Source organism: Hermetia illucens, chromosome 4 (assembly GCF_905115235.1).
Source record: "Hermetia illucens chromosome 4, iHerIll2.2.curated.20191125, whole genome shotgun sequence".
Taxonomy (NCBI): domain Eukaryota; kingdom Metazoa; phylum Arthropoda; class Insecta; order Diptera; family Stratiomyidae; genus Hermetia; species Hermetia illucens.
The window spans coordinates 59,877,576-59,949,664 of NC_051852.1; the positions used below are offsets into that span (position 1 = coordinate 59,877,576).

Below are 72,089 nucleotides of genomic sequence, written 5' to 3' on the forward strand. Positions count from 1 at the left end.
AGCGAGCTCGCGACCTGCCTCCCCAACGTTGAGCGTCCAGCGTCGCCCTCATCTCAGCCATATTGGCCACAAGCGCGGCCATCTTGGCCACAAGCGCGGCCATCTTGCGCTTCAGCTCGCCAACTTCGTCTGACGGCTGCTGAACGGCCGCTATGTTCGGGCGTCCATGCACCTCGTGCACCTTGCCGGTGGCAGCTGCCAGTGCCTCCAAAGAGCCGGAGACGGACGCGAGGATGTTCTGGGTGCTCTCCGGGAGTCGACGCCAGAGGGACTTCACCTGAGGGTCCGATGGGCCTGCCGCATCTTTATTGTCCACTAACATCTCCAAAAGCTAATGCTACGACGCGAGTTTCTGCCCAAGACGCGGCGATACCGAGTTCTGCAAAACTCAAATTTGACCACGGCAGGCCGCACCCACAAATGTACGCACGAGCAAAAAAGAGAAACCAACGACGCACCCCGAAGCGGACGGTTGATTGCGGCGTTGCCAGATGCATCCACCGTCCAAGTCGCACTGCCGTGGTTTCTGTACGGCTCGCAAATTACCGCGATATCCACATTCGACTCTCTAATGGTTTGCGAGAGCAGGTCCTGAGCTGCTTCACAGTAATTGAGATTGATTTGTATCAATCTCATTTCCCTGTGCGGTTCAGCTCCCTCCTATATACCGGACATCTGCTGCTTCCTGCAACATGCCGATCGTCCACGCCCTCTTTCCCATTACACAGCATACACCGTGGATCTCCGGTGCAATCTTTGATGAAGTGGCCCTCTTCTCCACACTTCCTGCAACTTCTCGACCTATCATGCTGGCTAGTGCATGCCGCCGCGGAAGACAGGTCTTTCAGGAAGCCATGGCCCCCCGGCAGCCAGTTTTATAAGGGCGAAGGTCAACGGTGTCCATATTTAAAGCTGCTACGCTCCACCTAGGGCAACCTTAGAACAATATGAGGAGATGTTAGACAGTCTGGCATTGGACGCTAGAGGCCACAGTCCTAAAATAATTGCGGGCGATTTCAACGCGTGGGCCTTGGAGTGGGGAAGCCGATTGACGAACACGAAAGGTCAAATTGCGTAGCTGCACATCGTGCTGGCCAACGTTGGATGCGTGCCTACCTTTCGAGGAAGAGGGCCGGGTTTGACCGTTCACCTGACATTTGTTGGCACTTCACTAGTGAGGGAAATGGCTTGACAAGTGAGTGAGCTGTACACCCACAGTGACCACCAGGCCACCTTTCTCCGCATTGGGAATCGCGGAAACAGTCAACGATGGTCTGGAGATGGAAAGGCTAAGGCGGTTGGTTGGTCTTTCGGAGCTTTCGACGAGGAGACATTCCTGGCGGTATTAGAGGAAGCCCATGATCCGGATGGAACAACGGTGGAAAGGGTCACATAGCTGTCTCAGCGTGTAACCGCAGCATGCGACGCTACGATGCCACAACGACGTTTGCACCACGGCAAGAGGCCAAACTACTGGTGGAACACGGAGATGGCTGCCTTGAGATCCTCTTGTCTCCGAGCGAGGAGACTTTCCCACAGGACAAGCAGAAGGCCGGAGCACCAGAAGCGTGAGGAGGAATACAGGGATCTGCGAAGCAACCTTAAGAAGGTCATACGGAGAAGCAAGCTCGAATGCTACCAGAAGTTCTGCATGGAGGCTAATACGAATCCGTAGGGTATAGCCTACCAAGTTGTAATGAAGAAGATCCGCGGGCGAAAATTACCTCAAGTGACATGCCCACGACTCTTGTTGCAAATAATTACAACTCTTTTCCCGCAGCAGGAGCAGGATGAAAGTGAACCCCAACAGGCAGCTCAGAGGAACTTCGGGAAATCTGCAGACGTACTGGGGAGCCAGGGGGCAAGGCTCCGGGATTGGACAGAATTCTGAACAAGGCTCTGAAGGTGGCGGTCAAGGCCAGACCAAGGTGGTTCGTAAGCACATTCGAATCGTGCATGGCGGAAGGAATATTTCCCGCCCAGTGGAAGAGGCAGAAGCTCTTCGTATCGCCCTATTTGTCTCTTAGACACCATGGGGAAGATGTTGGAAAGAGTGATATACAACAGGCTGCTCCCGTTCATCGAGCTTGCGGGTGGTCTTTCAAAACGGCAATATAGGTTTTGGCGAGCCCGTTCTACAGTCGATGCAGTAGCAAAGGTCGTGGAATTAGCTCGAAATGGAATGGCCATGGGCAAATGCTGTGCTCTGGTGACGCTGGACGTCAAAAATGCTTTTAACTCAGCCAACTGGAGCTGGATTAAAGGCCAAACTGGGTGCTCCTAGCTACTTGGCTCGCCTAATAGAGAGTTACCTTTCGGACAGACTTCTCTGGTACGAGACGGACGACGGGCCGAAGGAGTTCATTGTGGCAGCAGGTGTGCCTCAAGGTTCTGTAATGGGACCACTGCTGTGGAACGTAATGCACGACGGAGTGCTTGGTCTACGCGCGCCGGAGGCTGCAACGCTGATTGGTTTTGCTGACGACCTGGCAATTGCAAAGCATCCCGAGGATGTGGAGCTTTATGCAAATGAAGCCATTCATTCCATCAAGTCACGGTTACGGTTGGCTAAGCTAGACCTGGCGGACGAAAAGACGGAGGTGGTCCTCATTACCAACCGTAGGAAGAACAATACGCTTGGTAATCGTGAGGTCGTTTCAAAATCAATTGTCAAATACCTGGGGGTGATGATCAATGCCAGGCTGAGTTGCCATTCATTCCATCAAGTCACGGTTACGGTTGGCTAAGCTAGACCTGGCGGACGAAAAGACGGAGGTGGTCCTCATTACCAACCGTAGGAAGAACAATACGCTTGGTAATCGTGAGGTCGTTTCAAAATCAATTGTCAAATACCTGGGGGTGATGATCAATGCCAGGCTGAGTTTCAAGGGACACTTGGATTATGTGCGGGAGAAGGCAGCAAATACCAGCTCATCCCTTGCAAGGATGATGCCTAACGTGGGAGGGTCGAAGTATAGTCGCAGGCTACTCATCGCGGGAGTGGTGAGGTCGATCCTGCTATACGCGGCCCCTGTCTGGGCGGGAGCGTTGAACATACCGGCCAATTGCGCTAAGGGTGTGCAGCGTATTTAGGACGGCGTCGAGGGAGGTGGTATGTGTCATCGCAGGAATGATCCCTATAGATCTTCTAGCGAGGGAGGCACGCTGGCTCTACAAAAAACGGAAGGCAAATCCAGGAGAGAGTTGTGTGGCAAGTGGCAACAACGGTGGGATAAATCCGACAAGGGCCGGTGGACCCATACATTGATCCCGTGTATCGAGAAATGGGTCGACCGAAAGCACGTAGAATTGAATTGGGGGCGGACATCGAGACCTCTAACGTGGTGGAAGAGATGCTGAAGTCGGAAGAAAAGTGGATGGCGGTAAATGAGGCAGTAGCCGTGGTGCAGGCAAAACTCCTGAAGTTGAATCGAGCTCGGAAGAGGGGGGGGCTGGTTTTAGTGGGTGCAAATCCCACACACTGGTGCAACCTGGCGCAGCAGCGTCTTTCTAAGATTTCCACCTCCATCCATAAAAAATATATATATATATATATGCAATTTGAATACTCCACTTCATGAACCTAGTAATCAGTAGACGCTTAGTGATTGGGGCTGTCAACCCAATTTTACCGCATTCTACATCGCATTCACAGAATATGCTGAGATTTTCCCAGACGCTAGGCCAAAGATCGCAAAATTAAAGTTTACTTCCGCAACTACTAAAATCATTGCTGCCGTTGATAGAATTTTGGCTGATGGTTTGGCTAGCGAGATAACTACTGCACAGCCTGATATATGTTGCAGCTGCCGCGGTTATTCATCCCCATAATCAACATAGGAGCGAATAACAGAGATATGCGCAGGAGGACTTTACCTTTCTGGGTACTTCGGCGCAATAAAAGTGTCGAAAAGTTGAGAAAGGAGATTGGTCGTGTCACGCAAGCACTACTTGGAAATCCATTCGCAACAGTGCACAGATGCATTACTAATATCATTGGAAACTATTGTCTTTCCAATGATTTGTCACTCGAAGGAATTCTCGAGGTGCTTAAGCAGAAACTTGCAGTATGCTCCAATCGCGTCCGTAGGAATCACAAAAGCTTTCAGCGATGAACAGACAACAACTTATTCCTTCAAAACCAACGGTGATTCTATAAAAATCTCACTAACTTAGGTCGTGGAAATAACCTCGATCTGAATCAGACAGAAGGCTTCTGGAGAAATTTCTGGAGCCAACATAGCCTTTGCTGTTTAGAAGCAGCGTGGCTCCCACGCCTTATGCGTTCATACGGGGCCCTCCCCGAAATGACCATGTCTGACATTATTGAAGCTGACGTAGAAACAGCCCTTGAAAAGGCAGGTAAGTGGAAAGCACCAGGAGTTGATAAGATTCACAACTTCTGGCTGAAAGGGTTCAAGAGCACTCACTCCGAAATTAGTTCCACAATTTTTCGCCAAAGGGATAACTTTCCTCGTCCCCAAAGACTAGGGTGCCTCTTGCCCTTCAAGATGTCGACCAATTACTTGTCTTCCTACCATCTACAAGGTATTCGCTTCAGTTCTGTGCGTGAACATCTCAAAACATCTTGATGATCGTAAATTAATAGCTGAGGAGCGAAAAAATGCGCAAAAGGCTCCAGAGGCTCTAAGAACAGCTTATAATCGATACGGTCGCTATAAAGTAGGCTGTCCACCATAAACGAAATATCTCGACAGCCTACATCGATTATAGTTCAGCCTTTGACTCCATATCGCATTCGTGGTTACTATAAGTGTTACGCTTGTACAAAATCAACCCGAACGTGATTCTTCTCCTAAGAGCAGTAATGAAATGGAGCACGAAGCTATCGCGTGGCATCTTCCAAGGCGACTCTGTGGTTTTATTTGGCTTTGAATCCGTTATCCTAACCCCAATTGATGTGTGTTTTCCCCGAAAAATTGTTTTTATTTAACGAAAAAGGTGCTTTGGTATAAAGTAGGAATGAGAGATATTTTTTATAGAGATTAGTTTTTTTTCGAACTTTATTTATTTCTTCGTTTTGACTTTATTCTAGTGCTTGTTGATTACAAAAATATAGATTATATTTAATAGCGGGTTCGGCTGCCATTTGCCCGCAAAACGCATTGTGGTCGAGAAGGCATGTTTTTATATCAGTTTTCGGTAAAGTTTATTATATAAAATAAATTTAATGATTCCCTTCGATTATTTTATAATATTTAATATTATTGGATTTATAACGGGTATTTTTTGGTTTATAACTGCCAAACCTCTCTCAATAGTGTTGAAATCTGGCCTGCTTGTGTGCTATGATAGGCAGTCAGTTCCAAACTATCTTCATATTCTTTAACCTACATAAAGAAATCATCTTGAAAGCCTACTTTTCCTTTGTGCTCAATTAAAACATCGGCTGTACACTGAAGGGTTTTTTTATAAATTCTAGATGAGCTGCCAACTTTACAGTGCATTCCAGCAACTTAATTGCTTCAACATCACGAATTTTAATTGTTTCCAAGACCATAACGGATGGGAAATGCTTTATAGTACTTTGTATACATTTATCGCTATATCGTCCTTTGCGAATCTAGACTTATTAAATTGAATATGCTTTCATCTGAGAAAATTACATTAGCATTATATGAATGCTGACCAATTTTTGATTTCTTTGCGCCAATTTAGTTGGGCAAAAACTCATTTTTGCTGTAAGCAGCGGTTTTTTTTAAGTTTTACAGCTGAGCTGCCAAGGTCCCTGTGATGGACATCCTTTAATTTCGCAGCAATTTTTAAACCGGATAGTTCAGTGGTTAGAGCACTAGGCTGTCATACGGAAGGTCGCGGTTCAAATCTCACTGGTGGCAGTGGAATTTGCATCGTGATTTAACGTCGGATACCAGTCGACTCAGCTGTGAATGAGTACCTGAGTCAAATCAGGGTAATAATCTCGGGCGAGCGCAATGCTGACCACATTGTCTCCTAGTGTACCGTTACGGTCTTGAATGAAGTGCTCTAACACACTTCAAGGCCCTGATCCAATATGGATTGTTGCGCCAACGATTATTATTATTATTAATTTTTAAACGATCGCGCGAGACATCCGGACTAGATTCCTATCCTCTATGTAATTTATTCGTCTTCCTTACAAGTCCGCTGCCAGACTGCACACTCCACCCTCCGTTTTCCAATAATTCGCCCAAAACTTTCTTACTGTTGAATCATTGTACTCAATTTTATTGTTTTGCAAGTATGAAGTGATAAGTAACTCATTTTTCTAATTAAGTATATCAATTTTCTGCCTTTCTACCAAAATCGTCGTTTCCACTACAAATTCAATTATCTCAACAAACCTGCAAACTAGCAAACCTGCATTTTAAAATCAGCAAACACAAAACAGATTTAAAAACTGGCTCGTCGGATAACGCTTCTTATCGACAAACACCTCAGAACCGCATATACTAAGCAAGAAAAATTGTTCTCATGGTATTTGTCAAACTGGAAAGTTCCTGTTTTTTCGATTTTTACTCCTCCCCGATACTGATCAGTTCAGGATAATTTGTTCAGCCCTAGATAGAAATTATCAAGGACATGCACCGGTTTCTACAACGCTTTCATAAAAAAATCAGGTTCGTTGTTGTTTAGCGTAAATTCCAACCGAATTTTCTACTGTGTGTTATACGTTCCATCACCCGATCTAGCTAAAGCATTTACCTGGGCTAATCATTCCACAAGCTTCAAGCAAGTTTTTAGTATAGTGATTGCACCATTCCCTAATAGGTGGTGCTGAAAACTGAAAAAAAAGGTAGATGCCAGCTGTTTTCTTAAGAGCTCGCGCGGGCTACGATTGCAATTTCGCAAACCGGTATAAGTTGTATTATTCAGAGTTCGTCCTGCTGTTTCTTAATTTTGAAGGAAAAGTATTGCCGTCATGTCGTGGAATCCGGATGAAAGCTTGGAAGAAAGCGATGAAGAGGAGGAGTCAGTGGGAGCTAAAGGCCGTGAAGCTTATATTTTTGTTGTCGATGCACTTCTGTTTAGAAGTTACGAACATTTCGAAGAGTGCCTTGCAATAATCCGGGACGCCCTCCTAAACGGCGTATTGACACGCGGGAAGGATCTCATTGGAATGGTTCTCGCTAACACGGAGCATAGTCCCCCGCCAAAGGATTCCACGGGCATGGAGAACATTGTGCCGCATAAAAACACGGCCGTCTTCATTCCGCTGCGTCCTCTATCCAAAGAGGCTGTGCAGTACTACTTGAATTTCCAATCGCCCGACCACTTTGACTTCGAAAACAAGTACGGATGCCAGGAAGGCAGCTTCGCCAACACCATGTGGCTTTGCACGAACATGTTCCAGCAATGTGGCTACAAGCTCTCTTTGCCAGCCATCATCTACTTCACCGACCGGACGTCCCCGCACGAAGTCAATTCGCCGGAATTCCAGCAGGCCATGCGGAAAGCTAAAGACTTGAACGAAATCGGTGTCGACTTCACCGTTTGCCCAATGTCGGACCAGTTCGATTACAATCTTTTCTACAGAGAGTTTTTCTGCACAGTGACGGACACAGACTTGGACAGCTACAACCCAGACGACCCGAGGCGGGTTAGGGCGGTGATTGCGAATAGGATGATCCGTCGGAATTTCCAAACCCATTGCAATGCTTACGTTCGCTGGAAGATTAGCGACGATCTAAACATCGCGGTGGGTATTTATAATTTTTACAAACGACATGTCTACCCGAAGCCAGTCACTTTGTTCCGAGAGGACAATTCGCTGATTGAGACAAAACGGTCCTATAAGATTCTGTCGATGGATGACTGTGAGGCACGGATTTGTCTGCCGAACGAGCAAAGGTAAGCGCCTGCGTATATGGTAACAACAGGTTGTGTCAGCTGATTACAGACTCTCTTTAAAGGTGATGTTAGTCATTTTTTATGCTAAGGCAAGGCTTGTCTATAGATAGTCCACTTGTTCCCCTTCTTATCTTCTCATGGCTGTGATAATCGTTCCTCGCTGGCCCATGCAGTGCGCCACCACTGACGGTCCGATCAAAAACTTGTGCTTCTCATTGTTAGCGAGAAACGCTGACCAATTTCGCGGTACCTAGTTTCATTTTGATGATAAGCGTCATTTTGCGTCGATGGATCTTCCCGGATGGTGTAGCCTTCTTATCAGCTATCTCATTTGATTGATGCACTTACCTCTCGGACCCAGCAGCAGTGAATTGTAGTTCGTTATCGGAGAATAGAGAGATGAAGACCCACAGGTCCTAGCAGCTATGGTAATTGATGTCCCTACCTTTACTTCGAGTTAATATCAATGCGATGGCACTCAGTATGCCCAGTACTGCTTGCCGTAACTTCATTGGAATAGCGACACGTTGGTCAGGCAATTTTTAGGCGGCATAATACACCGTATGGTATCTTTTTTTAGTATATAAATCTAACGCATTTACAGACATAGACATATTGTTCTTCTTCTTCTTCTGTGCTTGTGTCATGTAAATGTGCCTCTATCAGACATCAGACAGACGAATGTCTGCGTTAGGCAAATGTCTGTTTCAGATGAATATCTTTTTTTTTTTGTGCGTACACGGAGGTGGAAAATCTTAGAAAGACACGTCCGCCGCCCGAACGGCGGAACAACAGCGGGGCGTGTGGGATTCACACCCACTAAAAACCACCCCCGGTCTTTCCAGCCCCAGCCCCGCGGGACCACCATTGAGGTATTACTTCGCGGGGTAGGTTTGCTCTTAGGCACTCATCCTTCTCCTATTCCTCCTTCTTTGTTCTTTCAGCAACTCCTCCTGCATTTGGATGATTGCGGAGCTAACCGCAAGCCACTTCTCCTCGGACTCCAGCATCTCAGTAACTAAGCTCTCCGGGGTCCCGCTCCTGCCCAGCACCTGGTTTAAGCTCCTTCTCTCCATCGCAAATCGTGGGCAGTGAAACATCACATGCTCTGGATCCTCCGGTATGCCATCGCATCTGGGACAGTTCGGAGAATCATCCAACCCAAAGCGGTGCAGATACTGCCTGTAGCAACCACCGTGTCCCGTGAGGAACTGGGTAATGTGGCAGTTGGTATCCCCATGTTTTCGCTCAAGCCACACCCTAATGTTGGGAATGAGCCTGTGCGTCCACCGACCTATCGCAGACTCGTCCCATCTGCGTTGCCAGAGATCAAGCGACTCTGACCTTGCCGCATTTCTACGCTGTGCATGCCCCTCCATATGTCTTGCATTGTACAGGACACTCATTTCTTTGGCCAGAATGTCAACCGGGATCATGCCTGCCACCACCAATACTGCCTCATCTGATGTGGTTCTAAAAGCACTGCAAACCCTCAAAGCCATCCGCCGGTAAACCGAGTTCACCTGCTTCCGTCTCTGAGAGTTTGCAAGCGCCTCCGCCCACACAGGCGACGAGTAGAGCAGGATGGAGCGCACCACTCCGGCTAGCACCAACCTCCGGCAATGTTTCGGCCCACCAATATTTGGCAACATTTTTGCAAGTGCCGTGGTGGCACTGGCTGCCTTTTGGCATGCATACTCTAGGTGCTCCCTAAAACTCAATTTGGTGTCAATTATTACCCCCAGGTATTTGATAGCCGGCTTTGATACGACCGTATGTCCACCGACCTCCACTTTTACAGTATTATTTTTCCTGCGTTTCGTTATCAAGACCGCTTCCGTTTTCGCGTCCGCCAAGACAAGCCCGGCCTTTTCTAGCCAGGACTTTACCGCTCTCACTGTTTCCGTTGCGTAAACCTCCACATCTTCTGGGCGTTTTGCTGCAACAACCACAGCTAGGTCATCAGCAAAGCCGACAATCGTAGTCCCCTCTGGGACGGGAAGAGCAAGCACCCCATTATACATGATATTCCACAACAGGGGACCAAGTACCGATTCCTGTGGTACCCCGGCTGTGACAATGTACTCTTTGGGGCCCTCATCCGTCCCGTACCAGAGAGTCCTCTCTGAGAGGTAGTTTTCCACCAAATTCGCTAAGTATCCGGGGACACCTATGTCAGCCAACGCCCCTTTAATTCTATTCCAGTTGGCCGAGTTGAATGCGTTTTTGACATCCAATGCCACCACGGCACAGCAGCCGCCAGAAATCAGTGCACCTTTTGCCAGGTTTACCACCATGCCAATTGCGTCCACCGTAGAGTGGGCGCGTCGGAAACCAAACTGGCGTTCCGACAAACCATTGTTGGCTTCGACGATGGGCAGGAGTCTGTTGTAGATGACTCTCTCCATCATCTTCCCCATTGTATCCAACAGGCAGATAGGACGATACGACGCTGGGTTTCCAGGTTGCTTGCCAGGCTTCGGAAGCAACACTAACTTTTGCTTTTTCCACTGGGCAGGGAATATTCCTTCTTTTAGGCACGCCTCGAAGGTGTTGGCGAAAAGGTCGGGCCTAGTCTTCACTGCCAGTTTCAAAGCTCGGTTGGGGATGCCATCCAAACCTGGGGCCTTGTTGTCACCGAACCTACCACATATTTCCCGCAGCTCCTCCACAGTTACAGGCGGTATTATGCCGTCATTTGGCTGGACAAAAACTTTCCTTCCCCTATTTTCGTGGTGAGGGAACAGAGTGGTAACAATCTGTTTCAGGAGGCGCGGACAGGTCACCTGGGGTGATTTCCGCAGCCTTTTCATCACCACTCTGTAAGCCTCGCCCCAAGGGTTTATGTCGGCATGGTCGCACAGCTGTTTGAAGCAATTCTTTTTGCTCCTCCGAATGGCTTCCTTTAGGCGGCCACGCAATTGCTTGTGTGCCCTCCTCTCGACCGTCGCCACCGGGTTTTCCCCTGAGCCTCTGGCAAAGCCTCCTTGCCCGAAAACATGCGGTTCGCAAACTTGCGATTTCGTTGTTCCACCAGTAGTTGGGTTGCCTACTGGGGAGCAATCGCCTTCTGGGCATAGTAGCATCGCATGCTTCCGTCACCCATCGAGTGATCTGCGTGGCTTTCTCTCCAGCCGTACCATTCAGGGATATGTCGGATTTGAGCACCGCGGAAAACGTGTCCCCCTCGAACGCTTTCACTGTCCAGCCAAGCATACCACCCGGCATTTTGCGAAAACTCTTTTTCGAGCTCGATCCGCCCTTGATCTCTATGCAGATTGCCTGGTGGTCGCTGTGAGTATAGTCCTCACTGACATGCCAAGCGATTCTACTGGCTAAAGTGGCACTCACGTATGTCAGGTCCACTATAGACCCCAGGCCCCTTCCCCGGAAAGATGAATATCTGCTTCTGAGCCTGAATAACAATACCTCCTCAAATCCCCTTTGACAATCAGGTGAGAGTGAATACTGAAGCCATTCATAAGAGAGTCCTCTGTAACACCTATAAAAGGAAAATGAATGGCGCAATAAACATAGCTAGCAGAGTCTTGAAGATGAAGCATCAACAATGAAAGAATGCTGCAGAGAGGCTTCACTCCAAGCAAATTAGCAACATATCAGGTTTTCTCTCTGCGGCGAGCGATGGAAAAGTTGTGGAAATATGGCTTATGTTGGCATAGTCAGGGTTAAACTGTACATAGTTATGATAGAATACGATATCCCAACCAAATTGATAAGAGTGACTAGGCTGACCCTGATCAATGTGCGAGGCCAGATAAAATCAAAAGGACTACCCTCGGGACAATTCAAATTCAACAACGGTCTAAGACAAAGGGATGAAATATCATGCATCCTCTTTAACCTGACCCTGAAAAAAGGGATCCGCGGTGCTGATATTAATGCGAGCGGCATCATCCTCTTTTAGGTCACCCAACTATTGTCCAATGCTGACGATATTTGCGCTATGGGGAGTACTATCCTTAATGTACAATCTATATTCATCTAGGCCGAGCATGCGACGCGAGATTTTGGGTTACGCGTTAATGAAGGCAAGACGAAATGCAAGCTGCCAACCAAAGAAACAACAGCATCAAATCGCACTGGTCAAATGTGAACAAGAAAGACTTACCTTTATTGCTGTTTGTTGTAGTTTCCTTAGACTACAACATTGTGACTGTCGATAATTTCCCAATTAGGATCGATAACAGCTCTTCTTTTTTCTTCAGCATTTGCCCCGTTCACAAACGGGGTCGGCTCATGATCGGTTTCGCCATTTTATTTTATCAAATGTCTGATCTGGATGCAATCGTGAGGGTTTTAAATCCCCATCCAGCGTATCAAACCACCGTTGTTTCGGCCGGCCTTTTGGTCGCTTACCATCGATTTCGATGTTCAGACCAATCTTGACAAGTGAAATCTCGTTAGCATGAATTACGTGATCATACCATCCGAGACGCAACTCCATGTCGATCACGGATATCCGCAACATCTACGTCTCCATTACCACAAGAGTCTCTTCATTCTCTTTTATAGTCGGCCAACACTTAGAACGATGTCCGGATAGCTGAGTGGTTAGAGTACATAGCTGTCATACGGAAGGTCGCGGTTCAAATCTCACCGGTGGCAGTGGAATTTGTATCGGGATTTGACATCGGATACCAATCGACTCAACTGCGAATAAGTGCCTGAGTCAAATCAGGATAATAATCTCGGGCGAGCACAATGCTGTGCGCAACCATGGGGATGCCCTATCATGCGTCCTCTTTAACCTGGCCCTCGAGAAAGTGATCCGAGATGCTGATGTAAATGCAAGAGGTACGATCCTCTTTAAGTCCACCCAACTACTGGCCTAAGCTGACGATATCGACATCATGGGAGGAACGACCCGAGACGTACAAGCTGCCTTCATCCAGATCAAGCAGGTGGCACGAGATCTTGGACTGCACATCAGGCAAGACAAAATATATGGTGACAACGTCAGCACCAAAAACTAACCAACCAACAACATCAAATTGCACTGGTCAAACGGGAAGAATAAAAATAGGAGACTACAGCTTTAGGACAGTCGATAATTTCTCCTATCTATAGTCGAAAATCAATTGGGTTCTTAGTAAGAAAAATTGCGAACACTTGGCCGCGTTCGAGAGTAGAATCCTCCGAAAAATTTTTGGCCCCCTACATGAGGATGGACGATTCCGTAGCCTACATAACGACGAAATCTATGAGCGATACCATGACAGTCCGGTTGTGGATAAAATCCGGCTCAATAGGTTACGGTGGGCGGGTCACTTAATCCGTATGGATGAGGATGATCCCACCCGGAAAGTCTATAAGGACAATATCTATGGTAGAAAAAGAAGACGACGCAGACCCTGCTTAAGATGGAGCGATGGCATAGGCCAGGACGGCAGACAGCTTTTAAGGATATCAAATTGGTGAACCTCGCGCAAAACCGGGATGTCTGGAGTTCCTTATTAAGGCAGGCCTAGACCGGATACCGGTTGTTGCGCAGTTGATAATGATGATGAGCGCAATGCTGACCACATTCCCTCCTACAGGCTATCCTGTATGGTACCGTTACGGTCTTGAATGAAGTGCTCTAACACACTTCAAGACCGGAATCCAATGGGATTGTTGCGCCAACGATTATTGTTATTATTATATAACACTCCGAAACATAGAGAGCGACAGAACGGACATTGCGGTAAATTTTAAATTTATTTAACATCTGTATAAAGCAGTGTATAGGGAGCCGGACTTGGGATGTCCCGTGTGACGATGTCCATAATCAGAACAAAGAGGAATGGTGAGAGGGCGCTTCCTTAATGAACACCAATAGAGACACAAAGCGGTTTTGATTCACCCGCCACACTTCGAAATTTACTTTTCGGATCGTGGTAGAGCAATTGAATCCAGCGCACGAGTTCTTCTGGCACTAAGTGTTGTCGTAGAGCATACCAGATGAGTTCGTGCGGCACACGATCAAATGCTTTCTCCAGATCCAGAAATGTAATGTAACCGCGCAGGGTGTATTGTGTCAGTAGTTCCGCAATTCTTGACAAATCCGGCTTGATTCATGGTTATTTCAAGGATTTCGCGAATACGGTTGTCAGGAATGCGTTCAAATCTATTTCGCTCGAAACGTCTCACCAGACGGCCAAAGCTCTTACTTTACAATTCAATGATCTTGTCAGTTCTCATTTATTCCCCGGAAGCTTGGATGCTGAGCAAGAAAAATTGTGAATTCTTAGCCATGTTCGAGAGGAGAACGCGTCAAAGAATTTTGGCCGCCTACAGAAGGGTAGACGATTCCGTAGAATATATACCAACGAAACTTATGAGCGATACTACGACGTCTGGTCATTTAATCTGTATTGGCAAGGATGATAGAGCACAATAATATAATAATAATAATAAATAATAATAAATAGGCAATATCCATGTTAGAAAAAGAAGACTAGCGTATGTCAAATACCAGACAGCTCTTAGAAATATCGAATTATTGGACCTTGGTGCAAATCGAGATGTCTGGAGTTCTTTACCATCGCAAGCCTACACCGGATATCGATTATTGCGCGTTGATGGTGATGATTTACAAATCGTTTTTTTCTCATATGTTATGCTATTTATTCTATTGCAAGTGTTACTGTCATGTCTGGTTACAATTTTTACCTAGCATCCTTTTTGCTTAATATCAAAAAATACAAATACACATCTTGCCTCAAGCGATAAAAATCATCGTACAACTATTTTAACCATTGCATTATTTGAAGTGTACTGCATGAAAATTCGATCAATTTCAACATAGTGATGGCAAAGGAATATCGACAAGCAACTCTAAGTGTAATGCCACCGGCAAAAGGTAAAAAAAACTTGAACCGATTCTAACTAGCTGAACTCGTAAAAAATCGAAGTGTGCAGTCCACCATATCCTGTAAAGTTACAAACAAGCCGGAAACCGAAAGGTTTTGTTGATTTTTATATGCAAGAATATTTGAGTACATGAAGGTTCCATTTCTTGTTCAATGTAGTACCAAAATTTGGTCTGCTAGGAAGTAGTAACTCAACGTGAAAGAAGTAAGTTTGACCTAGTATAACTTTGTTAATAATAATAGGATTTTGACCAAATTTTCTAATATAATGCTCCATATTCTACGGATTTTATGGATCTAGGATGAAATTAGAGTGGGTCACACCAAAACTACTTCTCTATAGACGGCTTTACAAGATGAATAGAATAGTGATTCTCTATTACGCGGAAACTTGTATGTTAACCAAGTACTGACATTCAACCAACAAACAAATATCCTAAAATCACAACAAGTACAATGACTCTAGTCACCAGAATTGTAAAATTTTTTATTATCTTGTTCCTTTTTTGTGTTCGGACGACTCAGCTGTCATAGTAGATGGTTGCAGTTCAAATCTCACTGGAGGCAGAGAGATTTATATTGGGGACTGACTATCGAATTTGAAAGTAATGTCCATGTTTTTTTTTACAGTTAATATTTAAGTTAAGAAAATAACTAAGTGTTTTTCCTTATACTGTAAATATTTTTATTTTTCTTCTGCATACAATTGTTTCGGAGACCACGTGCCTCCTTCCTCAGTGCTAGTACCTAATTAGTTAACTTGTTTTAACCTACCCCTATTTATATCATAGCTTTTTTTTGTTATTTGCTGCATACCATTTTTACCAGGGTCGCTGCGCAATTTCCTTTATCGTGATTTAAGGTTACCTACCTCCCTTCTTTGATAATGCATATGCTTTCCACTGCATTTAAAAGGTGGGTTTTCCGCCCCCGCTTTATAACATTCACATTGTCCATCGTTAGGGTATGTCCATCTTCCGCCATAAGTCTTGCTACCATTGATTTGGTGTTTCGAGGGCCGTCGCTTTTTCGTTTGGTGTACTCTCTTGTTCCTCGAATCTTGTGGTCACTAGCCTATTAGTTTGACCAATATAGACTTTTCCACATTCTGGACAACTGACCTTATAGATTCCACTCATCTCTTCTTTTTTCAATTTGTCTTTAGTTGAACCTAGCTTAGTCCTCAGTTGTCTGTTAGCGCTTGTACTTACTATTTCGATGTTGTGTTTTGAAAGCGTATTCGTTATTTTGCTCGTTAGCGAAGAAAATGTAATGCTCGCTCTGATAGGAAGATTATCCCTTTTTTTAAGGTTTTGTGTGAAACAAAACCTTATTAGAATGGTGACGGTGTCTGTCTGTCCGTCTGTCCGTCTGTCTGTCTGTCTGTCTGTCTGTCTGTCTGTCTGTCTGTCTGTCTGTCTGTCTGTCACACCCGATTTATTCGGAAACGGCTAGACCGATTGTCACGAAAATTGGTGAGAGTATGTAATCTGGTGATCCCTTTACATGCAGTAAGTGGCGCCATCTTGCGTTAAGTTTAAGGGGGGGCTCTCCGTACATGTGAATGGAGGGTGCAAATTTTTTTTTCACAGAATGTAGCCAAGTAGGGTATCAAATGAAAGGTCTCAATTAGCACTTTTCGAATCTGGTTCAATATTTGATATTAGATGAAACATAGGGGAGTAAGGGTTGAAAATATGACCCACAAAAAGTGTAACAGGTCTCGTTCTCAGAACCTATCCAACCGAAAAATCTGGAAAAAATCACAGTGGTGCACCTCTACGAAATCTAGGCCTCAAAATATATCCGGTTCCGATATCTGTACAAATAAAGTTAATAATAGTATATTTCCACATTTTAGAAATTTACCCGGCACCCCCCCTTATGTTCATCCCAGAAATACAAAATTTGGCATGAGTGTAACGGAGAATATAATGCACAGTTTGGTCAAGTTTGAAGAAAATCCAACTATTATTAACAAAGTTATTGGGGGTGAAACTTTACAATTTTTTGTGAATTTCGTGCACTCTACAACCCGCATGACGTCATCATCACATATCAATTCGTCAATACCACAACGAAATGAATTCTCATGAATTGGGTCGCAGACAATTATTTTGTTTTAGTTTTTTAGTTATTTGTCAACCAGACATGTGTATATGTAGGTATATACTATATGCGTGCTAATGAACTTTGCGGCTAGTGCCTAATTCAGATAGATATAAGACGTAAATCGGAAATATGGGTACGATAAATTTAGATACGTGTACAGCAGGTAATAGGCAGTTTGTTTGTTTAGGGTGAGCGTGATATCTATGGCTCTAATATGTACGTATGTCTCGTAGTTTGGAAAAATATGAAGGATTATGTTGGATTTGTAGCTATATACGGACAGAGAAATGTGCGTCTCTTACATAAGATGAACACAAAACCTTTATACCCGAAGCGCGAGCTTCCGGTATTCCGACTTGTTGCTGTTTGTGGAGCGCTGTGTGTAATATTCTGTCTATTATATCCCTACTATATCCATTTTTCACCGCTGTGTCTTTTATGTAAATTATTTCTTTTTTGAAGTGCTCTTCCGTCAATGCTGTCACTAGCAACCGATGTATCATACTGTAGTAAGCCGCCATTTTCTGCCCATATGTATGATTCGACGTCCTCGGTATGGAACGCTGTGTGTGAGTTTTCTTTCTGAATATGTCGAACTCGAGTTTATTGTTGTTTCTTATTATTGCTAGGTCCAGAAACGCTATTCGTTAGTCATATTTCTTTTCCATTGTGAAGGTTATGTTGCGGTGTATGTTGTTTATTGCTTCTAGTGTTTTCTCGATGTCTTCGTTTGGGATTGTAACCAATATGTCGTCCACGTAACGTGCCCAAAATGTTGGCATGATGCCCCGTTTTTCAATTTCTTTTTCTATGCTTTTCATGAAGATTTCGCTTATCAATAGGGATAACGGGTTCCCCATTGCAGTTCCTGAGGTGGTTTTGTAAAGTTGGTCTCTACAGATGAAGTAGGTCTCATTCATGCAGAGAGCTGCTAGCTTTACGTAGATTTTCGCGAGAGAAAAAAATCGGTGGTTTGTTCACATATTTCCGATTTAGTTCGTTCCCAAAAGCATATATACGATAGATGCAGTACGTGTATTGAATACCGCTGTTGATGATATTGATGTATAAACGATTAAAAACCCAAAACGAAAATTTCCCTGCGACCCCCCATTCATATGAGCTCACTTTGTTGTGTTGTTTACGAATTGATATGTCATTATGACGTCATACACGTTTTAGAATGCACGAAATTAATATAAGATGTGTAACTTTCACCTTCCATAACTTTGTTATTAATAGCTGGATTTCCTTCAAACTTTGCAAAGCTATACCCTATGTTATTTCTTATATTATTGTCATACATAGTTGATGTACTTAGAAGACATCAAGCTGTATGCTGGTACAGATGACTAACTTATTATTCTGTTGCGAATATTAAACATGTTTAGCCGTGATATTTGGTTGGAATTTGGTTCAGACAAGCGCTAAACCCAAGCCATCCGCAAAGAAGTCTATTCTATAAATACCTAGGAATTTTGGAGAAGTCTATTCTATAAATACCTAGGAATTTTGCACGGAAACCATGCTTAAGTTGATGATGATGAAGGGTGTTCTGCTGTTCGAATTCCTAAATTGCATATCTCGGGGGAAAATAAAATAAACACACTTCCCTCGCTTATGCATTCGGGATATTGTTGTGAATGAAGGCCGACTTAGAATACGTCAAGCGGCGGATACGGACTACTATGTGCAAATTCTGAATGTATCATCCAAACTCTGCCGTGGGGCGGATGAACCTGCCTCGTCGTATCGGAGGCAGGGGTGTGGCTGACATTGCTACACAACATCATCGCTAAATGGACTCACTACGCTTTTTTTTACAATAATCAACAGGTGAATCCCTTCCATGCAGCTGTTTTTTTATCCACTAAACTAGGGCTGCAGCTTCTTTTGCATATTTCGGCTTCACATATTGAGAGAAAGACCCAGTGAGCTTGGTAGGCTTTACTGTGAAACTACCTAACTGTTCATTATAAACTTTAATCCTTGGGCCGATAAATCAAGTTTTTTTTGGGACAGTTTATCGGCCCAACATTTAGATATTACTAGAGAATTTTTAGGAATTGAACCTTTTATTTAAAAGTATATACAATGGAATTTCGTTCCACAGAAAATCCATAATAATGTGCGGTGAAAAAATACATTTTTCAAATGAAGAATTACATCATATGAAAACACCAATGGGACCTGGTATTCAATTACTTGGATTCAAACCCCGCGGGACGCTGAAGCAAGAGAATTTCCTGAAAAGTGCAGACTTTTTATATCCGAATGAAAAGTTTTTAGTTGGGTCTACGAAATTGTTTCGTGCGCTTTGGGAGAAATGTCTGGAAAAAAATAAAATAGCCTTCTGCGTGCTGGTAGCGAGGAGAAACGCCTCACCGCAGTATGTTGCACTAATTCCTGTGGAAAATGAAAATAATGAATCAAATATCAATGGAATATGCAATGAAGGCTTTCATATTTGGTACTTTCCAACTCACTCTGACATTCGAAAATTACATTTTGCCGATCGACCTGTTTACGAAGACAGTGCAGAAGAGTTGGATCTAATGACAAAGATTGTAAAAAAATTAAGGATAAAGTATTCACCAGAAAGCTTCAAAGATCCCGCATTGAGTGCTATTCGAGCGAATATTGTAGAGGTAGCTTTTGATATTGAAGCTCAAGACCCTATCGATTTAAATAGCTTAGAATGCATGGGAATTGATGAAGAACGTTTGAATAATATCATACAAAGTTTCAAGGACGACTTACAGCTCATTCAATCGGTAAATGTTTTTTTTTTATTTAAAACAGTATTATCTGTATCTATTTTGATTTTTAGGATCCTGTACCCGAGAATATTCCTCAGAAAAGAAAAGCAGGTGCGAGTCAGAGTCAAAAGACAAAAGTGACGAGAGCTGAAAGCGCTATCTCGAAAGAAGATATTGAACGTTTGATTGCGAATGATACCGTAAGTATTGGTCAATGATTAATTTTACAATTAACTGGTCGAATTTGAGGTAGCAATGATTGTCAAACTATTACAACTTCTCATGACTTGGGGATTTTAAGAGAAACAGTCGGGGAACTGGAAGCTGGACGCTTCAGGTATGAAAGGTTTTGTGGATTTATTTTATAGAAACATTTCAGTGGACATTTTTCCCATTAGAATCGACCACGTAATATATGCATATATTATGTGAGAATATCCAATTTCGCCTGATACTGACATTCAAAGTCTTTCACCTATTATAACTTTGTTGATAATGGTATTTCCCACAAACTTGGTAGGATCACGCTCTACGTCATAGCCTAATTTGCTTCGTGGTTCTAAGATAAACTTAAGGGGAGTTTTACATGCAATTACTAAAAAATATAGTAATATACTATTATTAACTTTTTTTGAACAGATATCGATATGGAGAGTATTTCAGAGCCTAGGCGCCATATTTTTCGATTGGGTACAATCTGGCAATGGGTGAAAGAAATGATCAGCTTGGACCCCGCGTACCCTACCTTTCTAACAAATGCCAAAAACTAAGACCGGCTTCCGAAAGTGCTAAGACTTTTCATTTATTACCCTATAGGTGGCAATGTGTTCAGGCTCGCCTGAGATTATTACCCTGATTTCTCAGGTACTCATTCACAGCTGACTGGTATCCGACGTCAAATCACGATACAAATCCCCATCCCGCAACCTTCCGTACGACAGCCTTGTGCTCTAATCACTCAGCTATCCAGACCCTTAAGGTGGGTTCACAGTCAATTTTCAAAATATTATCTTTTTCTTCAGCCTTTGTCCCGTTCACAAGCTGGGTCGTCGTGATCGGTTTCGTCATTTGGTTCTATCAGAAGCCTCATCTGGATGCAATCACGAGGCTTTCAAATCCCCATCCAGCGTATCAAAACCAAAAGAACGAACTGGTCATCGAATCGCACTGGTCAAACGAAAACAATGAAGATAGAAGACTACAACTTTGAGACCATTGAAAATTTTTCCTATCTAGGGTCGAAAATCACAACCGATAACCGCTATGACGATGAAATTCGCCCACGGTTGTTGCTGCCAACAGAGCCTATTTCACCTTACAAAAACTGTTTCGCTCGAAACGTCTCACCATAGGATCAAAGCTCTTAATGTACAAGACTATGATCTTGCCAGTCCTTATGTATTCTTCGGAAACTTGGGTGCTTAACAAAAAAAAACTTCGAACTCTTCGCCACACGAATTTTTGGCCCCCTAAATGAAGATGGACGATTCCGTAGCCTACATAACGACGAAATCTTTGAGCGATACCACGACCGACTGGTTGTGAATGAAATCCGGCTCAACAGATTGCGGTGGGCGGGTCATGAGAATGATCTAGCCCGGAAAGTCTATAAGGGCAATATCTATGGTAGAAAAAGAAGACAAGGCGGACCCTGCATGAGATGGGATATCGAAATAGAGGACCTCGGCGCAAAACCGGGGTGTCTGGAATTCCTTATTAAGGCAGGCCTAGGCCGGATACTGATTGTTGCGCCATTGATGATGGTGATGATCCAGCGTATCAAGCCAACACTGTTTTGGTCGGCCTTTTGGTCGTTTACCATCGACTTTGATGTTCAAACCATTCTTGGCAAGTGAATTCTCGTTAGCGCGAATTACGTGACCATGCCATCGAGGACGATCAGTGCAATCCTATATTGATCGTGGATATCCTCGTTTCTAATGTAATCAAAACGTGTCACGTCACTAGTCCAACGCACCATCTTCATCTCCATTATCGCATTACGCCGGTCAATGTCTTTTAGAATCAGCCAACACTCAGAACCATAGAAACCGACAGGATGCACTACTATTATTAACTTTATTTGAGCAGATATCGTAACGGCGAGTATTTTGAAGCATGGATACATGTGCACGGGTCACCATGGTTTTTCTCAATTTTTTTGGCTGAGTACTTTCTGAGGAGAGGTCCTTGAAATATTTCCTCCCCTTGGCAACCAATCTCAAAAATAATGTCTACTTCGAAAAGTATTAACCGAAATCTTTCATATGATGCCCCACATGATTATATTCGATGAACAAAAATTTACATCCTCCTTTGGAATGTACGGGGACAGACATAGAATTATAGGATCATGCTACTGCATTCGGTGTTCTTAGGATGGACTCCAGTTTATTTCAAAAGTTGGTAATATGTTATTATTAAGCTTATTTGAGCAGATATCGGAATGGGAGGTATTTTGAGCCTTAGATTTCATAGAAGCGCATTGCCTGGATTTTTTTTTTCATGCTTCGGTTTGGATAGTTTCTCTTCTGTCTCACTTTAAGTTTACACATTTCATTTTGCAATTCACGTAAAAACTAATCTGCCTGTAAAAGTACAAATAATCTTCATAATCACCTGAAGGACACTATCATCAATACGGTAACAAATATAGCTGGAAAAGGAGTCGAAATGGCTGGTTGAACTAGCAACGGAACGGAAGAATGCCGCATACCGAATAATGTTGCATTAGGACGCAGGCACACGCGGAGACTTAATACGATCCCCGGCAGAGAAGCGACTTCACAAACGGAAAAAGGAAAAGACAAATCTTGACTGACGGTTTCGTCCAGGGCAGAGGCAACTCATCAGACGCTGCCCCACCTCTGTCAGAGGGAACAGCGTGGCGGAAAGTGGTGGCAGGTGGTAATCGCTCCATTTATATATAAACGCAAAAACAACATAAGTTGAAGTGAAATCCGTCCTGAGTTCAAACCTAAACCAGGCCGAAATGAATTTTTTTTTGTTGAGGGCTCGGGACTGCTGAGCAACCAGAATATCGAGTTGGAGGTGTCACCAACTGAAGACGACGGACAAATACTGCCACCACTAAGTATAGAAGAAACAGTCCGTTCATCGATCTAAAAATCATAAGTCACCAGGAGCCGATAAATATGAAGGCGACCAATTACACCAAGCGGTTCATCAACTTATGCTCAAGGCGTGTGACAGCGAATCAATGCCTGACGACTGACAACGAGGCATTATCTGTCCCATACATAGAAGCAATTGTAGAGGTATCACGTTGCTGAGTACCATCTATAAGATGTTCCCCGCTATCTTGCTAGTCAGATGCCCATATCAAAGTATAAAAATATAATGGACTACAACTTTAAGACCGTTGATAATTTCTCCTATCTAGGGTCGAACATCACAACCGATAACAGCTACGACGATGAAATCCGTGTACGGTTGGTGGCTGGTAACGGAGCCTATTTCAGCTTAGAAAACGTCTCACCATAGGGTCAAAGCTCTTACTGTACAAGACAATGATCTTGCCAGTCCTCATGTATTCCTCGGAGACTTGGGTTCTTAGCAAGAGAAATTGAGAACTCTTGGCCGCGTTCAAGAGAAAAATCCTCGGAAAAATTTTTGAAGATGGATAATAATAATCGTTGGCGCAACAATCCATATTGGATCAGGGCCTTAGAGTGTGTTAGAGCACTTCATTCAAGACCGAAAGACCGTTAGCACTGCACTCGCTCGAGATTATTGCCCTGATTTGACTCAAATACTCATTCACAGCTGAGTCGACTGGCATCCGACATCCAGTTACGATAACTCCCACCAGTGAGATTCGAACTGCGACGTTCCGCCACGGCAGCTCAGCGCTAAAGCCATTTGAGCCATTCGGGCAGTTATTCAAATAATAAATAAATTTTTGATTAGGGATCTTTTTAAATTTCATATGACATTGACTCATTTTTGTATTATTCTGCATTGCACAATTGTGATGCTATAGTCTGGAAAGAAAGCTCGTATTCAAAATCCTGTCAGAAACTGGTTCCAAGATAATGATAGTTCGCTTTGCAGGAGACGTTAGTAACAGTCCGACGCCGGATTCGTGCCTGCTATCACTAGTTTTTTCAGAGCATAAAACAAAGATTAAAAGAAGTACTCCCCAAAGTCCACTTTCCTAAACACTAGAATATCACACTTTTATTGCCTCCAGCTGTGGAAAGCGAGTATTTTGGGGTTCTCAATATCATTGTCAAGGAGCATGCGCACACTGTAGAAACAAATTATCAACGATTGGCGATAGCAAAGATGGTGAGACGATATTGACGCACTGAAGTTTCCAGATTTGCAGATTACTAACCCACAAATTGCTATCCCTTTTATATAATAATAATCGTTGGCGCAACAATCCAATTGGATCAGGGCATTAAAGTGTGTTAGAGCACTTCATTCAAGATCCTTCCCTTTTATTCGGCTTTGACGGCAAGCAGGGAGCACTTTGAACGTATTCTAAAGCACTAATTCAATGTTTATCTCGCTGCTGTGAGCTTATCACTTGCACAGCGTTATATGTGATGGTAATGAAACTGAAGCACACTTTGACTGTGTGAATGCCCTATACTCATTATCCGCATACTTACGTACATTTAGGTAAGCTGCTCAGTTGTGTTTTTGATGATATATGCGCATAAATAGTGAACCTCTGAATGTTGTAAATATAGGCCATTATACCTATAAATAAATAAAATTGACAGAAAGCTAACATTTCATATTCCTGTGGAAAATACAAATTATGTCTTTCTCTTTTTTTTAGCTGGGGACACTTACCGTCAAGGATCTCAGAGAGTACCTACGAACCAATAATATAGCTGGAATCTCTAGTGCAACAAAACCTGCGCTTATCAGTAAAGTATTATCTTTACATGCACAAGAATAATAAAATTACTATGTTAGATTTAAAGAATCATTTAATTCTAACAAATAAATAATTACAAAGATATATAGAAAGGAACGAAAATAATTACGTTATGATGCAAGTTATATAGAATATAAGAGGCAGCACTAAATTATCGACTTGATCAGTAAATGCTTCTATCAACGAACTAAAAATTATTGCAAATCCCGTTGTTAACTTCGATATTGGATTAAGATGGATATAGCCGAAATGCACAAGCAAGAATACTGCCAAAGTTTGTGCGACCATGTTAGCAATAGTTCCTTCCACTGATTTAGTCGAATCTGAAAGAAAAGTCTATGTTATGTTACGTTTGTTTGAAATATATGTATGTATTAAGAACTTTTTATAATATATTCACAATAAAAAATGGGCCAAGTATTTTATAATAATAATAATAACCGTTGGCGCAACAATCCATATTGGATCAGGGCCTTGAAGTGTGTTAGAGCACTTCATTCAAGACCGTAACGGTACACTACAGAGCACTGTAGGAGGCAATGTGGTCAGCATTGCGCTCGCCCGAGATTATTACCCTGATTTGACTCAGGTACTCATTCACAGCTGAGTCGACTGGTATCCGACGTCAAGTCACGATGCAAATCCTACTGCCACCAGCGAGATATGAACCGCGGCCTTCCGTATAACAACCCAGTGCTCTAACCACTGAGCTATCCGGACACAAGTATTCTATCCGGTTCAATTGAGAAAAACAATAAATTTTCTACGTTCTCAAAGCGTTGCATATACGAAGATCAAAATGCAGAACAATGTTCTTCAAATCATGTATGTGGATGGACATTATATACGTGAATACATTTTTACCCAGCCTAACATAGAAAACATTACGTAAATATTTCTTGAAGGGGAGAAGAAGAAATCAATTATTTTTAATTGATAAAATATTACTCCAAAACTTCAAGTAAAATTCGCCAAATTGTAGAAGTTACAGCCAAATGAACTTAACCATCGGATTGCGAGAAAAAAATCCAATCTTGAAAAGTATTTTTCCAATGTAGACAGTTGTCTTTAACTTTAAATGCATTTATATCAAAGTAACATTTTACAAATCGGCGTACACGATAGCGTGAAAACTATTCAACCGACTTGAAACTTTGTACACATTCAAACAATATATATATTGATAAATTGGAAAAAACAGACAAAAGTTCTTAACAAACAAGTCGGTATAAAAGATTCTGTGCTTCCTTATGTAAAGAATGATGGTAGTTCCGCGCGCACATAGTTCAAAGTTCAATTGCGCTCTATTTTTTAAAGAACGATCTATGCAAATAATTTGATCTGGAAAGCGCTACATTGATTATAGTCAACTTTATGCGCCTCACACTTGGAGCTCAACATTATTAGCAAATGCAAAGAAGTTCACAGAAAACAGATAAAAAAATCGGAAACCAGAAGTTCAGCGCTTTAAGTATGAAAGGTTTTGTTGACTCTTTATGTCAGAATATTTGGCTACACGATGGTTACAGTGTGTATATGTGCGTTGAATATACCTGTTATTCAATTCGAAGTGGTACGGAGATTTCATTACTTAGGGAGTAGTAATTTGGCGCGATAGAGGTAACTTTGATCCATTATAACTTTGTTAATGCAAAATTTTACGAATCTACGATGAAGGACTGGGATGAGGGGTTTCGCCAATTTGAAAAAGTTGGTAATTTACTATTAGTAAGTTTATTTGAGCAATTTTGAGGCCTAGACTGCATATAGGTGCATTGCGTTGAGTGTTTTCAAATTTTTTGAGTTGGGTGGTTTCCGAAAATAATTCCTGTCTCACTTTGTGCACATTTTGGCACCTTGCATTTTGCAATATACGTCAAAACTAAAATCTGCCTGTGAAAGTAATAATTGAGGTTTTTAATTTGACACCCTACACGGGTACTTTAGGTGGAAAAAATTTATTATATTTTTTTTTTGCGTATACAGTAATTTATTTAGTTAATTTCAAAATGTATTCATTAAAGGAGATGTTTCTCGAGGTAATCGTGGAAGGATTTTTTTTTTGTCGATTTTTAAATTTTTCGTAGCCAAAAACTGAGAGTAAAAATGCAACGAAGGCGGCCGAAAAAATCTGTGAAGTTTATGGGCCCGATAATGTAACAATTCGCACAGCACAGCGTCGGATGTCGAAGATACACCCCGTACTGGGAGGCCAATCGTCGTAGAAACCGATCAAATCGTCGAAATCATCCAAGTAGACCGGCATGTGAGCATTCGCTCGATTGGCCAGGAACAACAGGATATAGACCATAAAACCGTTTGCAGAAGATTGGATTCCAAAAAAAGCTGAATGTTTGGGTGCCACACGAGTTGACTCAAAAAAATCTCTTGAACCGAATCAATGCCTGCGATGCACTGCTGAAACGGAACGAATTCGACCTATTTATGAAGGTGGTGAAAAGTGGATCACGTACGACAACCTCAAGCGAAAAAGATCGTGGTCGAAGCGCGGCGAGCCGGCCCAAACCATCTCCAAGCCCGGCTTGACGGCCAGGAAGGTTTTGCTGTATATTTGATGGGATTGGAAGGGAATCATTCACTATGAGCTGCTCAACTATGGCCAGGCTCTCAATTCGGTCCTCTACTGTGAGCAATTCCTCCGTTTGAAGCAGGCGATTGACCAGAAGTGGCCAGAATTGATCAATAGGAATGGTATTGTGTTCCACCAGGACAACGCTGGGCCTCACACATTTTTGATGACCCGCCAGAAGCTACGGGAGCTCGGATGGGATATCCTATCGCACCCACCGTATACTCCTGACCTGGCACTAATTGATCACCATCTCTTCCGGTCCATGCAAAACGCTCTTGGTGTTACTAAGTTGGCCTCAAAAGAGGGTTGCGAAAACTGACTGTCTGAGTTTTTTGCAAATAAGGAGGGGGGGGGGGGGGGGGGTTTTATAAGGGGAGGATAATGAAGTTGCCTTCTAAATGGCAACAATTTTGCAAACAAAATCGCGCTTATTTGACTTAAATCGGATGATTCTAAGCATGTTAAATAAAGCGTCAAATTTCCATCACAAATACGACATTTATTTTTCCCCAACCCAATATTTTGTTCTGTCGCGGATCGGGGTCGGGGTTCGAAACTCCTCTTCTGATTGATTACGTCTTGTAGATTTCTTATATTTTGATAGGAACAATATTTTAGTAGTAGCCTAGATTCTTTTTCTTCTTCTGTTACAAAAAGCTCATTTGATTTGTTCTCGGTGTTGACTATTGTGGGCCTATCATTTTTAAGGTTTTGTGTAAAACAATCGAAAATGATCGTCTCTTTAACGGACCCATTCTCAGAAACTACCCAACCGAAAAATCTGAAAAAAATCAAGAGACTGATACCTAGGCTCCGAAATACCCTCCATACCGATATCCTTTCAAATAAAATTAATAATAGTATATTACTATAATTTTTAATAATTGACTGTAAAACCCCCTTAAGTTCATCCTAGCACCACGAAATTGCAGTAATGTAGGCTATAACATGAAACGTGAACTTACCAAGTTTGGTGGAAATCGCACTATTACTAACAAAGTTATAATATGTCAAAGTTGTTGCTTTTTTGCAAATTCAAGGCTTTGAATGTCAATATCACTTGAAAGTGAATATTTTCACATAATATATGCTTATATAAAGTGCTACGTACTAATGGAACAAATGCACACTCAAATGTATTTATAAAAGGAATACCCAAACTTTTCATACCTGAAGCGTCCAGCTTCCGCTTTCCCGACTTGTTTAATAATGGTGATATAATGGCCAGTTTGTTTGGCAACTGAGGAGAAAGTAAAAACTTCAGAATTACAATAATTACCATTGAATCCATTCATTGTGTTTTCAGTCTGTCCGGTTTTCCCGAGCTATCAGCCTCTCAATGAACTGAACCTGAGTAGATTGAATGTTTAGCCGCTCGAGGATGCCAACTGTCATTGGCCTAGTGTTAAATTTACTTCTTTAAGTGTTAAAGTTAAAGTTTGAACTGGGTTTTTCAATTCAGGGAGAGACTACTTACAGAGAAAGTACTTCAAAAATACTAAAACTAACAGTCAAAGTAAGCCTAGATAGTACTTCAAGTAAGCAAATATTCTCTCACTGAATTATTGTTACACTGGATCCAAGTTAGTTTTTAATTGGAAGATTACATGAACAACATCTTATGTAGTCTACAGCCTACACTTTTTGAGCTTTTTTCCAATTTTTCAATTAATCTCAAAAGATTCTGTGTGTGTATATGAAGTAGAGAGGAGGTAAAGCCCCTAAACACTCATAACCCGGTGGCCCATTATACTCGATTCTCCCATCTAACAGAATATCCTGGATTCGTTTATGTGTCGTAGGATTTTCGTTAGTGTATGCAACCCGCTGCAGTTGGAGCACATCAGCACCAAGAATCTGTTGTCTGAAGCATCCATAGGCGGGGCACTCACATATAAAATGTCCCGTGGACCCCGCTTCCTCATTACAGGATGGACATGTATCATCTTTAAGAATCCCTGTTCTGAACATATGCTCAGCTAGCGAATTATGGCCAGTCAGAATGCCTACAATACTCCTGCTTTCTGGCAGGTTAAACTTTATAAATAAAAATAAAACTAGGTAGCTTTCTCCTACTACAATATATTTTAATAGTTAGTAAATACGTATTTCGAGAGCTAGGTAGCTTAAGTACTGAGGAAGAGAGTAAGTGGCTCTCGAAATACGTATTTACATTGTAGTAGGAGAAAGCTACCTAGTTTTATTTTTATTTAGAAGAATTACAAGTATCGGAACGATAACTATTTTTTAGGTTAAACTTTGCAATATGTTAGTTGGTTCTGACAAGAAAAGTTTGATGTATTTAGCAAGATTAAGGTTCTGTCACTATGGGGAGTTTGTTCTCAGTTTTTCATAGCCAATGCTACTGACACAGCAATTGTTGATTTCGATCCGGCTATAGGCTTTTATTAAAGCATCCGAAATTTCACTTCCCTCGACACCACAATAACCTGTTACCCAGGGTAGTTCCACCGTATTGAATCTAAAAACAGAGTTCAATTGGTTTCTACATTCCTGGATGATTTTTGAAGTGATCAAAGGCCCTCAATGCAACTTGAGAGACGCTACAAATTGCGATGCGCCTGCCCTTCAACCGCTCGTCAATCATCTGGGTTACCTCCTTAGGATCGCATGCACTTCACCCAGAAAGACCGTTGCATATTGTCCCAAGGGAAAAGTCCATTTCTCGTTTTTATTTGAGAGGTAGACTCCTCTTCTGCTTTTGAGTCATTTGAGAAAGAATAATATTTCAAGAAAGTACCACCTTATTGGATACTTTACATCAATTCCTAGAAAACATATTTTATCTTATACATGTAACGAAGAGTCTGCAAATAAATAATTAAATCATTATGCACGCATGTTTGCTGCACAATGGAGATTTCAGTAATGCAAACACTGTTCTCTTCAATCAACTTACTTGGCAATTTATGCTTCCCGAAGGCTAATCCAATTGTACTTGCAGCAGTGTCTCCTATTCCTACAGTTAACACTCCAGCCATCAAGAGTATCACATTATGCAGAGCATTATCTATTGTAACACAAGCATGTGGACTTATCCACATTGGCAATGAACAGCCAATTAATAAGTAAAAAGGTGTCAATGCTATATTTCCACAATCCTTTTCATCTGCAAATACGTCGAAAGACTTTTCCAGCGCTTCATACAATGGCGGCACCTTGATCACCCGCACTGTTTCAATAACAGTCATAACAGCAAGTGCTACGCCTGAAGCAATGTAAAGGAACGTACATTGATACAAAAGACCTGGTATATAAACGAATACGACTAGCAAATGAAACAATTTCCGCACTGCAGTTGATGCTTTCTCATCCTTTTGTAACCGCCAGTTAACTGCTGCGATAGTAGCTCCAACTAGTCCAATGTAAAAGACAATTATGGCCACCTACAAATACAAAATTTAAATATATTAAAATTTATAATAACAATAAGTATATGGAGATTCACTTGGAATTTGGATAAAAGGATAAAAGAAAACACAAGTTGCTCTTAAAGCTATCCATGTATCAGAAATGTGCATATGCATGTGGTAAAAGATAGCCAAGGGAAAAGCAACTTGCATATGAATTTATAGCTGAGTCGATTTGGATCTCGGCTACATTATCGATGTTTCTTTCCGATTGGTGGTTATCACCTATGCAGTATTAAGGGGACTTTTCACAGTCAGCAATTTTTTGCATTTTTTTAAAATTATTAATTCGATAGAATATAGTCTCGAGAATCGTCCCTCAAAGCTTCAAATCGAAACTCGCACTTAACTTTAACTTCTCGAAAACGGTGCGGGTGAAACATTTTTGTCATCAGATATATATATAAAATGGTCTAATTTCTGGTCGACTGTGCTATTTGTACGAAAATACTAAGCTAATAGCAGATCACTCAAATGCACCTTACACTTACTGCCTATTTCATCAGCTCAACGCAATTCATATAAAACAGACACTTCAGTACTTGCATATAATTACGAACAGGCTTTTATAACTGCAAAAATATATATGTATAAAATCTTATTTTTGTCCTTTACTTACCCGTCTCAAATCTGATACAATAAAATTCCATAGGGTCACCACCGGCACTTGCCGCGTAACTGGAACTGTGCACACGGCAACCGCTAAGGCTACCATTAATGGGTAGAATGCAACCGGGTTCCTTAGGGGTTTAAGGATGTAAAGGAGAACGAGCGTAACTATTAAACATGATAAAGCTGTCTTTAAAAATACAAAACCATAATAATATTAAACCGAAACAGAGATTATATAAAACTCACAATCATAATAGCATTCATTTGTCCCATATAAGTCATTGGAGGATTGTTTACAAAGTGGGGAATCCGAAGAAAACCGTTCATCAGAAATAAGATCAAACCTTGCGCAGCAACACTTGCTTCACCATACGTGAAACTTCTGGGCAATGTTTTTAATAATTTGAAGTAAACGTAGTTATATGTTAGTGTTGTTGTGAGTCCCCAGATAACGCTGACAGCCGTTGTTTGGTTAAGAATTATTTGAATAAAAAGTGATGTACAAATCCCTGGTATGGAAATAAGGCAAATTCGCAATAATTTACTCCGCGACTCCAAAATGCATGTGAAAATGTATATTGATTGTAAACATAATCCAAATGATACAATAGTTGTCATTTTATAGTCAAATGCAGAAGAACTTTTGGGATAACGAATATTATTTATAATGAATGCAAATGGAAGCAGTATACACAGCCAATATCCAGATGATGCGTTAACTCTGAAAATGATAAAAAAATAATAAGTGGCCAAAACAATAATCAGTGAAGAAAAAAAATAATAAAAAAGTCTATACCCGGAAATGTCGCATTTCATATTGTAAAAGTTTTATGTTTTCTTTATCTAAGAAAGTCTGAGACGGTGTTTTTCTGTGAAATTCATTTTCTTCATTGGGTAAGCTATTCTTTAGAGTGATTGGCAATTTTCACAAAAAAAACATAAATTCCACCTATTATGCATGCAATAGTATTAGTAAGTTTGATCCAAACTTTTTAATATAATGTTCTGTTTGTAATCCTAGTGTGAACTTAAAGGAATCTTCCGGCAACTTTTGAAAATCTATTAATAGTATCCTCGACAGAACTGCAGGAGGAATCATCCCTTTCTCTTCAACCACTTTTTAAAATCGGTTTACTAGCTATCTGTCTGATTGCACCAAATACTTTTCAAACAAACGCCCACATCGATTGCAATGAATGGGGACTATTAAATCCCACACATACAGTGGGTGGCATAAATTTGTGTGGGATATCAAGGGTGACTGCTCATATATGCAAAAGAGGATGTATAACTTTTTCTCGAAATGTGTCCATCCGTGTCTCAATTGGAAGGAATCAATTAAATCATCATCACAGGCAGATTTTGCTTTCACTTCACTCAAGGGATCAAAAACTATAAATTTGAAGTGAGACAGGACTCATTTCTGAAATCTGAAAAAAATCACGATGTTGCGCCTATATAAAATCTAGACCTCAAAATAAATCCCATTTCGATATCTAATAATATATATAGTTATAGTATATTACCAATTTTTTCAAATTGAATTCAGCCCAGAAGAATCAAATTATGCAGCATGCAAATAATGTGGCGTATTATACTTAAAAGTTGAAACTGTTATAAAGTTATGGCAGGTCAAGTTGACACTTCCTTTTTGTAACTGTTTTAAGTGAATCTGCAAAATTATTAAATAATGCTGCACTCCTCCTGGGAAGCCAGATTCTAACGTAAGTGGACTATTATCGATACCAGAACAAATTAGTTATGTAAAAGGTTCTTGAGCAATAGTGCACAAATGAATTTTCATCTGCGTAGAGGCAGAACTGCCGTTCAATGCAAGTTCTCCATACAAGAAAACACAAAACCTTTCATGCCCGCAGTGTCTGGCTTCCGGTTTTCCAACTTGTTTTTAGTGAAATAACATCTGTGTGTATAACCGAAAGGTATGCGTTCATATTTACACCAGAAAACGGGACCCTACACACTATATTATCAATCTTTTTTATCGTTTTCATTTTACTGTGTGAAAATATACAGGTAAAATTTGGTCTCTAAAAACTAATTCTTTAAAACGGCGTTTACAATCAGCATCTACTTGTCGGTCGACGTTCAGTCCATCACTAAGTAGGGTGAACAATTAATCTTTCCTCTCTATCGATTTACGAGGTCAGCATTTTCCACATAGTTTTAAATTTGAAATGCATGTTTAAAGTCGACTCATTTAAAACGGATTGAAAATAAATTCTAGCGTGGTGCAGTACAGTGCGGTGAGTACTTTGAAGAACAGTAAAGCCATTTTCGGTTCGGTGTAAATCGTCTGTCTTGAAAATTAGTTAGCTCCTCCATACATATAGGGTGAATTAATATTTAACATATATATGTGTAAGTAGGCGTACTTTTTTCTTTTTCTTAGTCTAGTGACGACGGTTTGTCTCGATGGATTGGCACGACATTTTTCTCGGTCGTAGACCTGTATTTGAAAATCTTAGACTTTCTGGGAGAGCACTCTGCTTCCTGTGTTGGTTTTCTTGTATTAATTATATGCCCCTTGGTTTTACAATATCGAATAAAAATAATAATCATTGCAAGAGGCCTTTCGCGAGGATCAGTTACTAGAGGTATATACGTGCACCCTGCATTCATTCAGATTCAGTCCATCCTGGCCAGAAATCACGTGCCATGGTATAAACAATTACATTTTCTTGAGATGATATTACATAAAAGTTCCAATATGTCTAAAAATTCGACTCACATTAATTCTGATTACAAGCAAAATACAGTTGCAACAAATGCAAACACCGTCGTAGAAAGGACTGGCACCAACTAATCATTTCCAAAGCGCTACAAGATTCCATTTAAGGTGTGTGGATTGGCTCTTTCCTGGGCGGCCGAGTCTAAGCCTGTACCCGATAATCGCTGGGTTCTACGCCCATAAAACCTAAAGGAACACAAATTTCGCTTTGAAATTTTTGTAGCGATCTAAGTTAATGATCTATGCAATAAAAAAATTGATTCTGAAAACTTTCTGACGAGGTTTGTCCACTTTAAGGTAGCAATTACATCATCGTAATTTAAATTGAAATATTTTCCAACACACTTAGATTGCATATGTCTTTGGGTGCAATAGCTTTTCCCCTGGAAATTAACGACCGCGGCGGTAGACATTCCCTCGAGTCGAGTCCTACTTCATCCATTAAATAATCGTTTCAGAGCATAACCAGTTTCATCAAAAACCGCGTCAAAAATGAGAAGAAATACATACATTGCTAGTGGAAACATAAATCCAGGTATACTCCTAAATTTTTCCAGCGTTTTAAGTGAAAATGATATACATATTGGCTTATGTAGGTAAACTTTTCTACTACTGATATTCATTTCTAATTTCTTCAAGCAAATAGATGAGCATCTATTCTAGAGATCTTAATATCCAGAAAAATATGTGTGAACCAGTTATTAAAAAATGTTGCTGATTAAATCATCTACATTGAAAGAAATCTAAATTTTTTGCAGGTAGCTTTACTTCTCGAAAAATACTGCCCAGTTTTCGAATTTTTAATAAAACTAGACAGAAAATAAAGGGTCACATAATACAAAAAAATATCAATGATGTACAATTATCGTCCTCTTTAACCTGGCCCTCGAGAAAGTGATCCGTGATGCTGAGGTAAATGCAAGAAGTACGATCCTCTTTAAGTCCACCCAACTACTGGCCTATGCTGACGATATCGACATCATGGGAAGAACCACCCGAGACATACAAACTGCCTTCATCCAGATCGAGCAGACGGCGCGAGATCTTGGGCTGCACATCAATGAAGGCAAGACAAAATACATGGTGGCAACGTCAGCACCGAAAACCAGCCAACCAACAACATCAAACCGCACTGGTCAAACAGGAAGAATAAGGATAGGAGAATACAACTTTGAGACCGTTGACAATTTCTCCTATCTAGTGTCAAAAATCACAACCGATAACAGCTACGATGATGAAATGCGCGCACGGTTGTTGCCAGCCAACAGAGTCTATTTCAGCTTACAAAGACTTCCGCTCGAAACGTCTCACCATAGGGTCAAAGCTCTTACTGTACAAGACTATGATCTTGCCAGTCCTCATGTATTCCTCGGAAACTAGGGTTTGAGAGAAGAATCCTTCGAAGAATTTTTGGCCCCCTACATGAGGAGGGACGATTCCGTTGTCTATACAATGACGAAATCTATGAGCGATACCATGACCGTCCGGTTGTGGACAAAATCCGGCTCAATAAGTTACGGTGGGCGGGTCACTTAATCCGTATGGATGAGGATGATCCCACCCGAAAGTCTATAAGGGCAATATCTATGGTAGAAAAAGAAGGCGAGGCAGACCTTGCCTAAGATGGAGCGATGGCGTAGGCCAGGACGCCAGACAGCTTTTAGGGATACCGAATTGGTGGACCTCGGCGCAAAACCGGGATGTCTGGAGTTCCTTATTAAGGCAAGCCTAGACCGGATACCGGTTGTTGCGCCGTTGATGATGAGGTACAATTATGTCCTTATTGAACGTCATATCATCAAGTATAATAGCAACTACATTTACACAAAGGGAGAGAATATTGAGTATCTATTTTCTTTTTTGAATTTATTCATAGGGTTCTGGGTTCTAAAAACTAAACATCATTCTGCTCAAATTATGAAATCTGTGTTATTCGGGTGACATATCCATAACATATATGAATGGGTGGATAGATTGCTTGTGTAGGATCAGGTTTTATGACCGCATTCTGCAGTCTGTTAGCTTAGTGTGTTAATGATAGCAGTATATCCACGGAATTATTCGTGAAGCAATGTCTCTGAACTGGAATGAATAATGTGAGCGCAACTGAAATACTTCTATCTATATATATTTATTGAACCGAAAAAGTTAAATGATTGTAAATGACTCAACCAGAAAAGATGAAAATGTGTATGTGTACAGCGTGAATGCAGCATAATTAATATACGACTTCGTTTAAGTGAATAGCATCATTCTATTAGTTAGCTTCAGATATTCGACCAGGCGCGCCTCGTTTCAAGCGTTTCTCCAAGATTTGCTGTCCCCCAGGGGGTACTCCTTCACCGTACAAGTGGGTTTAGTATAACTAAAGTATATAATGAATGTATCCAGCAAATTCGCCCGCACATTCCTACATATCAAATATTTATTCCATAGAATAATTTACATATATTCAGCATTGTATATTATACCAGGTGTGCTAGTCCCCATGCTGTCTGATGCTTAAATAGCGCCACGTTTGGAAAAAGACGACTTGCGCCGTCAAGGGGAGAGGCGACTTATAGACGCTGCCCCACCTCGGTCGTTTCCAGTTGGTGATCTCACTTCGAATTCGTATTTGTTGAACTCTTATTCCCCTATATTGCGACCGATGCCGACACCGTTTAAGCTTGAAAATTAAGATCTAGTTGTGAAAGTGGTAATTGAGGCCTTTCATTTTATACCCCGCACAGACGCATTCAGAGAAAAAATGTTACATCCCTTTTGTATGTATGAATAGGCTACTTTGAAACTCTACGTCTACCAAATTTCGTGTGAACACATGGGATATTTTCAAAAAAAGCCGTGTAGCAGCAGACAGACTTTAAAACCGATTTTAAAAAGATATTGTTTTACACAATACTTCAGAAAAGGCCGATTTCTGCTAATAACAGTACCAAAGCCTACCTCAACAGTCATCGATCGGGTCGCCCAAAACCTACAGATCACGGACAAGTTTAGTAAAATTCTAGGCAGAGTTAAAGGACTTTTCCAGGTAATGCACACCAACATGCATTGATAGTAAAAATTATAAGACACCCTCTGTTTTTCAATAAATCGTAAAATAATATAATAACCCGTAAAAGCTGTATGTGCATCTGGGATAATCGCACCACATTACATTCCATTCCATTTCCATTTTCAAAGAATAAGAAAAGTTTATTCAATATTTGGAGGCGATCTTTAACTAATTTTATATAGCGAATTTATGATAATGACTGCCAAAAAATTGAATATTATAAAAAAATTACTTGACACAGAAAAACGCATAACGGAAATGCTCGGATTGTATTGTACAGCAGACGTGAGGTATCTACCTTTATTCGATGTCCTGGAAATTATGTCAAGAGAAGGTAAAAATAGCAGCTAAGAACTGGAAGTCCTCGCCTGGAACGCCTCGATTACTATTGAACTGTACACTAAATGCACAGCAAATAACGGGCAGGCGGGATAAGATTAGAGACCAAACCCCATAAATTCCAGAGAACCGTCTCTTACAGAAGAGTAGACCAGGATACCCTTTACTGAAGTCACAGCATGGTGGTGCAATGGCAATGATTTAGGCTGCTATATAGTACAAAAGCAGGAAAAATAGCGTCCGATATGTTGGGGGCAGCCGGCCCCGAATCATTTATGCTGAATCAAAACTATTTCAAAACCCAAAAGAATTAGAAAAACTATTTTCTCCGAATGGGGTCAAACTCGGAGAAATATATTGTTTACTAAGAAGAAAGAGCAAATATCACTAACAATTGGGTTTCATTGCTTAAATTCGATCCTCACACGGCAAAAATATGGTGTCTTTTGTCTTTTAACTACCTGCAATATAACTTTATTAAACTTTTCGACGTGTTACCTTGAAAAAAATCCGCTAATTATTGTGCAAAAGGCATCGGGGTGCAATTATTTGAGCTTTTGATTTTTTTATTATATAGCTGTGTCTCTTATCATTTTAGCCGTACTATAAATGCGGTCGTATAACTTCTTCGGAAAACATAAACATTTTCAACAATTTTAAATATAATAAGTTGATTTTTTTGATCAACAATGGCCTTATCATGAATACACGGAATCATTCATGGCTCATTATTCATACAAAGGACATGATGAAAATAAAACAATTTACTAAACTGGAGATAACTATTGCATGATAACCAACCAATGAACAAATCAATCTGCATCTTATCGTTCATTCCTCGCATACTTATCACTGAATGCACTTTGAAATATACATGCATACCTTGTTTCATATTGTGAGTCTATTAAGCCCTTCACCGACTTTGGGTCTTGGTCTGAAGTTTGCACTTCAGTTTCCTTATCTGGTGAACTAGTCATCTTGATGCGTGATCGTTTTGTACTTTGATCGATTCCAGCACGTCTCATCTCATCGTCACTTCCTATGCACGGAGTGTCTTTTGGGTAATTGCTTTGCTGGCTTATCTACCACTTCTCAATGAGACTCGATAACAACGATGTGTCCAGCGTTTAATAAAACAAAGAACCAATTTTTCGGAATTTAGTTCCTCGGTTGACAAATTTGAACCTTACAAGATTACGAACACTCGATAACCCGTATCACATCACTGAGAAACGAAAACAATTCAACTCCAACTAGCTTGTCAGGGTGCACCTGGGAGACCGGCTGTCAAATGAAGAAACATGTTGCTTCAACAAGTATAATTCACCGAATTTTCTTGTCCATACAACTGTCAAATTGACAACTTTAACCTGTTATTGACGTGCTAAACATTTCTAAGCTTTTCCACGCCGGGGTTGGGCCTCGTTTATTTTTTTATGAAAATAGCGGAGAAATTCTTGAAAATGGGATTAAGGTTCATTGGTGAGTTCTACTCTTTATTTAATATGAGGAATCTGTATTCACGAATATGAACATTTTCAAGATATTGGAGCTAACTTGACTGACCCAATGTTCCAAGGATTCTATGGCGGTAGTCAGAAGCATCCTGCGGACTTGGATAGAGTTTTGGATAGGGCTTGGCAGAATGGATTGGATAAAATTATAATTACAGTAGGAACGCTAAATGAATTTGATGGGGCGCTAAATTTAGCAAGCACTGACAGTAAGTTGAAATCTTTGGTTTTCTTGCCATTTTCATTCTCGAAAATATGGCTGGGTGCATACTTTGAATATATTTTCTAGATTTTTTGCCAAGGAATTAATTATCCGTATATTTATCAAAATTGACAATTAGGAAAACTAATCATTGTAAATCACATGCCATGTGATGAAAAATGAAGGCTGACGAAGGGAAAGTTCAAACAAAACCGAAGAAATCTATAACGAAAGCCACTTACTCTTTAAGATCCATCTAGTTCCCAAGATTCTCAAGGATAAAGATTTAAAGATTACTACTTTATTTTTTCACTGCTGAAATAAGATCGGTGTTTATTGTACTCAAATGCTCCTTTTCCTTGAATCGTGGTGCTTATTGGGAGTACCTGGTTTGCGCGGAAAGCGGTCCTCAAACAAACGTGAGCCTCTCCAGAAAATTGACCACGTGTTGATTGAAGAACGTCACCTCTCAATTTTGATGAATGTCAGCTTATATATCTCGTTTGCATCGTAATCCTGATTCGAATTACAACACCACCTGGAATCTCCTCTGACAATCAAATGAGAGTGAATACTGAAGCCATACACAACAAAGCCTTCCGTAACAGCTATAAAGTTCAGGATCTATCACGAACTCGATAGATCCAGGATCGTGTGGAGAGGCGATTTCGAAGACAGAAAACGGAAGCTTGGGGGAACCAACAGCTCTGTGAACTCAAAAAATATAGAGAGCAACCACACCAGGCGCGGAAGTTTTACTAACAAGTTAGCAGGATGAGGCCTTAAGCCTGCCGAAACAAAGATGGAAAGATGATTTCCGGTCTTGTGGGCATGTTGGAGCGATGGCTTCAGTACATTGATCAATATCGATAAGTTTGTTATTTATTTATTAGTCCGACCATTACAACTTTATCTTCTTCCTCTTTAGCCTTCGTCCAGTACAGAAGCGGGGCCGGCTCGTCTTAGTTGGTTGCGCCATTTTGTTCTGTCAAAGGCCTGAATTGAATGCAGTCACGAAACTCTCAGATCACCATTCAACGTATCAAGCCACCGTTGATTCGACCGGCCTTCGGCCATCGGCTTCAATGATTAGAACAATCTTGGCAAGTGAAGTCTAATTAACGCGAATTACATGACCATACCGTCGAAGATGCCTCTCTCGCAATTTTTCCACGATCGGTGCAACCCCCTATTTATCAGAAGATCCTCATTTCTGATGTGTTACGCCACTAGTCGAACGTGACACCTTTGTGTCCACTATCGCGAGGCTCATTGTCTTTTTTAGTCCGCCAACATTCAGAACCATAGAGGGCGGCAGGAAGGACGACACTTCGGTGAATTTTGAGATATTCGTTTATAGGTCGATCATAAAGAACACAAGTTGTGGAACTCCACTTCATCCACTGCCATTGACAGTTACAGTGCCTGTTTCATTAGGATCGTGGTCGAAAATCCAGTTTTATTCAAATTCAATCTGAGGCGGCGTTGCATGAGGCGATTATTCTATCTTTGAACAAGTTGCTCGAGGTCAGCTTTGCTATGAAATGCTAGGACAACATGATCTGCATATCAGATGAGTTCGTGTGGCACACGGTCATACGCTTTCTCTCGCCCAAATGTCGGCAGTGCTTGTGGAAATGGAGGCTAAACAAATTCTTTCGTTGACATCTGGTCGAAATACTCTCTCCATGCCTCCGCCGATCGGTAAACAAAGTACCGTTCTTATCATTAACGCAACAGAAGTATTCGATATCCTGTTGCGTTGATGTCTGCTTTTGACAAGTTGATACAGATCTTTCTGATCGTCTCGAGTGTCCGATTTATCGTAAAGATCTTTGTAATGAATTGCTCGGGTAATAACGATCGCTTTTTTTATTTCCCGATTAGCATTTTTTTAAATTTTCCAATTGACCAACGTTTTGTCGTCGAGAAACTAATGGTAGAAGCGTTTCTTCTTCTTCAATAGATCTTGATTTGGACATCGTCATTCGAAAGCCAAGTATTTAGGTTGATGAACCGCTTACCAGGCTTGCATAGGCTGCTTTGTGGATCGTGTCTTTAACTTGGTTCCACGATTCTTCCACATTCATAATGATTGGTAATCGCATAAGTGAGATCATTTCTCCCTTCTCTCGAAATCGCTACCGTTTAATGCGCGGCGACAGTGCGTTTCTGACTCGGTTTTTTCGGTAGCTTGATTCGTAAGGCAACAATCAACAGCCGATGTTGAGGCGAAATGTTCTCATAGGGAATGACTTTGCAATCAGTGACTGTGGTAAAATGTCGTCTTATGAGAATATGGTCCATTTACGTTTTACTGTTCCCACTAAAATGTTGGAAGGTGAGACAATCGTTTGATGAACTATGTATTCATTATTACAAGGGCATGGGTGTCCGCAAAATCGACTATACGATGGCCACTCTCATGACTCGACCTGTTTGTGGTACATATGCGGTGAAGAAGTGTACTCTGCGATCGACTTATGTAATAGTGAATTTCATCAGCCGGTTATCAAATCGACTTCTTACATGGCATTACGGAAATGCTCTAAGATGGCAATGCCAACATCATATCGAGTCTGTGGGTTACCAAAGTAGAAAATTTTATAGCGATTTTTACCGCGTTGGCGTTCTATGTTGCAGCTTTTGGCTCCGCATCATCGTGTTTTTTGAAGAGCGTAAATATTAGTGTGCTTTTTCCGAAGGTTTCTTGCGAATTCCTCTCTTTCGAATAAGGGTACCCATATTTAGCGTGCAGACACGTATTTGTTTGACTCGAACTAATTTATTTGCGTCCTGACGCCGTCCATGCTTCAAGAACCCTTGCCCATTTCTCAGACCAGGGCCGGGCTGAGGTGAACACCATAGGATTTCTCCATGACTTTGGATATCTCAACACAATCATCTCTGTTTTTAACGACATTTAATGCGTTGTCTTAGTTAGCTTGCCGCCTGTCACTACCTCCAACTATACTTTTTTTTCCCTGATCTCAGTATTTTATTTTTGCTTTACTGAAGACAGTACAAAGTACGTTGCCTCGAACTGTCCTCCCTTATCTGGGCTTGGGACTAGCATGCTATATAAATAGTATGGCGAAGTTACAACTGTATATAACCCCTTTATTGTCATACCGTATCTTCATCTCTTTATGGCAAACTGTCCATCCTATATACACAGATTTTGCTAATTAAACTCCGAGAATACTTTCAAGATATTTTTCATATCATCAGTATTCTTGGGGATAATGCCCTGTTCCAGTTAGTTCGTGTACAGCAAGATGGTGATAGAACTGTGAACACCTCCTGCATGTAACGAGTTATGGATGATCTTACACGATCAGCATTTCATCAGTCTGCCATTAAAAATGGACTGATGAAATCACTGATTCGCTGACGTATTTAGTATAAACTAGATAACAAAAAGCGACTTTTGTTGCATGTTGCATATTCCACAAGAAACTTTTCGAAAAGAAAAGTGGTCGGACTGATTGACTCAAATGTACTTGATAACTTTTCCAGGTGTCAATTACAAAACTGGTTCTTTATGTAGATTTTTACAAAATGGTATTCCATGGGTAAAATGCCTGCTATAGTAACACTTAGTAGGTTCTGTCTTTACAAGACGATTATATGTTAGAATTCAAATAAGTTCACCCACCATTTTACTTTACTCACTAATTTCTAGACGTGTCTTTTTTTATAAAATTGATTCATTCAAGTGGACTTCATCACTTGAGAAATCGCCTTCTAGAAGGGCTTCCATCGTTTTTTCTCAGTTCTTGTGGTTTCGAGCAAGTTAATTTGTTTCTAGACATCTTTGCATCGATTTAAAGGACTTAGTCTTTAGAGCTGAGTTAAAGGGTAACGTTGCCTTTCTCCTCTGTTTTGGAAAGCCTAGTTTCACCTTTGGCATACTGATCGAAAGCTTCTTTTATACCACTAATAGTCATATGGGTTTATTTTTCCAAAATCAACTAAGACACTCAGTGCTGTTTTCTGCACCGCCCAGTTTATACCGCGAATTTCGAAATGAATTTCTTATTTTCTAGTGAAAATTAACGTTTTAGGATTTTAGATATTCCAACTTTAATTGGAAAGTTAGAAATGATGAGACTCAATATTGTAATTGTCTCGTTCAATTTTGATTTATGTGCTCTTACTGTGTGTATGGTAAGAATTTCTCCTTTGATATTGTTTTTACCTATCATAGGCAGTTAGGAAAAGGAGTGAAAATTGCAGTCGCTATTGGCATTATTGTTGTTTTCCGATCGATACTTGGTGTACTTTCACTATAATGTTAATCTTTTCGTAATTTTTTTAATATATTAATTTTTGAGTCCAACTATTATATTTGCAAATCCCAACTTGTATTTTCATTCATTAGGTAGATTATATGTGACGATGGGTTGCCATCCAACCCGCTGTGGGGAATTTGAACCTGATCCAGATTTATATTATTCGAACATGTGCAAGAGTATAGAAGCGAATCATAATCGGGTTGTTGCTATAGGTGAATGCGGTCTTGATTACGACCGTCTGAAATTCTGTCCGAAAGAAGTGCAAAAAGTTTATTTTGAAAAACAATTAGAATTAGCTGAGCAATTTCAATTGCCACTATTTTTGCATTGTCGAAGCGCTCATGAAGATTTCATGGAAATTGTTACACGTAATCGTAGCAAAATCGTTAAAGGCGGTGTAGTTCACAGCTTTGACGGAACCTCCGAGGAGGCTCGGAAGATTATTGATTTTGGATTCTACATTGGATTAAACGGCTGTTCTCTGAAAACGGAAGAAAATTTGAAAACTGTGCAGGAAATTCCTCTAGAAAAAATCATGATTGAAACCGATTGCCCTTGGTGCGGTATACGACCTAGTCATGCTGGATCAAAGATGGTGAAAACCCGGTTTCCGACAATAAAAAAGAAGGAGAAATGGGCGGCAGATCAACTAATCGATGGTAGAAACGAACCATGTCATTTAAGGTAAGGTATCAAAACATTAGATTTAGAGTTTGATTGTTTTGATCCAATTATTCTTTGCAGGCAAGTTATCGAAGTTATTGCAAACGTTCATAATGAGCCAGTGGAAAAATTAGCAGACATATTTTATGAGAATACAATAAACCTATTTTTTAGAAAGTAAATTATATGTGTGTTTTTTTTTGTACTCACATGCTATATCAGCATGTACATATCTTTCTGGCGGTTCACCTTTTCGTTCGATTTTGAGGTGATAGTCAGCTATACGACTTGCCGCAGACCTTACACGATCTGTATTTCATCAGTCTGGTGTCAGTCAGAATCACAAAATTACGACAAACTGATCGTATAGGGTACGAAATTTTAGATTTAAAATTAATTATATTTTTGTTGCAGGAAAGCAAAAAGAAATTGCAAACAATTTCACAATTTATGGAAAATGGAGCCTCTCTGGTATTACGTACAATAACCGGCACTTATTTACATTGGCGAATGATTGATTGAAGCCAGTTTAAGCACAATTTGCACAGGCTGATTTGAGTTGCAGTATACATAAAGAAGGAGGTAACACTAACACGAGCCAATTTGACATCAGATATTGTCTGTGTTGAGTTGCAAAACGGATTGCAAAAAATCGATTTGCATGTTTCAAGAATATAACATACTGAGAACTTACGTCAGAATTTAATATTTCTAAGGTTATAGCGCAAAGAATAGAGCGTGCCACAGTAAGTATAAAAACGACTAGATAGTCGGCAGTAGCTGCTCCCATCATCCCTTCCATAGAATATCCGGGAAGCTAAGAAAGCGATCGCTGTCACTCGAGCGGACCATTACAAAAATCTTTACGATAAACCGGACACTCGGGATGGCGAAAGAGATCTGTATCGAATTGCCAAAACCCGAAACGAACGCACACAGGATATTGAACATTTCTGTTGCGATAATGACAAGAACGGCACTTTGCTTATCAACCGTCGAGCCGCGATGGATAGATGGCAAGAATACTTCGAGTAGATTTCAACTGAAGAATTAGCTCACCCTCCACTCCCACAATCATTGCAGACATTTGGAGGAGTTCCACCTGTCAGCGCAACTGAAATCCAGAAAGCAATAAAACGAAGTCATCGCATCTGAGTTCTGGAAAGCGAAGAGCTGGGACCCAACACTGGCTCAGTGAATTCTTTAATCGGACTATTCAGGAAGGTAGAACACCGTCTGGCTGGCAAGAAAGTACCACAGTTAGAATATGGAAAAAGAAAGGTAGTCCAGAAGAATGTCCAAATTGCCGTCCGATTCGGTTACTATTCCATACCATGAAAATTTTTGAACGCATTCTTGATAGCCATATTTGCAAAATCGTTGAAATAATCATGAATCAAGCCGGATTTATCAAGAACTGTGGAACTACTGACGCAATACACGCTGCACGATTACTCATGGAGAAACACCGTGAGAAGCATCGTCGCCTTTAGATTGCATCTGGATCTAGAGAAATCGTTTGACCGTGTGCCACACGAACTTATCTGGTATGCTCTACGACAACACTTAGTGCCAGAAAAACTTGGGCGCTGGGTTCAATTGCTCTACCACGATTCGAAAAATAAAGTTCGAAGTGTGGCGGGTGTATCAAAACCGCTTCGTGTCCCTGTTGGTGTTAATCAAGCAAGCGCCTTCTCACCACTCCTCTTTGTTCTTGTTATGGACACCGACACAAGAGACATCCAACGTCCAGTGCCCTATACACTGCTTTATGCAGATGATGTTTTCCTAGCATCTAATAGTAAAAATGATCTTGAGCAACTTGTCCAAAAATGGAAGGATCGCATCATGGAACAGATTGAATCTGAATTTTTGACGACCGATCCCCATGAAACAGGCACAATCACTGTCAGTGACCTCCCAAGAACTGAGCGATTTAAATACCGGGTCAATGCTATCAGCCAATGGAGAACTGCGTTATGAAATTGCTCACGCATTTACGTAACCTGGATGAAGTGGCGTTTCACAACTGATATTCTTTGTAATCGACGTATCAACGAGCGTCTACAATCCATTCGTCCGTCCTGTCGTTCTCTATGTGTTGGCCAACTATAAAAGACAATGAACGGCGTCTTGCGGTAATGGAGACGAAGATGTTACGTTGAACTAGTGGCTTGACACGTTTTGATCAGATCCGGATATGAGGATATCTGTGATCGATATGGATTTGCACCAATCGTGAAAAAACTGCGAGAGAAGCGTCTTCGATGGTATGGTAACATAATTTGAGCTAATAAGAACATCGAAATCGATGATGAACGACCAAAAGGCCGGCCGAAACAACGGTGGCTTGATACGCTGGATGGAGATTTAAAAGCCTCGAGATTACATCCAGATCAGTTATTTGATAGGGTAAAATGGCGAAAACGATCACGACGAGCCGACTCCGCTTGTGAACGACTTAAGCGAACGAAGCTGACTTAAGTCTACGCTTTATAAGAAAATAAAAATTGGTTTAAATTAAGGATTTGGCAAAATATAAGTATCAGTAAGTATTGTTATAAAAAAACTGTTGTCAAAATTTTATAGGCACTTTCAATGTTTCGAAATCAAAAAAATACATAATTAAAATGAATTTTGTTTTGGGATGAGCTTGTCCTTAGCCCACCATCTACTTGATGGCGGGCTGCACATATTTGAGAAGCAACTTACTTCTGCTATTCAGTGCGCGGACTACTCTTTCGTGGGCGAGGGCCCAGTACTTTTTAAGAATTTTTAAATATTGACTATGCGGTTTCGATCTCATCAGACCCTGCGGAGCAGTGTGACCGAAAGCGGCAACAGGTGGCAATTGGCTCGTTTATATGCAATTCAAAACCCGCCAAGGGTTGTAGTGTATTTCTGGAGTTCGTTTTATGATTTTAAGATGGTGGGCGCCTTATCATTGTGACTGTGTACATATGGTTTGCATAAATAACTAGGCGATGCAAGCAAGCAAATTTCATGGCCGTAGTGGAGGTAGTTGGCGACAGATGACATTATCCATTGAGCCTCTCCACATCCCGCCACGATCCTAAATGGGTTAATTTGTTTGGTACAGAAAGATCCACAATTTAAACCAACCAAGTCGATCAAGCTTTAAGGATTAACCAACTTAGGTCAATAGATCATTTTCCCGGATTGTTTAAAAGAAAATTTTTTTGAACGATCATTATATCATCTTAGAGTACATATTATACATTGAACAAGTTTTAGTAATATTTTTATTGAACAACTTGAAATTTTGAGGTCGTATTCTCAGATAGTTATACTTAAATCGCAAGCAACAACAAGTGGGGTTAACCTCTTAAAGCCGTTTTTTTGATAAGATCCGCCCGCATATACCTTTCAGTTTCAGGAATCTTAACCATCATGCGGAAAGGCGGACACTTGAATGCTGTGATAGTAGAGGTGATTTCACTTCTACTTGGAAGAACAATCCGTATCCGCGTGTTACCATGGTTTGCCATATCAACCATTTCAGGTGAAAATTAAACTTGAGAAAAGAATAGGTTGCGACCCTGGAGGCATAAATAATCAACATCAGCGTTAACAAAACACAGCAATGAATGACCTCCTTTCATTTCACTCTAATTTTTCTACAAATAACTCAGAGCGGAGCTCACGATAATTATGCCAAAACTAATCAAATCAGAAAATGGAAGAGAGAAACTTTAGGCGCGCAACGACTCCATAGCTAGAAATTTAATTTTCTACAGTGAGATTATTATATTATTGATTAGCTCCGCCATGTTATTCACGTAGAATACTGGTCCAAAGCCCAGATAAAGGATGAGAGGTGTCGAGAAAGATGCCTTCTAGCAAGTAAGATCTGTAACGTGCCTGCTGATGACTATATCGTCATTGCGGCCAATCATAATGGTCATATGGAAGAGAAGACAGCAACAGGTGCCGCGGGGAAAGAAAACGGGCTATGCAACCTGGTAAGGAGTTCATAAACGATGATATTTGGCTTTAGAATGATAATATTCAAATGAGGGTCCGTGAGAAGAAAACACTGACCAATTGACAAATTTACAATAGTGCCAACCAGGAAGAAAGGAAACGATTGATGTTGCCGAATAGTCCATTACAAAGCCCTTTACGATAAACTGAACACTCTGCATTGACTTGTCAAGAGCTGGAACCAACGCACACAGGATATCAAACACTGCTTTTGCGTTTATAACAAAAACGGTATCTTGTTTATTACTTGGCAAGCCAAAACGGACAGAAGGTCGGAGTATTTCGAGCAGATTGCAACGGGAAATTTTTTCATCCTCCGTTTTCACAGGCACTACCGACATTTGAACCGATTCCAACTATTAAGATCATTGAAGTCAAGGAAGCAATTAAACAAATGTTATCGGGGAAAGCAACAGGGCCTGATGACATCGCAGCTGAGCTGTGCAAAAATGAAATGCTGGGACCCAACACTGTGGCTTAGTGAGATTTTCAATCGGATTATTGAGGAAAGCAGAACACGATCTTACTGGCAAGAAAGAATGAACGTTCGAACATGGAAGAAGAAAGGCAGTCCAACAGAATGTCCAAATTATCGCCCAATCCGGTCGCGATCCCATATCTTGAAGATTTTTAACGTATTTTGACAAACGTGTTCGGAACTTCGAACTCCGCCATGCTATTAACATAGTGTTCAAGCGATTTCACAGGATTTTCTCCAGCAGCCGCATCTTTGGAGCTAGCCCCATGAAACCCAGTCTGCCTGCGCATTTAACCTCTTCCGTCCTTACATCACATGCTATGCAAATGGCCTGGTTGGACATCACGAGATTCTTTTCCGCCTTTGCATCAGCATGTTACATACCAAATGGTATATTTGGCCTCGACATGACTTTCTTCCGTGTCAGCAATTCGCAGCGCAACAGCAGGTGTCGATTTTCCGCCGACAACCAAATTTATAATAATAAACAAGTGTTATTGTGTTGTGTACAAGAACACTTTCAAAGCAATGTGTAAACACGGAAGGGTCAAACATAGGTGATTTTAAGAATAACGTTACTTTTAATTTGGAGTAGTTCAAAAGCCTCTGAACAGAGCTAAAGGGTTCTATCCGAGAACACTTTATTACGCGCGGGAATTACTTTAACTCGCTTTTGAGATTAATTAAGTAAAAATTATTAATAAGAAAGAAAGAATATTGTGCTTAGAAAATAAAAGGTTTGTTGAAGTGGAGTCGCGAGTGTTTTCTTTTACTTAAGCCAAGCCAATCAAGTAAGTATTAATCCTAATCCCTTTAGTGTTTTCTGTTTCAGTGGTGTTTGATTACCCCATCGTTCCGAAGTTAAGTTTCGGCAACCCGGAACGAGAGCAACCACGGTCCTCTAGTTAAACATCCAGGAGCTAGTGCGCGAGCTTGGCCAACGCCTAAGCACTGGAAGCACTGGAAGAGGCCGTTTAGGAGAATGCTGAAACACATAGTATACTGGTCCCAAGCCCAGGTAAAGGAGGAGGGTTTGAGGCAACGTACTCTGTACTATCCTCAGTAAAACAAAAAAAAATAAAATGCAGAGATCAGGGAAAGAGATAAATAGAGTATAGTTGGAGTTATTCTACTATGCTAAATCCTACCTGATCTCTCTTGGTGACAGGCCCCGCGACAGGTCGACCAAGAAAATGCATAGAATGTCGTTACAAACATGATGATCGGATTAAGTCACAGGCCTCGGAGAAATGCTAGGGCGTCCACCTCAGTCGACGCGGGCCCCGGTCCTGTCGAGAAATGGGCAAGGGTTCTTGACGCATGGACGGCGCCAGGACGTAAGCAAGTTAGTCCGCACACAACGAACAAAACAAATACGTGTCTGCACGCTAAATGTTGGTACCCTAACTGGAAAGACCGAGGAACTCGCAAGAGCCCTTCGGAAAAGGTGCATTGACATCTGCGCTCTGCAAGAAACCCGATGGTCTGGTTCCAAAAGCTGCGACATAGAAGGCGAACGCGGTAAAAATGGCTACAAACTTCTCTATTTTGGTAACCCACACACTCAATATGGTGTTGGCATTGCCATCTCAGAGGGTTTCCGTGATGCCATTAAAGAAGTCGAACGATTTGATGATCGGCTGATGAAGCTCACCATTATATCAGCTGATCGCACTATTCACTTCTTCACCGCGTATGCACCACAGACAGGCCGACCAGATGCCGAGAAAGATGCCTTCTGGCAACTTCTCGATGAAAAGGCTTGTCACGTGCCTGCTGACGATTACATAATCATTGCCGGCGACCTTAATGGTCATGTGGGTGAAAAGGCAGACGGTAACAGGTGCCATGGGGGAAAGGGGTTCGGAGCGCGCAACGAAGGTGGCGAGCGTATAATCGATTTTGCGGACACCCATGACCTTGTACTTATGAATACATGGTTCATCAAACGATTGTCTCATCTTCCCACATTTTATAGTGGGAACAATAAAACGCAAATCGACTATATTCTCATAAGACGTCAACATTTTCCCACTGTCACTGATTGCAAAGTCGTTCCCTATGAGACCATCGCACCTCAACATCGGCCGTTGATTGCTGTCCTGCGAATTAAGCCACCGATAAAACGGCGTGAGGAACGCACTGGCCCGCCGCGCATTAAATGGTGGCGATTTGGTAAGAAGAATGAAGAAACGGTCTCACTCATACGATTGCCAACCATTACGAATGTGGAAGAATCATGGAACCAAATGAAAGACACGATCCACAAAGCGGCCTCTGCAACCCTCGGGGTCACCAAGCCGGGTAAGCGGTACATCAACCGAGATACTTGGCTTTGGAATGATGATGTTGAAATGAAGGTCCGTGAAAAGGAACGCCTCTACCACAAATTTCTCGACGATAAAACGCCTGCTAATTGGCAAATTTATAAGAATGCCAACCAGGAAGCAAAGAAAGCGGTCGCTGTCACCCGAGCGAACCATTTCAAAAATCTTTACGATAAACTGGACACTCGGGATGGCGAGAGAGATCTGTACCGACTTGCTAAAAGCCGTGATGAACGCACACAGGATATCGAACACTTCTGTTGTGTTAATGACAAGAACGGTACTTTGCTTCCTGATCGTCGAGCCGCAACGGATAGATGGCGAGAATACTTCGAGCAGATTTCAACTGAACAATTTGCTCATCCTCCACTTCCACAATCATTGCCGACATTTGGAGCAGTTCCACCAGTCAGCGCAACTGAAGTCGAGGAGGCAATAAAACAAATGAAATCGGGGAAAGCAACAGGACCTGACGACATCGCATCTGAGCTCTGGAAAGCAAAGAGCTGGGACCCAACACCGTGGCTGAGTGAATTCTTTAACCGGGTTATTCAGGAAGGAAGAACAGCATCTGACTGGCAAGAAAGTACCACTGTTAGAATATGGAAAAAGAAAGGTAGTCCAGCAGAATGTTCAAATTACCGTCCGATCCGGTTACTTTCCCATACCATGAAGATTTTTGAACGCATTCTTGACAACCGTATACGCGAAATCGTTGAAATAACCGTGAATCAAGCCGGATTTGTCAAGAAATGCGGAACTACTGACGCAATACACGCTGCGCGGTTACTCATGGAGAAACACCGTGAGAAGCATCGCCCTCTTTACATTGCCTTTCTGGATCTAGAGAAAGCGTTTGACCGTGTACCACACGAACTCATCTGGTATGCTTTACGACAACACTTCGTGCCAGAAGAACTCGTGCGCTGGGTTCAATTGCTCTTCCACGATCCGAAAAGTAAAGTTCGAAGTATGGCGGGTGTATCAAAACCGCTTCGTGTCTCTGTTGGAGTTCATCAAGGAAGTGCCCTCTCACCACTCCTCTTTGTCCTTGTTATGGACACCGTCACACGGGATATCCAACGTCCAGCGCCCTACACACTGCTGCTTCCTAGCATCTGATAGCAAAAATGATCTCGAGCAACTTGTTCAAAAATGGAATGATCGCCTCATGCAACACGGTCTCAGATTGAATTTAAACAAAACTGAATTTTTGACGACCGACCCCCATGAAACAGGCACAATCACTGTCAGCGGCAGTGATCTGCCCAGAACTGAGCGATTTAAATACCTCGGGTCAACGCTATCAGCCAATGGAGAGCTGCGTTATGAAATTGCTTCACGCATTAACGCAACCTGGATGAAGTGGCGTTCCACAACTGGTGTCCTTTGTGATCGACGTATCAACGAACGTCTCAAATCTAAAATTTACCGCAATGTTGTCCGTCCAGTCGCTCCCTATGGTTCTGAGTGTTGGCCGACCATAAAAGACAATGAACGGCGTCTTGCGGTAATGGAGACGAAGATGCTACGTTGGACTAGTAGCGTCACACGTTTAGATCACATCCGAAATGAGGATATCCGCGATCGTTATGGGGTTGCACCGATCGTGGAAAAGTTGCGAGAGAGGCGTCTTCGATGGTATGGTCACGCAATTCGTGCAAACGAGAATTCACTTGCAAAGATTGGTCTGAACATCGAAGTCGATGGTAAACGACCAAAAGGCAGACCTAAGCAACGGTGGCTTGATACGCTGGATGGGGATTTGAAAGCCTCGAGATTGCACCCAGATCAGGCATTCGATAGAGCCAAATGGTGAAGCCGATCACGACGAGCCGACCCCGCTTGTGAACGGGACAAAGGCTGAAGAAAAAGAAGAAGTGTTCGGAACTTCGTTGAAATCACAGTGGACCAAACCGGATCAACCACTGACGCAATATATGCTGTCCAGTTACTTATTAATTAAAACACCAAATGAGGGACATTGCTCTGCCCACATTGTATTTCTAAATCAATAAAATAAATTTACCATATATCACACAAACTCATCTGGTATGCTTTGCAGTAACCCCTAGTGCTAGAGCAATTTGTGCACTGACTTAAATTACTTTACCGGCACGTGAACAGTAAAGTTCGAAGGTTGTTGCAGATACAGGTCCGAACAACGAAGTCGATTTGTAACAACCAAAAAGATTTGTACTATAGATGATGATTTGAAAGTCTTTCGACTTCAACCAGATCAGCAAATCGATACAACCAATCAAAACGGGTCCGCTGTTGAACGGAATAAAGGTTGAAGATTACATCGTCTATGAATTCGATAAATTCATGCGCAATAGTGTCGGTCTTCGCAACGAGAGTTTAGCATTATATTACTAATTATACAAACAGTGCATTGTAGCACACGCCACGCTATGCAAACAATGTTTGTTGTGCAGTGCGAAATAATTATACCGGGAAATGGTTTCGATAAAATAATATTTTTGACTTTTTGATGGGTGAAAAAAAATTGAAAAGAGTTGTCCATTCCCTAGGTTTCATAACTCTTCAAATAAAGGTGGGCGTTCCACAATGGGGATACTCTGGGGTTGTTTTATGTAAGAAATTTTAAACGCAAAAAAGGAATTAGAACTATATTTTAGTATATTATAAATTTATGGTGACCCTTTAACTTGCTCAAGGCTATACTGTGGACGACTGAAATTGCAAACCTGCGAAGGAACTCAGGCCTCAGGTATAAGCTGGTTACCAAAAAACTCGCTCATCCCCACCCTGTTCTTTGGAAGCAGCGAAGATGGAAGAAACCGTGCAGACACTTTGTCATGTCCACCCCGACTGAGGAACCTCTTCTCTTCACTGCAAGTTCCTTTGCCTTTGTCCTGTCCATGAAGGACAAAAAACACGAGGGGCAGAAGGTATTTTCAGCGTAGTGTTGGAATTCGTATGCAAATACAAGCCGAACCTGCTACTCGACACATTTAACCCATGTCTGGCAGCGGATGTTTTTTCTTCCCGCTGGAAACTTGCGAGACTTGTGCTAAAAAACAAGGGCAAAGGTGGCCCAGAGGTGGTGGTCTTGTCGAAGCCGACAGTGAAATACCTCGGCATCATGATCGACTCAAAAATGAGCTTATTCGCAGACAAGGCTGCGACTAGAATGTTTGCTATTTGCCGGCTGATGTCTAATGTCGGAGGTCGCTTATCCAGCAGGCGTCGCTTGCTGATGAGTGCAGTTCAGCCCGTCCTCCTTTACGAAGGAAGTATGGGCCGACTCCCTCAGTAAGGAAATGTGCCGTACGCGCCTAGCGCAAGTACAAAGACGAGGGGCTCGTACTCTCTGTGCATGGCAGCAACCTTGGAAAGGGAATCGAGAAGTAGATGGACCGCGTATCTCATAAAAGGCATGCGGCCATAGTTCAATCCAAAGCATGGTGGTGAGGTCAACTATCACCTAACCCTGGTGCTCAGCGAACGTGGTTATTTTCAATCTTACCTCTACACAATCGGAAAATCTATTGTAGACCAAGGACACGTGGAACTTAGTGGCACGTTACACTTAAGGCGAAAAAGAGGGAGATGGATGTAGCTGAGGCTCTCTTTTGCTCCTATAGTGAATATGCCTAGCCCGAGGTAATGTGTCAAAAGGTGCAGAGTTTGAGTCCTAGACGAGATGAGGGTCATAAGTTATGGATACAGATACACTTGAAATGATTTAACATTATCTCAACAACCTCAAAAAGTAAATCACTACAAATATTTCTATACTTTTATTTAACCTAATATTTAATAATACATACGCTTTGTATATAAATAATTTCTAAAGTAAATACACATATTGCATGTTATACCAAATTCTCCATAATCTCCCAGCTTTCTACTAGTAATTCTTTCATTACCAACATCTAACCATGGATATTGAAAACAAATGGGAGAACAAGCTGGACACAAATAATTTCTTTATACAAAAAGTTAAAATAGCAAACGTAAAACAGGAGTTCACTTCACGAATCTCAAATGACTTGAATCGAATCAATAAATTTCACTTGTACTCTCCCAATTAAATGAAAAACACATGTATTTTGTATTTGATTTTCTGAATTTCCAGTACGTGGACACGTTGGACTGTCTTAAGCCTAATTTACTAAACATTTCTTTGCTGAAAACGTTTTCTTTTATTTCTGTAGATTTACATTGAAAGAAATAAGACCCGAAACTGCAAATTTATACGGTTAGAGAAGTAGTTAAACTTATAGATCGGCGTGAAAAAAACAATTATGATAAAAATAAATTGCATTGATTAGATTAGAACTTCCCATACACATTCTCGTCAGAGTACGCAATGTAAAGGAAATAATCTTCTTCGTGGTGTTCCTGAATGAAAAAATCGAGAGTGAGAAATTGACGATTTGTTTAAACTTGCAGAATTTCTTACCTGGTATAATGATCCCATTGTCGCTGATGTCGGGGGAATGACATTATTTACGAAGAAAAAGAGAGCATCCTCTGGACGTAAATGAATACGTTTACGAATTAAGAAATAGAACTGTCCTACAGTCAAATCAGAGGGCACCAAATACTTTTTCTTATCTAAATCACCAATTCTCGCTTTTGGGGCCTTTTCTACGATGACCTAGAAAGAAGTAGTGGTTATTACTAAGTTTGTGTTCTATCGAGGACAATAAAAAATGGCAGCAGAAATTTATTTTCCAATCAAAGTAAAATGGAGATAAGAAAGATGTAGATATCCAACTTAATATTTTTGAGATGTTCAAGTCTGGTTAACAACGAAAAAGAATAATCTAATCACAGTTCAGGAATATTTTTGGCTCATTTCAGGTTTATGTACAGTGGGCAAGAGATTTTTATAACTTAAAAACTGAGATTTTTTTTTTTTTATTCTTTTCCCTTTCTTGGCTCTTCAGCTCAAGAGCAATTTGGTGCTAATCTTGAATATAAGAACAAGATTCAACACGGGATGCCTTTTTTTGACAAGTCAATTTAGATAAAATAACACTCTTTCTGATAATTAATCTAATTAGGTTTCAATAATTCAGAACTTTATTTTTGTTCTAGGACGGAAAACAAACAATACAATAAAAACTTAAATTAAATATGATATCAGAGGAGTAGTCAGATGTCTTGTCCATTCCACTCCATTTCTCCACCGACACTGAAAAACAATTTTGACTGTTAAAAATTGTTTTTCGATGTCATGACCACCTTGCGTTGCTCGTTCCGCCACAGCACTCACCTCCAACTGAAATTAAGAAAATTTTCAGCGAGTAACCAGACGAATAGCTCCCTCAAATCGACTGCCGCAAGTGGAAGTAGATGCATCGCGCGCCTTTCCTGGTTGCGTTTTCTTCCTGGAAGGACTTTAGCCGAACAAGGAGAGACGCTCTTCACCGTGCCCTCGACATTGAAGCTATAGCTGTGTGGACCTCGCTTGAGGACTTGGAAGACACTCTCGTAAGGTGGCTTCAGCTTCCATCCTAATTAGGACATGCATGTAGGATTCAAGATGAGCAGACGCAACAAACCAGTAGTGTTGAGTTTCGAGAACAGGGTCGCTGGGGAGTCTTAGGTTCTCCCCGTATACCAGCTCCGCGGGACTTGCAACAAACTCTTCTCGATTGGCTGTGCGGAAGAGCCGTCTTGGGCCATAATAGCGGTTTTCAGCGTCTTGTTCCATCTCTTGAGCGTTTGAAACCGAAGAGTTTGCCCAACTCTGAGAAAGAGGAGGACTCAAACTGCATTCCCTGGTCGGTGATTATAATTGCCGGCACACCGAAGCACGAACCCATTCTGTACAGAGGGCCTCAGCACAAGATTGTGTAATGTTTTTCAGAGGTATCGCTCCAAGCCACCACCACCACCTTATGCGTGAACCTATCGATGATTGTTAGGCAATATCTGAAACCGTACAAGTTTCGCAAAGGGCCAATTAAATCGAAGTGGCTTGCGTGGAAAGGCTTGGTGGGCCGCAAGAACACGCCTACCTCGTTCCTCACATGCTTTGTAATCTTCTGGCATGCGATGTCTGTCTGTCTGGCCCAAGAATTAATGTCCTTGCTCATGGGCGGCCAGAAATACTTCGCGATGACTAACCAATTTACTGTCGGCATGAAATGTTCCTTTCGAAAGTCGAACTGAATATGTGATCTTGATCTTAGGTCTCGCAGTATATACTGGATGTTAAACCGAAGAAAGGAAACTCGCTTAATGTGTAGTTAGAGTTGGTCCTCAGGCTCTGAAGAGCTGCGTCTCGGCGATCGCCGTAAAATCTTAACCTTTGCAACACGTGACAAAGCGTCAGCAACTACGTTATCTTTTGCCAGACACGTGTTGAATGCCGGAAGTGAACTTGCCCATAAACGTTAAGACCCGAAGTTGGCGAGTGGACGCTTTGTCGGGCTTTTGTTTCAAAGCAAAAGTGAGAGTCTTCAAAGGAATATCGGAAGTATTTAATTGTAAGGTACGCGGCTAATAACTCATAATCATAGGTGCTGTAGTTCCGTCGAAGAGGCTCAACGGCTGCTGCTAGGGGTGCATCTTGCTGGAGGAATACCAGAATTATAGCATCCAACAGCTATTGCTTGATCGTCTCAAACGCATGGACAGCTTCTGGAGACCATACTATTAAGCGGGAGTCTTTGATCTTCGGCCAAGACAAGTAGGCGTTAAGGGTCGGTTGATGCTATGCGGCCTTGGGCAAGAAACGACCATAGAAATTTAACATGCCCAAGAACCTTCTTAGATCCTTAACAGTTTTCGGAAAGAGAAGAGTCCAAATATATTGCACCTTGACTGGGTCCGATTGGATGCTTTCAGGGGTAATCAGGTGACCGAGAAATCCCACTTGCGATTTCAAGAATCTGTATTTCTCAACATTAAGTACTAGACTCGAAGAGTCTAGGTGGCATATTGCCGTTTTTGGAATGCCTTCGGGAGCTACAGGGATTTGTTATGCCTTGACTATGTCGAAGGTCGAGGAAATACTGCTGTTTGCGATAGAGTGCGCAAAACCGTGGATGAGATATCGGTCCGGAATCCTCCGTATTCGCCACAACGACTCCTTTCGCTATTGGATTTAAGAACCATGTGAAGTGACGAAGACCAACAACTGTTTGAAGGTCTGCAAATATCCTCCTTTAGAAGTTCTTCGAATTCTTTCCGCACAACTGCGAGCTTTAGTGGCGGTAATGGACACACTTTAAAAAAGATCGGGGAGTCGATAGTGTTGGTGTCGTGTTGAACATCATGCTTGAAGGGCTCAGAGAGTGCTATGGTGGCATTTTTGAAGAATCGAACGAATAGGTGAATGGCAACGCCTTCCCGTACCGACAACTTACTATCAGTTCGCCCATTTTGGGACACCGGTCTAGACCTACTTCCCGAACGCAAGGCACCAACGGCCTCTGCCAACTCAGAGATGGTAACTGTTAATGCTGCCGCTGAGCCACCTGAACGAACGGCGTGACACCTCGCCAACCATGGGTCGCGGTGACAGCTAACGTATTCAGACTCCGTATCCAGATAGAATGGCCTGTGTGCTCTCCGGGAGCTTCTCCCGCCACAAAGAATGTGGCAGCTCGGTCCTGACTTTGTCACCACCCAACTGCTTCATTTCACGCAGCAGTTGACTTGGTGCACAATCACCTACCGTTAATTGTCAGTAAGTTAAATTTGGTCGCCTCATTTACTGACAGGAAACTTTATGAGTTACTCTCTTAGTCTCTTGTCAGAGCAATTCTCGAGAACGCCGAAGACAAGCTCAAATGTCTGCCAAAGCGTATCGGCCCTCGGCCTGGAGGAACCATGCTGCCGGACTTCTATGCCAAAACGGAAGGACCCGTACAGCCACCGAAGGACTTGCATCTATTCTGCAACAAGTACAAAAAACAGCAGAACAAAAGAATGCGCTGCTCCAGTACTAGGTGTTGCAATAAAGCACGCAAGCTAAACAGAGTGTAGCCCACGGTCAAAACGCCTTCCCTACACCCAGAAATGCAGTGTAGTGATATGCTCCACAGGGTATTTCTCTATGAGTAACTGCACAGCAGAATCACATTCGAGACCTTTCATAATCAACAACAATCTAAGACAACGGGACGACCTATTATGCAACCCTATTACTCTGACTCATGATGCTGATATGAGGGGCTCCTCAAATCCACCCAACTAGGCTTCTGCTGGCGATACCGACATTACAAGATCCCGAGCTGTACGAACTGCCTTCATACAGGTCGAGCAAGTGGCGTAAGATCCCTTACTGCACATCAATAAAGGCAAGACGAAATACCAGAAGCCGTGCTCATCTTATGTGAGAAACTTTTTACTCACATTTTTCCATTCGCATATGGCTAAAAACCCAAAATATTCCTTCATATTTTTTGCCAAACTACAAGATATACGTACATATTACAGACGTAGATATTATGTTCACCATAAACAAACAAGAATGCGAATATAAATTGATCGTACATAGGTTTCAGATTCACTTCGTGCACAAAAGAATATATAAGCTTCCCAAAGTTATGCCTTATGTTATCACTTATGCTGTACTTCTAGCATTAACTTAAGAGGGGTTTCCGCCTAAATTTCTGAAACATGGTAATATACTATTACTAACTCTATTTGCGCAGATTTCGGAGCGAGTCATTTCGAGATCTAGATTTTGTTTAGATACACTACTGTGATATTTTCAGATTTTTCGATTGGATAGGTTCTGAGAACGAGAAATGTTACACTTTTTGAGGGTTATTTTTTGAGGCCTCATTCCCGTACGTTTCACCTGATATCAAATATGAGACCAGTTTCAAAAAGTACTAATTGAGCCCTTTCCGTGCACCCCCTTTCGCATATAGGGAATTTACCCTTAAACTCAACACAAAATGTCGCCATTGGTCCAGTCGTTTGCGAATAAATCGAGTGTGACAGACAGACAGGCAGCGAATTGGTTCTAATAAGGTTTTGCTTCAGACAAAACCCTAAAAGAGGTTCAACCGACTTTTGACTTAGAACTAGACTTTCACTGCTTTAAGCTCTTTGTTCCTAAAGTATTCTTTTGTTGTAGATGCATATTTACTTTAACAATTCAGCAATCACGTCTTAATAACTTAACATACACTAATTGCTAATAACAAACCAAAATATTTACAGAAGCAGACATCTCATCATACGTTTGGAGATACTTTGATGAGCTACGCGACCTTGTACATCTTGCAACATATGATTTTCTGTGCTTTATATTGAAATCTAGTTTATATGAAAAATTGACAATAACGCCGTGAATAATTATCGACAACAAACAAAGTTAATCTCAAAATGATGAATCATATTCAGACATTTTTCCCAGCGAATGATAAGGTTGCTATCAAAACAACGAAGAATTTGATATGTGCTAACGTATATTTAGATAAACCAACCAAAACCAGTCACGCTTGAAAACAAAGTTTATCTATTTTAGTAAGTGTAGAATAAATGTTTTGGGTTTGCTAATTGCAACAGAGACATGTAACTATAAACTTAAGAATTATATTTATGCTAGTTTTTTCCACAAAAAAATATTTTTTTTTTGAAGTAAATGAGGATGGATAGAAGCTAAAAGCTTAACATAAGACATGCTCAACATATTCAAGTTATACAATCTGTTTAATATTTGAGTATAATATAAAACACAATATTTTATTGAAAATTGTCGCCTGCACAGAAATACGCTGAAATATGTTGTTTTAATTCGAATGTATAACTAGTCGAAAGCAATGAATAATTTATAGAGGAATGGCATTAATCAGAGCGAATTAGTTAGTAAAAAAATTTAAACATATATTGGATCCTGATACTATTAATGGAATTGGAAACGCAGAAAGCGCCGAGCAGTTAATATATAGAACCAAATCCTGTTATCTACATCTTATTTGTAGATGTATGAAAAGCAATATTTAATGAAAACCTATGAGAATACCTCCAAAAGAAGACAGAAATCTTCTTTCGGGAGAATAGTTTGCGTATCCAGGTAACGTGTTTCTTTTGAAGTCGACATTAAGATACGACCGCTTCTACGCTACGCGACGCGGCCACAAGATGCATTGCGTGCAAAATATCTTTATGATTTTGTAGGCAGTAATACACATTTGCGCAGCAAGTTGGATGGAAGAGAATATTTTCCAGCGTTGACTGCTACGATTTTTCAATTCTGGTTTGCATTCATCTGTTAAAATATCAAAACATCCAGTTGGCTACCGCGCTAGTAAAATATAGACATGCCGCCTCGCAGCAGTTGTGCTGAATGTAGTATCGTGTCGCGGAGCGTAGATGCATAGGGAATAACAGATTGTACATGAGAGTATTATGAGATGAAATATCGAAACGTGTCATAATTCCAAAATAATAATAATAATTTCAGCAAAATAACCTGTGACAATGTGTAGAAAATGAAGGAAAACGTTTAAAGTCACACTTTTTCAGCGCTTTCCATACCAACTTTTCTGCACTAAATTTCGAAATTGTTGATAACTGAGTTTCGATAATGAAGCAATTAATAGACGTCACTAAGACAATAACTGCAAGCCGCTAACAATTGTTTAATCAAGAAATAAACAGGAAGTTCCGCCTGAAATTGACTTCACTTTTATTAGCAAAGTTTGAGGCCGGAATCAAGTTTAGTTGTTCGGGGATGCTTCTTATCGCCTTTGTCCGTTTTATTATCATGAAAAAGAAATTCATCAAGGTATGGGCTATATATACCTTTGCTCATTGATTGATTAAACGGCGAAAATTAATGAACCCCACATTAAGGAGTAACAATGTCGTTGCTAGAAATCGACGATTCCTTGTCCATTATCGATACTTTCCTCTACTATACTGAAAGAAATAAATTGCGAGATTGGAAACTAAGTTGGAGGTGTAAAAGATTTTTGGCCGTGTTATGTTGAGTTTATATGCGCACAAATTGGATATGCAAAAGATGTTTCAAATTGAAAAAATATTTTTGAACTTACAGTGAATTTGTTAACGACTTTAAAATTCACATCAAATTTTCCAGATTTATTTATTAGCATCATTTATTTTCAAAAAATACCGGATTAGATCTAATTTAAGGCATAATCCCATGCGAAAACAAAACCATAATACCAAGATTTTCTAGTGCAACAATTTATTACAATGTGTATTATTACACGTAAGCCTTTTTTCCAAACCCACCCGATGAAAGCAATGTTGAAAGTAAGATTGGTTCCGTAAATTCTTCATCGGATCGGATAAGAATTTCTGGGAGATAGAACTAAGTTGACCGCTCTTTGAATTTAGTATTTTACAGCATCTCATACTTTTCTTTCTAAATAATGCGTGGGACTATATATCTTCAAGGTAATCCAGATGTTTGAGAAAAGATGACATAGCCCACTGGACTCTGCCCTCCATGGAAGGCAAAATGAAAGTCACCAATAACGGAGACCCTCTTTCGGCTTGAAATTCCTTTAGGATTTCACCTCGATGCACCACGAGAAGTATCAGTGACAAAATTCAAGTCTAGTGTATTCCGCTTTGGACTTCAAATCCCTGACACTACCCCGACGCAGAAAAAAAAAATATACGCCATCATATGTAATTCTGATAATTTCTATTAGTTTCCCCGAAAAACACTCACTGTTGACACTGTCGAAAGGTTTCTCGAACTCGAGGAAAAGCAAGTTTAGTAAAGATCTAAACGCCCGAAGGTTGTTAACGTGAAACTTCATCGAATATTCTACAATTGAATGTCGTCCTTTCTCCTCTTAAGCTGCTTGTCATAGTGGATGAGAAAGTTACATTCGTGATGCGGAAATGGGAATCGTTGCTATTTGTATAAAAATCTGCTTCCCTGGCCAACGAAGTGGTTGAATTCCTTTCGTCATTGCAACTAATCTCTACTTTGTCACGATAATGTTTATCCAGCGCGACACAATCACACCCCGTGGTTGACACCCTTGCATCCCAAAGGATAACAGTTAAAATGCGTAATATCTGGTCTATCAAGTCAAATCATAGAACGGTATTAGACGATTACTTCGACAAAGTTCGACTATTGATCATGTAATTGCAATGATTGATAGACTGATGCAAAGCCGCCCATATGTAAGGTCGTTTCTGATAATTGATGATTTTTTAGTTTTAACATACATCGGGGTGAAAAGTGATAAACTCAAACACATATTTTCATATTTCTCATCAAAAATAGAAAATAATTAATTAGTTTTTGTCAGAAATATTGTCTACTTATTCGAAATCAAGGAATGGGTTTACTTACCATATCGCTGTTATTAGGGATAAATGGAATTAAAAAAAGAAAAAAGGAACAATTTTTAGCTGTGAAAAAGTATAAACTATTTTGTCTTTTCGAAAAAATATAATTTCACAGGGCCCTATTCGATAACACCAGGCAAAGTGTAGAGTAGTAATAATACCGTTACAACGTGGATTTATTAAATGTTTTGATTATGATCCATGGAAAGCAACGGATATTGGAAAATAGAGAATAATCAATTTAAAACTAAGCGGAAAGTCAGGGACAAATTGCTAGAGAAATAAACCGTTCTTAAGGTGTAGCAAGAGATTGCCCATTCGCGATTGAAAATTATGGAAAAACAAGTCGGAAAACCAGAAGTTTGACGCTTCAGGTATAAAACGTTTTGTGTTTCCCTATGTCAGGAGCATAATGCAATTCTCCATTGGCTCATCAGAATGTGTTAGACAAACATCTTCCATTTATTACAATAAAACAGGGCCCGCATATCATTTTTCAGCAAGATAAAGGTCCTGTTCATAAATCTTGGACTACAATTGCATGGTTTGAAGTACACGATGTTAATCTTTTGGATAGCCTTAAGTCTCAATTTCTCAACCCCATTGAAAATCTATAGGGCATTTTGGCAGGAATCTATCAAAGAATAAGGAAGAAATCTAAAATGTAATAAAGGAAAGAATAGTATCAGCATGGGAAAACATACCGGGAACCCCATTAAACAACCTGATTTTAAGTTTGCCATCAACATCAAAATTACTACAAATTATAAGAAATAACAGAAAAGGCCCTTCATATTAAATAAACAACTTCGGAGGAAAATATTTGAATTTATATTTGAAATAATAAAAGCTTGTTTCTTTTTCGTTGGTGTGAATATTTACTCTTGCAAATACCGGATTGCCTGGGAAACGAAGCAGAATTGGATGAAACGAATTTTGGTCGTAGAATAATATGGTGAAAATTTGAAATCGCGGCCCCAAATCAACTCAGGTCATTCCTGAATGCATAAATCCCCTATCAATTTTCAGGTGGGTTACTATGTCAACCTTTTTGGATAAATCCAACATCCGAGAGTTGCTAGCGCTTACCTGCTGCTCATTTTGTCGAACACGTTGCGGTCAATGCATTCAGCCAAGGTCTTATTCTGGTGATTATTCAGAAAATCTCGACAGGCCGTCATTGAACAATTCTTATGGACTATAATTTTACCGCACCTGATATTCAGACCCATTGGAGTAAGGTACAGTTGATTATTTTCGGCCGCAAATCAATAATAAACAAACAAATGCCTGTCATCAAACCATTCGGCTGTGGCGGCCATTACGCAAGTCGTGTAGATTTCACGAAGCAAACCATTACGACCCAAGCCAAAACGAGTTTCATGCGCAAACAAAGAAATAAAAACACCATCAGCTGAGTTTTGTTGTTTGCTATTTGTTCGTTTGACGATCGTTTGAAATCACTCCCCGCCTCTCTCGCTTACTCATTTCGAGATGACCTTAAGAAATGAGGGACGTCGAAACGAAATTACACAAAAACAAGTCATCCAAGAAAATTCTTGGGCTCGAAAACAAGTATCTAATATATGCAGAGCACTTGCGTGGCCAAAGAACTGCCACGAAATCCAGGAAAATTTCTCCAAGCCCGACAACTTTTTTCGTACGACGCTTTTTCTCTCCTAATTGCGTCACGAAATTCGCAAGCTGTTTCAACAATTGCGAAACCAGCCATTTGCCCAAAGACATTTGAAAACCAAAAATAATACTTACTGGCACTCTGTCTGGATATTTCCTCCTAATTTTGTCACCTTCCGCACGCCTTTTTTCGAAGGGGTGCTCTTCCTTATATTGGAATTTCATTTTTTCTCCTTTCCTCTGTTTACTAAGGTAAAACCGAGCTATACGTTTACTTTCGTAGCGTTAGATCACAAGCTTGCGATACTTTAGATTATTTCTAAACACACGTCAAACTGCACACTTTTCCACAATAAATTACGTCGCAGAAGTACTCGCAGGTAATCTCCCCGTCTAAAGTGAAAATGTCCACAGACGGAAAATCACTTCGTTCAATTTGTCGGAAGATGGTTCTTGACGAAAATAACTGAAATCAGGTAATACTTTGACGAAGAATTCCAATCACACAACAATGAACTATAGCGTGGAACGGCAAACTCTCCACTTGCCGGCATGTTTTCAACATTGTCTACCGAAAATGCGTTTGAAAACGAATTCCACCATGTGCTTTCCATTGCTGTGTTATCCATAACTGTATCGGTCAATCAAAGCCATCTTATGGGTGGACATTATAAATTTCATAAATTTTTACCTCAAACCATAAAGTAAATGAAAAAATTCCCACAACTTTCCACTCTTCTGATATGATGACTATTTCGCGTTTACCTACCATTATTATTTATTTGAACTTGAAGCTCATTAGCTTAGCAGAAACTGCGCACTCCAGGAATGCAAGGTTTTGTAGTCTTCTTATGTAGAAAAGTTTTTTCCTCTATTTTTTTATGTTACACGACCCTTTAACGGTCGACGACGTCCTGAAAAGTACCTTCTGAATCCGGGACAAAAGTTTAGTATCATTTAACAAGCATATAGAAATTCACAAATAAAGCAGATATAATTTTTACTTTTCTGTCATTCCAGTACGGTCTTCAAAGGTGCTTTCCCCATCTAAATATCAACTATTGTTAAAGAGATTTCACTTCAGCGATCAAAGTAGCACCAATTTCTTATATCAGTTTTTTAGAAGTTACAAATTTTGGGGTATATAATGTGTGAATGTGATCAGTAGTTAATTCAATTGGTTTCCTACTCAAAAACCCTCCACTGCCAACAATGTTTCATTACGATGATCGGCCCCTTTTCATTTGAAAACTGCTTCATTTATCAAGTTTTCCGGAGTTTTTTATTTTATTATTTATTATTACATATTAAAGAGAAATTCTTTTCTAATACTTAAAATTTACTTTCATAAATTCGAATGAAAAATGGAGAGTTGGCAGTTTGCGCGTCTCGAGTTATTATTTCCATGATGTCGATATCGTCATAGTTGGGTGCACCTAAAGAGGATGGTGCCTACCGCACTTAGCTCAACGTCACAGATCACTTTTCCCAGGACCAGGTTAAAAAGGGTAATCGATAGGACGTTTCCTGTCTCAGACCGTGATGGTAAATGGTCTCGAGAATGACCCTGCCGCTTTTATCTGGTCTCGCACATTGATATTTTCAATTTGGTCAGGGTACCGAATTCTCTCCCAGGCACAGGTAGTTTCACCCTGGCAATGCTTTCATAGGCGGTTTTGAGGTCGAAGAAAAGTTGGAGTAACTGACGGTCATTTCCAACAGTTTCTCCGTCGCCTGCCGCACATGAAATCTGACCTATAACTGATTTGCCTGGAGTGAAGCCTTTTTAATACGGGCCGATGATGTTCTAGGGGTATGGTACTATCTGACCTAGGAAGATAGCGGAGAACACAATGTAATACCACAACGTGATACCTCTGTAATTGTTCCACTGCATCGTATTCCCCTTTAAAAGTATGGGACAGATAATGCCTCATTGTCGATCATCATGCATTGATTCGCCATCTCAGATCTTGAGCATAAGTTGATGAACGGCTTGGTGTAATCGTTCGCCTCCATATTTAACCAGTTCAGCTGTAATACCATCGGTTCCTGGCGACATGATTTTTCAGCCGATGAATTATTTCTTCGAGATATATAAGGTTTAATCCTGCTGAGTGGTTAGTAAAATTTCCATGCATGGTGCTGTTGCTCTCTGTAGTTGTCGAGTTCATAGACTTCTCCCAGACTTCGTTTTTCTCTCCGTGAAGTTGTTTTCGTGGTTCATCTCTGCGCATTTTGACGTTCTTTGAAATTGCAGCATTATCCGATATGCATTCTTCCGTTCCGTTGCTACGTTCAACGACGAACCGGTCGTTTCGACTTTTTTGCTACTAGAGCCAAGTATTTTTGTGGCCGTACTTATGAAAATTTCTTTCGGGCAGTTGTATAATCAATTATCGATGTTTCATCTCCAGGACCTTTGTTAGCTGCGGTTATTGCCGCATCCGTTTCTCCCTTATAGGTGTACGGAAGGCTATGTTATAGATAGCTTCAGTGTTGCCTCTGACCTGACTGTCAGAGGGGACTCTAGGTTGTGTTGTTATTCGAGCTCAGAGTACCATGCCACCATGCTTTCCACGTAAACCAGGTACTTCCAACAAGCATTTTGTGCGACATTGCTAGTGGCTAAACTTCTCCACAGTCCGTAGCTATTGGTAATTTTGTGGACGAAACCGCAAGTCATACATTTTGCAATTTAGGTGCTTGCCCAAAGATGAGGGTTCCGTGGACCACAACCGTGAAAGCATGTTGCTTGTCAATTGGTCCGGTCCATCATTAAGTGGATGGTGGACCTAGGAATCCCTTGATTCTTAAACAAAGTTTTAGTTTAGCCTCGGCCGGCTTAGGCGGGTTTGTGTTTGTTATAATTCATACATATGATGTTTAATAAAAGGGAGTAAATACCCCTTGTAACCACTTCGGTCACGCTGCTCTCAGGGCAGAGGTGTGGCAGCGTCTGATGAGTTTCCTCTGCCCTGGACGGAACCGCAAGTCATAAGTTTTATGCAACCTATGGGGTTCGACGTGTTGCCAGAATATGGGCTTTACTAACCCTACCCGGTTCGAAAAATCAAGTTGCTCAGTGCCGTGAGCCCACAATTTTGGCAAGTTCTCATGCCTAGCAAAAAACGAGAAGCAATTGTTCTTTACACAAATGAGAAAATTTATTTGTTTATAGCTGAGATCGCTTTGGCCCCAGCCGTAAAAGGAGTCGGAACGGCTGGTTTGACGATGAATGTAAGCTAGCAACGAAACGGAAGAATGCCGCATACCGAGTAATGTTTCATTCTCAAAAAACTCGGGCATGCGCAGAGACTTATCACGAACTCCATCGAGCGGAGATGCGACTTCACAGACGGAAAAAAGAAACCTGGGAGAACCAACAAGTCTGTCAACTAGAAAAATACAGGGAGCAACCGCACCAGGCGCGGAAGTTTTACCAACAAATCAGCAGGATGAAGCCTTATACACCTCGATGCTCATCCTGCCGAGACAAAGAGGCAAATCTGATTTCCGACAGAATGGGCATATTGGAGCAATGGGTTGATTACTTTGATGAACTACTGAACAACCAGAACATCGACGAGTTGGAGGTCACGCCAATGGAAGACGACTGAAAAATACTGCCACCACCAAGTTTAGAAGAAACAGTCCGTGCAATTCATCGGCTTAAAAATCATAAGTCGCCAGGAGCCGATGGAATTACAGCCGAATTAATTAAATATGGAGGCGACCAGTTACACCAAGTGGTTCATCAACTTGTGCTAAAGATATAGAACAGCGAATCAATGCCTGAAGATTGGCATAGCCAGGGTAAAACCCTACACGGCCATGAGAGAATTCGGCATCCCGACGAAATTAATAAGACTGACTAGGTTGACCCTGACCAATGTGCGAGGCTAGATAAAAGCAGTAGGATCACTCTCAAGACCATTCGACATCAACAACGGTCTACGACAAGGGGATGCCCTATCATGCGTCCTCTTTAACCTGGCCCTCGAGAAAGTGATCCGCGATGCTGATGTAAATGCAAGAGGTACGATCCTCTTTAAGTTCACCCAACTACTGGCCTATGCTGACGATATCGAAATCATGGGAAGAACCACCCGAGACGTACAAACTGCCTTCATCCAGATCGAGCAGGCGGCCATTGGGGCGAGATCTTGGGCTGCACATCAATAAAGACAAGACAAAATATATAGTGGCAACGTCAACACCGAAGACGAATCAACCAACAACATCAAACCGCACTGGTCAAACAGGAAGAATAAGGATAGGAGAATACAACTTTGAGACCGTTGACAATTTCTCTTATCTATGGTCGAAAATCACAACCGATAACAGCTACGATGATGAAATGCGCGCACGGTTGTTGCCAGCCAACAGAGCCTATTTCAGCTTACAAAAACTGTTCCGCTCGAAACATCTCACCATAGGGTAAAAGCTCTTACTTTACAAGACTATGATCTTGCCAGTCCTCATGTATTCCTCGGAAACTTGGGTTCTTAGCAAGAAAAATTGCGAACTCTTGGCCGCGTTCGAGAGAAGAATTCTTCGAAGAATTTTTGGCCCCCTACATGAGGATGGACGATTCCGTAGCCTATACAATGACGAAATCTATGAGCGATACCATCACCGTCCGGTTGTGGATAAAATCCGGCTCAATAGGTTACGGTGGGCGGGTCACTTAATCCGTATGGATGAGAATGATCCCACCCGGAAAGTCTATAAGGGCGATATCTATGGTAGAAAAAGAAGGCGAGGCAGATCCTGCTTAAGATGGAGCGATGGCGTAGGTCAGGATGCCAGACAGCTTTTAAGGATATCGAATTGGTGGACCTCGGCTCAAAACCGGGATGTCTGGAGTTTCTTATTAAGGCAGGCCTAGACAGGATACCGGTTGTTGCGCCGTTGATGGTGATGATGAGATCGCCAAGGAACAAACCTCAATTTGCCAAAATCGTAATCACGATTATAATCAGGGAGTGGACATGATTTCTTGATTTATAATAATCGTTGGCGCGACAATCCAATTGGATCCGGGCTTTGAAACGCGCTTTAAAACCCTTAATTTATAAAGTGATACAGACAATCATCTAAGATCTAATCACGATACAGATTCCTTTGTCAACAATGAGGTTCCAGCGGCGAACTTACGCTGTGAAAGTCTAGCGCTCTACACGATTATAGTCGTTATTACAGGCCATAATTACGATTGTGATCACTGTACCCCATAATAATGCAACCATATTTATAAAATCATACATAGCTTCCTATAATATTATTTCTGAGTTATCACAATCTCGGCAGATGCCGGATTTTACCTAATACTAGCACTAAGTGCCAAGCATTTAGGCTCGGACGATCCTACCTACTTAAAAACTAAAGGGGCATTGGTGGTGGTGGCCGGTGGTAGGTCAGTGGGAGAATCCGTCGAGTATTCCCCGCAACACATTCTGAACTTGTCGTTCTCCACCCGTTCTTTCATGATGAGCTTTTTATAAGCTCGGGTGGCAACCAGGCCGTCCTGAATGGCACACATGAAACCCTCTGTCTCAGCAAAGAGCTCCCCAGCACACAGCCATCTGTTCGACAAATGCAAATCGACAAATGGCTGCCAAAGACAATTCACATGTTTACCGTGCATTGCCTTCGACTTCCATTCATCGATCCGCTCTTGGTCCGACTTCACCCCATTCAGAGGATTGAAAGATTGATCCTTCAAGTTAAGTGGAGTCAGTCCACAGTCTGCCTTGCAGACAGCCGCATGCAAGGGACTCGCCTGCTCTTTGTTGTAAAAATAAGCGCGCAGCGAGTCGACTTGGCGATGATGTTGTGCCGCCACGTCAACCACGCCTCTACCTCCGATGTCACGAGGCAGGTTCATCCGCTCCACGGCAGACTTTGGGTGATGCATTCGGAATTTGGACATAGTTGTCCGTATCCGCCGCTGGACGTTTCCCAGGTCGGTCTTCGTCCACGGCAATATTCCGAATGCAATGAATACATTCAACGTGCTCATTTTATTCTTCCCCGAGAGATGCGATTTCAGCACCAGCTTTACACATCGCAGGAATTCGGACAGCAGAGCTTCCTTCAGATCACCAACTCAAGCATAGGTTGCAGAATTCCGAGGTTCTTGTAGAAGTCTGTCTCGGTCATAGCTTCAATGTGGAGGTCACCAATGCTATGTCCGGTATGCGGTTCGTGATGACCTTTGCGGATGGCTTGGATTCGACACTTGTCTAATCCAAACTCCATCCGAATATCACGGCTGAACATGTCTATTATTCGCAACAGACTTCTAAGATGGTCGTCAGTACCAGCATACAGCTTGATGTCATCTAGGTACATCAAGTGTGTCAGTTCGCACTTAGCACGTAGGCCATACTTTATTGCAAAACCATGCCCTCTAGCATCATTCAGTAGCCATGAAGGGGGAAGTGGGGGGAAGGGAAGGGGGTTCAGTGCCATACAAAACCAAAGTGGACTCAACGAATCCCTCTGGAAGATGCCCCTCCGTACACGGATGGGCTCTGAGGTATTAGCACCCTCAGATGTACGCGCCGATAAGGTGGTATGCCACCCTTTCATGACTGTCGCCAAAAACTTTATTAGTTTCGGATCAATGCGATACACATGTAGGATGTCGATTAGCCAGATGTGCGGAACGCTATCAAAAGCCTTGGCATAATCGATATAGCAACTAAAGAGGTTTCTTTGGCCTCTAGTTGCTTGTCCTACAACTACCGAGTCGATAATGAGTTGCTCTTTGCAACCCCTTCATCCAACTCGGCAGCCCTTCTGCTCCTCGGACAGAATGTTGTTGGTCTGGAGGTGCGCATTGATCCTTCCACTAAAAATGGACGTGATGAATTTGTAGAGGGTTGGTAAGCAAGTGATCGGTCTTGTGTCTGCGGGGTCCTGCACCGTGTCCTTCTTAGGGATAAGGTAGGTAATCCCCGCAGTGAGGAAAGGTGGACCGGCCGACTAATGACCTCATTTATACTGCGTGCCAACCGACTGTGTACGCTGGTCAATTTCTTATACCAGAAATCCTGCACCCGATCCAGACCTGGGCCCCTCCAGTTCTTCGAGATGTTTATGGCTCGTCGAACTTCCTCTTCGGTAACATCCGCAAAATTCATGCTAGGTGTATTGGCAGGGCGGGTGCCTTCGGCTGTGATCCATTCAGCATGCTGGGCAGGTAACTCTCAAAGTCCACCCCAATACCCTTTCGCTTCCGTCACCGAGAACTGTATTGTCTGAGCGCTCTGTTGGGATTCGTTGAGAGATCTGAAAAAGCTCTGCACCACAATACATAAGTGATTGTAGTTGCAGCAGCGACATATCAGCACACAGTCGAGATGCAATCTCATTATTGATTT

At 41.4% G+C, this 72,089-nt stretch overlaps 4 protein-coding genes across 5 annotated transcripts; 2 read left to right on the top strand and 2 right to left on the bottom strand.

Moving 5' to 3' along the window:
• Positions 1-6,791: 6,791 nt before the first annotated feature.
• On the top strand, positions 6,792-24,920 carry LOC119653386 (ATP-dependent DNA helicase 2 subunit 1). The gene is made up of 4 exons (XM_038057935.1): positions 6,792-7,851; positions 18,949-19,609; positions 19,666-19,794; positions 24,408-24,920. Exons 1-4 carry the CDS (start codon positions 6,923-6,925, stop codon positions 24,528-24,530), a joined length of 1,842 nt encoding a protein of 613 aa, XP_037913863.1. The 5' UTR covers positions 6,792-6,922; the 3' UTR covers positions 24,531-24,920.
• Positions 24,544-38,540, bottom strand: LOC119653387 (dolichol kinase). The gene is made up of 5 exons (XM_038057936.1): positions 38,174-38,540; positions 31,392-31,866; positions 31,153-31,332; positions 30,023-30,509; positions 24,544-24,832 (listed from the first exon to the last, which is right to left on the bottom strand). Exons 1-5 carry the CDS (start codon positions 38,314-38,316, stop codon positions 24,615-24,617), a joined length of 1,503 nt encoding a protein of 500 aa, XP_037913864.1. The 5' UTR covers positions 38,317-38,540; the 3' UTR covers positions 24,544-24,614.
• Positions 38,541-38,593: 53 nt separating this feature from the next.
• LOC119653388 (putative deoxyribonuclease TATDN1) lies at positions 38,594-44,150 on the top strand. Of its 2 annotated transcripts, XM_038057938.1 has the most exons (4): positions 38,594-38,773; positions 38,835-39,014; positions 43,392-43,989; positions 44,050-44,150. In XM_038057938.1, exons 1-4 carry the CDS (start codon positions 38,728-38,730, stop codon positions 44,147-44,149), a joined length of 924 nt encoding a protein of 307 aa, XP_037913866.1. In that variant the 5' UTR covers positions 38,594-38,727; the 3' UTR covers position 44,150. The 2 variants fall into 2 exon arrangements, with proteins under 2 accessions (XP_037913866.1, XP_037913867.1); XM_038057939.1 differs by lacking the exon at positions 38,835-39,014.
• Positions 44,151-54,548: 10,398 nt separating this feature from the next.
• Positions 54,549-65,135, bottom strand: LOC119654215 (gamma-aminobutyric acid receptor-associated protein). Its single transcript, XM_038059428.1, has 3 exons — positions 64,834-65,135; positions 55,211-55,408; positions 54,549-55,149 (listed from the first exon to the last, which is right to left on the bottom strand). The coding sequence occupies exons 1-3, from the start codon at positions 64,921-64,923 to the stop codon at positions 55,081-55,083; spliced, it is 357 nt and encodes a 118-aa protein (XP_037915356.1). The 5' UTR covers positions 64,924-65,135; the 3' UTR covers positions 54,549-55,080.
• Positions 65,136-72,089: the final 6,954 nt, after the last annotated feature.

Coding starts and splice junctions, on each gene's coding strand:
- LOC119653386 (XM_038057935.1), top strand. CDS start 6,923: ATGTCGTGGAATCCGGATGAAAGCTTGGAAGAAAGCGATGAAGAGGAG. Junction 7,852..18,948: donor TGTCTGCCGAACGAGCAAAG/GTAAGCGCCTGC, acceptor TTCGTTCCACAG/AAAATCCATAATAATGTGCG. Junction 19,610..19,665: donor ACTTACAGCTCATTCAATCG/GTAAATGTTTTT, acceptor TTTGATTTTTAG/GATCCTGTACCCGAGAATAT.
- LOC119653387 (XM_038057936.1), bottom strand. CDS start 38,316: ATGAGACGTGCTGGAATCGATCAAAGTACAAAACGATCACGCATCAAG. Junction 31,333..31,391: donor AAATGAATGCTATTATGATT/GTGAGTTTTATA, acceptor GTATTTTTAAAG/ACAGCTTTATCATGTTTAAT. Junction 30,510..31,152: donor TTGTATCAGATTTGAGACGG/GTAAGTAAAGGA, acceptor TTGTATTTGTAG/GTGGCCATAATTGTCTTTTA.
- LOC119653388 (XM_038057938.1), top strand. CDS start 38,728: ATGAAAATAGCGGAGAAATTCTTGAAAATGGGATTAAGGTTCATTG. Junction 38,774..38,834: donor AATGGGATTAAGGTTCATTG/GTGAGTTCTACT, acceptor AACATTTTCAAG/ATATTGGAGCTAACTTGACT. Junction 39,015..43,391: donor AAATTTAGCAAGCACTGACA/GTAAGTTGAAAT, acceptor TTCATTCATTAG/GTAGATTATATGTGACGATG.
- LOC119654215 (XM_038059428.1), bottom strand. CDS start 64,923: ATGAAATTCCAATATAAGGAAGAGCACCCCTTCGAAAAAAGGCGTGCG. Junction 55,409..64,833: donor AATATCCAGACAGAGTGCCA/GTAAGTATTATT, acceptor ACTTCTTTCTAG/GTCATCGTAGAAAAGGCCCC. Junction 55,150..55,210: donor CAATGGGATCATTATACCAG/GTAAGAAATTCT, acceptor TTTTTCATTCAG/GAACACCACGAAGAAGATTA.